At 61.7% G+C, this 65,266-nt stretch overlaps 7 protein-coding genes across 8 annotated transcripts in view; 4 read left to right on the forward strand and 3 right to left on the reverse strand.

The window, feature by feature from the left end:
- Positions 1–5,592: 5,592 nt before the first annotated feature.
- Positions 5,593–6,709, reverse strand: NDUFS5 (NADH:ubiquinone oxidoreductase subunit S5). The gene is made up of 2 exons (XM_086765089.1): positions 6,412–6,709; positions 5,593–5,842 (listed from the first exon to the last, which is right to left on the reverse strand). The coding sequence occupies exons 1-2, from the start codon at positions 6,625–6,627 to the stop codon at positions 5,738–5,740; spliced, it is 321 nt and encodes a 106-aa protein (XP_086621215.1). The 5' UTR covers positions 6,628–6,709; the 3' UTR covers positions 5,593–5,737.
- Positions 6,710–7,545: 836 nt separating this feature from the next.
- Positions 7,546–12,768, reverse strand: AZIN2 (antizyme inhibitor 2). Its single transcript, XM_086765154.1, has 11 exons — positions 12,660–12,768; positions 12,369–12,483; positions 11,075–11,231; positions 10,812–10,985; positions 9,865–10,037; positions 9,619–9,750; positions 9,117–9,282; positions 8,838–9,000; positions 8,637–8,749; positions 8,149–8,363; positions 7,546–7,821 (listed from the first exon to the last, which is right to left on the reverse strand). Exons 3-11 carry the CDS (start codon positions 11,171–11,173, stop codon positions 7,680–7,682), a joined length of 1,377 nt encoding a protein of 458 aa, XP_086621280.1. The 5' UTR covers positions 11,174–11,231; positions 12,369–12,483; positions 12,660–12,768; the 3' UTR covers positions 7,546–7,679.
- Positions 12,769–13,944: 1,176 nt separating this feature from the next.
- Positions 13,945–21,297, forward strand: AK2 (adenylate kinase 2). 2 transcript variants are annotated; one of them, XM_086765158.1, is made up of 7 exons: positions 13,945–14,090; positions 14,617–14,742; positions 16,603–16,713; positions 16,818–16,912; positions 17,555–17,627; positions 18,208–18,403; positions 20,495–21,297. In XM_086765158.1, exons 1-7 carry the CDS (start codon positions 13,974–13,976, stop codon positions 20,500–20,502), a joined length of 726 nt encoding a protein of 241 aa, XP_086621284.1. In that variant the 5' UTR covers positions 13,945–13,973; the 3' UTR covers positions 20,503–21,297. The 2 variants fall into 2 exon arrangements, with proteins under 2 accessions (XP_086621284.1, XP_086621281.1); XM_086765155.1 differs by lacking the exon at positions 20,495–21,297 and having other exon boundaries at positions 18,208–18,608.
- Positions 21,298–37,159: 15,862 nt separating this feature from the next.
- RNF19B (ring finger protein 19B) lies at positions 37,160–48,930 on the forward strand. The gene is made up of 9 exons (XM_086765153.1): positions 37,160–37,850; positions 42,309–42,514; positions 44,172–44,316; positions 44,710–44,872; positions 45,517–45,631; positions 46,112–46,252; positions 46,549–46,756; positions 47,540–47,671; positions 48,174–48,930. Exons 1-9 carry the CDS (start codon positions 37,276–37,278, stop codon positions 48,631–48,633), a joined length of 2,145 nt encoding a protein of 714 aa, XP_086621279.1. The 5' UTR covers positions 37,160–37,275; the 3' UTR covers positions 48,634–48,930.
- Positions 48,931–50,099: 1,169 nt separating this feature from the next.
- On the forward strand, positions 50,100–51,949 carry TMEM54 (transmembrane protein 54). The gene is made up of 6 exons (XM_086765233.1): positions 50,100–50,112; positions 50,595–50,788; positions 51,103–51,162; positions 51,295–51,483; positions 51,567–51,701; positions 51,857–51,949. Exons 1-6 carry the CDS (start codon positions 50,100–50,102, stop codon positions 51,947–51,949), a joined length of 684 nt encoding a protein of 227 aa, XP_086621359.1.
- Positions 51,950–52,216: 267 nt separating this feature from the next.
- Positions 52,217–55,764, reverse strand: HPCA (hippocalcin). Its single transcript, XM_086764912.1, has 4 exons — positions 55,697–55,764; positions 53,834–54,296; positions 53,084–53,189; positions 52,217–52,803 (listed from the first exon to the last, which is right to left on the reverse strand). The coding sequence occupies exons 2-4, from the start codon at positions 54,209–54,211 to the stop codon at positions 52,706–52,708; spliced, it is 582 nt and encodes a 193-aa protein (XP_086621038.1). The 5' UTR covers positions 54,212–54,296; positions 55,697–55,764; the 3' UTR covers positions 52,217–52,705.
- Positions 55,765–62,713: 6,949 nt separating this feature from the next.
- FNDC5 (fibronectin type III domain containing 5) overlaps positions 62,714–65,266 on the forward strand; it is a 16,869-nt gene continuing 14,316 nt past the window's right edge. Inside the window, exon 1 of the mRNA XM_086764997.1 lies at positions 62,714–62,885. Coding sequence (XP_086621123.1) covers positions 62,807–62,885 — 79 coding nt within the window. The 5' untranslated portion in view covers positions 62,714–62,806. The remainder of the gene's footprint in view (positions 62,886–65,266) is intronic.

The following is a 65,266-nucleotide window of genomic DNA, read 5'->3' on the forward strand; positions in this document are numbered from 1 at the left end:
GGAAAATGGCAGGGCTTTCTGTGGCAGGCGGGGAGCGAGCTGTGCCGCGTACGCACGCTGGGCAAATAAGCACCTTGCATGGGGCGTATTTAAAATAATTCCCATTGTGTCCTCCAGCGCGGCCGGGAACACGCACGCGAAACGCCCGGGACTCCCGCAACCCGGCGGCGCGGCGGAGGAGGCGCCTCCATCGCGCCGAGCCCTTCCCTGTTCCCATCATTTGATCGGCAGAACCGGGAACAAAGAGACCCAAAACCCAGCGAAAGAAAGGGAGAAAGGATTCCATGAGTCATTCACCCCCCCCCCCCCGCCCCCATTGAAAAGCTGGGAGAAAAATAAATAAATAAATAAAAATGAACCGCGGCCCAGAACCGCGGCCGGCCCGACGCCTGGTTTTTGGGGGACCCGCGGGTGTGGGGATGGGGAGGGGGGATGCGGGGAGGGCTCGGTGCCCAGGGCGAGGCTGCGGGGGCTGCAGCCCGGGTTTCGGTGCGGGCTGGGGGTGCAGCCGGTGCGGGAGGCAGCGGGGTGCGGGCACGGGGCTGCGGGGCCGCGTGGGGCTGGCCTGGCCCCCCCGGGTCCTGCTACTCCCCTCCCTTCCCCTCCCGCATCCTCCGGTGCCCGCAGCCCCAGCCCAGCCCCGGCGGCTGCTGCTGCCCCCCCTTCCCGCTCCATCCCCGCTCCGTCCCCGGTGCGCACCCCGCCTGCCCGCAGTCCCGGCCCCGCTCACCCCCCGCCGATGCTCCGGTCCCGCAGCCTCTCCCGGTCCCGCTCCCGGCCCCGCCGTGCGCTACCGGTACAGCCGCTCCCGCCGCCGCGGCGCCTCCCCCGGCCCGGCCCGGCCCGGCCCGGCCCTGCCCACCGGGGCGGCAGGGAACGGGGAGGGGTTCGGGGGTGGGGGGGGGTCCCGGCCGCCTCCCGCCCCGCGCAGCTCGGGGGAGCGGCCCCAGCGCCCGCCCCTGCGCCAGCCCAACCCGGCACCCCCCCCGGGCACCCCCCGACGCCCCCTCGGGCACCCTCTGCACCCCCAGCAGCTCCCCACACCCCACACAGCCCCCCCGGCACCCTCTCCCCCCTCCCCACCACCCCATCCCGCGGATGCCCCCAGGCCCGTGGTAACCAGAGCGCCCATCGACCGGGGCCGGCAGCCGCGGCGGGAGCTCGAGCTGGGGGGGCGCGGACACGAGCGGGGAGCGGGATGGGGGCCGTGAGCGTGGAAAGGGCTGGAAGGCTGCGCTGGGAAGGCCGTGTGCTGCCCGGGGCCCCACCTGCGGGGCAGCACGGTGTCCCAGCCCCAGCCCAGTCCGTCCCAGCAGCGGCCGTGGCGCGGGCAGGGTCCCCAGCAGTGGCTGTGGTGTGGGCAGGGTCCCGGGCAGGGTCCCCAGCAGCAGCCGTGGCGCGGGCAGGGTCCCCAGCAGAGGCCCGAAGCGGTGGCTGAGCTGCAGGACAGCCCCAGCCGCTCGGCGGGAGCGGAGCAGGATAAACCGCTCCGGCCGACGGCAGATCCAGCCATCCCGCACCGACGCCGATGGCAGATCCAGCCATCCCGCACCGACGCCAGGACCCGGCGAACAGCGGCCTCGTGCCATGGCCCCGGGCCAGCGCGGTGGCTGCTCCCACGGTGTTGCTTGCGGCTGGGCCAAGCCCGTCATCCCGGTTCCGCCGGGGTCCCGGCACAGCCGGCTGCTCCGCGGGCATCGCTCCCCCCCCCACTTTTCAGATCTGATGCCAACACGTCCTTCTGCTTCCCGTGGCTGCTTCCCCCAGCACTTCCAGCGAGGGGGTGGGACGCGACGGAGGATGCGGCGCGGGGTGCGGTGACACCCTGCTCTCCGGCGCTTTGGGACATGACCGTAGCAGAGCACGTGCCGCCCTGCGGCCCCGCCTGGTCGGATTCAGGACGGGGAGAGCAGTGCAGGAGGAAACACTCAGCCGAAACCCGCGCGGGCGGGACGCATCGAGCCCACCGAGGCAGCGTCCGAGGCCTCGCGGACACGAGCACCCTTGGAACGAGGGCACGAGCTCCCCGGGAGCCGCGGCAACGCCGTGGCCGGGCAGAACAAAATGGCGTCCTCGTGGGCCAGCGCCCAGCCCAGCATCTTGGCCCCGCTTTCTCCTCGCTGCCCCCACGTGGGCCTCGTGCCCCTCGAGCACTGGGCTCCGTACCAGATGCTGACGGACAATCGCAGCTCGAGTAGGGGCTGCGGGTGCCAGTACCACGAGAGACCCCAAAATCTGTGAGAACGGGGGAGCGGGGAGGGCTCATCCCGCCCAAACCGGTGGCCTCGGACGCGCCAGGAGCAGGAAAGCGTCCGAAACGCTGATGTGGCTCGCGCCGTTCCCAGAGCTCGCCCAGCCTCCGGCGGGCACCGGGGCACAGCGTGCCCGGCCATCCCCCGCGACACGTGGGGGTCACCACGCGGCCGGCTGCCACGCCGGCTTTAGGGTGACGTGTCCCTTTCCCACCCCGCGCTCGGAGCGAGGGCAGCCGGGAGCCAGCGCCTGTTCCAGCCTGCGCAGATTTCACACCCGGAACGGGTTTCCAAAAATCCCTGACGGCGCCTGCAGCGCCAGATTATTTGCGCTACGAATCTGGGTTAAGACCACGCGTTGTTGTGCCTGCGCGGGGACAGGGAGTCGTTATTTCAGGAGGCTGGGGGGAGGCCGGGGGCCCTCCCTAAATCGGTTCACCTCCCCCTTCCCGCGCAGCGCAGCAGGGCCCCGGGGCCACCCGCGCGAGGGGGTGCTGAGACCTTGGGGACTCAGCACGCGTCAGCCGGCACGCGGCCCTGCGCCCTCTCCCTTGTGAGAGCCATCGCCCGGCCCCGCAGACGAAACCTGCCTCTCCCGTGGTGCTTGATAAATTATTTATCTCCCCGGAGCCGTTTATTCCCCTGCTCTGCGGCGGAGAGGAGCTGCAGGTGCTGCCGGAGGCTCCCGGCACATCTGGGGCTGTGGGAGCCGGGGGTCGCCCGCTCCCCGGATCCCAGCTCCCACTGCCGGGCCGCCGAGGGCCGTAGGAAAACGGGGAACGGCGGAGCTGACGGGAGGAAAGACGGGAAAGCGATGGGAGCGCTGCCCTCGCCGGCTCCTGCCCCGTCCCAGCCTCGCTGCCTCCCACCCAGCCGGGCTGCGGCTTCGCCCCGCGCCAAAAAACCAACAGAACCAGCAAACAGCAAAATAGGAACCCGCATCCACCGCCTGCCAGAAGTGAACGCCGTTCAGGGCTCTGTGCTCAACCACACTCGGCAGCCGAGGCCGCGCCACGTCCCTCCCGCCCCAGGGGAGCGCGCTGGGGGTGACCGGACCCATTTTCGATCGCCGCTGCTCGGCCAGGGCTTTGGCCGCGCTCCCCTCCCGCCGCGGCCGGGGGGTGGGGTTGTTTTAATCTCTCCCCGAGTTTGATCGTCGTCAGCAGGTCTTTGGTTATTTTCCCTATCGGCTGAAATTCCTAACAGAGCTTTTAATTACGACACGCAGATCCGCCGCTGCCGGCTGTCCGCCGCTCGCCCTCGGCCGCGTTACCGTTTGTCGCCAGAACAATCTGATTTCGGAGGGCTCCGCAGAGCCGCCGGGGAGGCAGGCGCGTCGAGGTGGATTTCAGCATTTCCTGCGACATCTGGGCAGCTCGCTGGGATGAGTCACGCTCGACACCAGCAAGTTGCCGGGATTTTTTGCTGAGCCTTTTTTTTTCCCCCCCTCTCCTCTCTCTCTCTTTTTTTTTTTTTTTGCAACCCAGCAGTTCCCGGGCGCACGCCAGCCCCTGCCGCCGCGTGGCTCTGGGCGCTGCCGGCCTTCGCAGCCGGCGCGCGTGGGCTTTGCGACGCCGCCACGTTACCAACCGCCGCAGCCAAGCCGAATCGTCTGTGGGGCTGGCTGCCGGCCCCGGGAACCTGCTGCCTCCCCGCAGCCGCTGCGGCGGCGCATAATGCCTCTCTGGGAACGGGGAGGGTAACTAATTGCCACCCATAACGAGCGACGGCAATGGAAGGGGTGCAGGCAGAGGGGCTCCCGCAGATTCGACCTCCCGGCGCGGTTCCGTTTCCAGCCCCAGCTGCTGTTTTCCCTCTCCATTAGCCGGTTCCGGCAGCCGCCTTCGCGGCGCAGAGCCCGCGGCCCCGCGCCCGGAGCCCCGCAGCGCGTTTCCACCCGAAACCTTCGCGTTCCTGCCCGCTTCCCCCCGCTGCTCTTGCACCTCTGGCGTCTCCCTGCACCCCTGGCCGGGGGACGCTGTAACCCACCTGCGCATCGGCACGAACCTTTTCCTCCGCTGAAACTCATCGCCAGCAGTTTTCATATTTGGAAGTGCCAGCAAAATCCCTGAGGATTGTCAGCCCGCAGGGAGAGCGGCTCCCTGTCAGCGCGGGGCCCCGTCGGACCCAGATTTCGGGGCTCCCCGATGCCACCCTGGCCCCGTCCCGCACGCCGGGATCAGCCTGAGCAGAGGGGACCCGTCGGGGCTGGGGGAAGGGAGAAAGCTCCCAGCAGCGCTTGGTCCGGAGGGAGCAGCGGGAGAGGAGCTTGGTGAGGGGCAGCAGAAATCCTGGAAAAGCCAAATCCCGCCGGGAACGCGCCCGCAAGGCCGCCACTGCCACGGCCCGCGCGGAACAGGGTAAAACCCAGGGAGTGTTTCCGCCAGCACGCTTTGCTCAACCACGTGCTGATAACAAAACTCCGCCGGCTCGGGTCACTGCCCCGGCCACCGCGGGGCAGGGCAGAGAGCCCCGAAAACACAGCGCCCGGCTGCAGCCCCTCGCACTTCCAGGGTCTGCGCGGGGAGTCAGGGCCCGTCCCGCCGCGGGAGGGATCCGCGCGCCCTCCGCGGGGTCCAGGCCGGGGACTGGCTGATTTCGAGGACATGGGTGCCTACGCTGTCGCACCCCCGGCCCCGCCCCGGCCGCAGATCACCTACGCCATGTCCCGCCTGGCCTGGCAAGAGACCGAGCGTGAGCGGGGCGAGGGGGCAGGCTGCATCCCGGGGGAGGTGCTGGCTTTCCCGCCGGCCGGGCGCGGGGATTTGCGGGGATCAGGGAAGTCACGGGCTCCACCCGGAACCGAACCGCGGATTAACGCGCAGCCCCGTGCCGCGCTCCTCACCTGCGCTAACGCCGGAACAAACGCCGTGGGATTTGGAGGGAACGGGGGACACTCGCCCTGCGGAGGCAGGGGCAGCGGCGGCGCAGGCGGGGCTGGCTGCCAGGGACAAACCGTGCCAGGGCCGCCCGCCAGCGCGGCCCCGCGCCCGCCGCCGCCACGCCCAACGGCTCCCGCCGACACGCGGGACCGCCAAAGCCCCCAGCGAGGGGATCCGCCTCCGCTGCGCCAGAACAGCGGGAGAGAAACCGAATCCGCCCGCTGCTGCTCTGAATCCGGGCGGAAATGGGTCGGTTTAACCTCACACACCGGGAGAGCTCGCAACGGCGCAGCGCCAGCTCCCTCCGGCTCCGGGAGCGCCCGCCCTCCCCGGGGGCGCGTCCCCAGCCCCGCCGCAGGTTTCGGGGCGCCCCAACGGCTCCCCCGGCAGCACTGCTGCAGAGGCAGACCCTCACGCCATGCTCAGTCAGGGGAAAAAAGGACAAGACAGAGCCAAACGCTGTTCCGAAGGAGACGTTTACTAGCCCGAGCGACGCCCAACGCCAGCGTCACCCCACAGCTGCGGCGTAAGCGGGCTGCGCCGCGGGTTTTCCTCCTGGGAGTTTCCTCCCCGCAGGCGGCCGACGGCCACGGGCCCCGCGAGTCAAGGCCGCGGCTCCTCTTTGCCCTTGTGGTAGTCGGGCGGCGTGTACTTCCCCTCCTTGATCATCTTGTCCCTCTGCTCCAGGATGGTTTTCAGCCGCATAGCCTGGCAAAGCGCACACGAGGGGGTCGGGGCAGACAGACATCGGGGCGGCAGCCGTCAGGGAAGCACCCCCCGGTCCCCGGCAGCCCCCCACCCGCGGGAACCCTGCCCTCGGGCAGCTGGCTCGCGGGGTGCCCACCGCCGCTGGGGCTCTCGGGCTGTCAGCGCACGCTGCACCCCTACTGACAGCCGCGTGCTCAGCCCACGGGCGGGATTTTCTCCCGGCCCTGCTGCAGCTGGGGACTGCCCGCAGCTGCTGCTGCTGGAGAGGAGGAGGAGGAGGCCCGTGCGGGCAGGGAGGAAGGGGCTGCAGAGAGGGCAGAGCCCAGCCGCGAGCCGGGACGCGGCACCCGGGGACAGGGACACCCCTGGCAGCGCCCCCCACCCCGGTCCCCGCTCCCAGCCAGGGCCAGAGCCCCCAGACCTTCTGAGGAGCTTGGCCCGGGCCCTCAGCACCCTGGCCCCAGCCTGGCCCAGCGCCTCGGCTGTCCCCAGCCCCCGCCCCAGCCCGGCCCCGGTGCCCCCCAGCCGGCCTGGCCCCTCCGGAGCCCCCGCTGCCCGCCGGGGCTCACCAGCTTGGTGCGGTGCATGCACTCCATGAAGTCCTCGTACTCGGGCTGGCACTCGCGGCGGGCGCGGGTCTGGCCCAGGCCGTGCCCGCACTCCACCCACTCCCGCTCGAAGGCGTGACAGGCCCCGGCCTTCTTGTAGGGCTGCTCCGTGCTCTGCCGCAGCAGCCAGCGGTCCACGTCGATGCCCAGCTGGCGCTGCAGCTCCCAGAACGGCATGGCTCCGCGCCCGCCGCGATACCGGCACCGCCAACCCCGCACGGGCTCCCGCCGCCGTCCTTCACCGGCCTTTCACGACGCCGCCCGCCGTCAAGCACAACCGCAGCCGCGACACCCGCGGCTCGCTTTACGGCTGGGAGGCCCCGGCAGAGCCAGCGAGAGCAGTGGCACGAGAGACCCTCGCCGCTGCAGCGCCCTCTGGCGGGGCGGAGGGGAGGCCGCCCGCCGCGGCGGCCTCCAGGGCCCTCCCAGTGCTCCCAGTGTCCTCCCAGCGTCCTCCCAGCGCTCCCTCGACCAACGCCCTCGCAGTGCCCCCCGCCCCAGCGTCCCTCGTGTCCCATCGCTCTCAGTGCACCCCACTCTGATGCTTCAGGGTCCTCCCAGTGCCCCCCAGTTCTCCCCCCAGTTCTCCCCGTTCTCTGGCTTTCATGGGCTCCCATCTTACCCCGTCTGCCCGCCCCCGCAGTGCTGTACCCGTGCGGGACCCCACACACACCCCAGGGCTTCGTTAGGGTGACAAGAGCGCGGGGACCAGGGCGATGCCACCAGGCCCAGGTCTTCCCCCCGGTCACACCCACCCCCAGAACCCACCCGTCCATTTCCACCCCCCCTCAAAATCCCAGGGGTCCCTCCGGATGCTGGAACAGTGTGCAAGGTTTGGGTGAGGGTCCTCACCCTCCCTAATGAGCAAAGCCTCGTTGTGCAGCTAATTGCTCATTGCAGACTGATTCTCCGCCGCCTCCGGCGCAGGGCGGGGAGGAAGAGCCGGGGGGCTTCGTCACACAAGACCCCCAGCCCTGTTCAACGCCCGCTTATTGCCACGGCTCCTGAAAACCAAAAAAAAAACCAACCCAAACCCGCTGAGCAGCCCCCACCTGCCGGCCAAACCCCTCCCGCGGGCACACGACACCGCACGAGCAGGAGGAACGGGATTTATGGTCCCCGCTTCAAAGCCCGCCCCGTGAGAGCGCAGCGGGGCGACGCCGGCGGCGGGCGGGGTGGGAGGCACGGCCACCACGGGACCCCGCGCCCCCTCCCCGAACCGGCGCTGCTCAGGTGATGCTGGCCGGCGCGAAGAGCGGGGTGACGCACAGCGACTCCGACGTCTCCCAGCCGCAGGACAGCGGGGCGCAGACGCTCTCGCGCTCGTCTTCTGCTTGCGGCGGCTTTCCCTGGAAGAGCTGGACGGCTTTCCTGCAAGGAGGAGACCCCCAAGGAGGGGCAGAGGGAGCAGCCCCTCCCAAAACACTGCAGGCTCTCACATCCCCCAGAGCAACCGCCCCGCCTGCACGGCCGGAGCCAGGCTGCGCGTGGCACCCCCGGTGACAAACCGGCGCAGGTCCGTCGGTGTTTAAAAATTGTGAGTTTTGCCTCGGAGGCCAGGTTTTTGCCCCAAATCTCCGGGTTCTGGGATGCGGATTCGCCCTTCTCCCTCAGGCAAAGAGCCCGGCCAGAGGGAAAGCCAGCACCTCCCCCGCGACGCAGCCTGCCCCCTCGCCCCGCTCACGCTCGGTCTCTTACCAGGCCAGGCGGGACATGGCGTAGGTGATCCGCGGCCGGGGCCGCTCCGCGAGCGGGGACGGGGGTGCGACGGCGTAGGCACCCATGTCCTCGAAAATCAGCCAGTCCCCGACCTGCAGCTCGGGCAGCCGCAGGCCGTCGGCGATGCGATCCTCCGCGCGTCCCGCGGGGCCCCGCAGGCTGCTGCCGCGCGAGGGGCAGTCAGGGCAGGGTCTCTGCGGGGACAGACGGAGCGGCCGCCGAGGATGAGGAGGCAGCAGTGACCTGTCTCATTGCCACCCCCCCCAAAGTCCAACCCCGGGGAGCCCCCGGAATCTGGCCGCAGCCCCCCTGGTAAATCACCGCAGCTTTTTCCCCACGGCCTCTGCTCTGCTCCGGCGGGGAGCCCGGGGCCAGCCGGGACGCGAGGGGGAGCGGGGTGGGGCGGGGCGGCGGGATGCAGCGCGAGGGACCCGCTGGGCGCTCCTCAAAGCGGGCCAGGCCCTCACCCGGGGCGGCTGAGGCCGGGGGCAGGGGCTGTCAAACAGCAGGCAGCTGAAGGCACCGTAGATGCCGTCGCTGAGGTGATAGACGAGGCCCTTCGTGCCGCCGGACTCTTCCTCTGGAGGGGAGCAGGGAGAGGGCTCGGGGCGGCTCGGGCACACAGCGGGGCCCGTCCCGCCATCCCGCCGCCCTGCCGTCCCACCTACCGTCGGAGCCAGGCCGCTCCGCAGGAACCTCCTCCCTGGCAGTGATGCTGGCAGCGAGGGTGAAGGCGGAGGTGACGTAGTATCGCCCGGGTCTCGCAACGATCTCCACCCCGCAGCCGTCTGGGAAATACAAGTCCAGGGCAGAGTTTATCACAGCAGCCATCTGCACAGGAAGACGTTCCCTCTCGGTTAGCTTGGTCTCTGCAGGGAGCCAGACCCCAGCGGGACCCTCCGGCCTCGCTCTCTGCCCGCTGAGCGCAGGCATCGGGAGCCACGCACCTCTTCGAACCGAGCTCTGGTGTCCTCGGTGCCGGGGAACCCCCCTCCGATGTCCAGGAGGCGCATCCGGTAGCCCAGCTCCGTGCCCATCTCACAGGCCAGCTGCGCCGCAGCCACGGACCGCGCGAAGGCCTGCGGCTCCAGAGCGCAGCTCCTGAGCCGAAAGCTGAGGGCACAGTCCCCGTTTCAGCAGGGTTCGCCCGTCCCCAGCGAGCAGCGAGGGGACACGGCACCGGGACCGTCACCCGCCGGAGCAGCTCTGCGCCTCCCACACACCATCCTGAGCCAGATCGCCCGGCCGGCCGCAGAGCCCCCCAGACCCTCTCTGAGGGCCAAAGCTGCCCCAAATTGGTCCCAGCAAGGGTCCAGCCTGCGCCTCACTCCCAGCCAGAGCAGCCGGTGGCTCTGTGGACCCCTGTGTTGTTCCAGCGAGGCAGAGCTCCCCACAGACTCCCCCAACATGGACTGAGCACCCCTGTGGAAAAAGGACCACGGGCCATACCTGACGCCAACAACCTCCACAGCCTGCTCCTTCGCCGTCTGCAGCAGGCGCCGGCAGGACTCGAGCGTGGTCCCAAACGCCATGCTCGGGTGGGCAGAGGGGCTGGAGTCAGCAGCAACGCCCAACAGCACCCTGTGGAGCAAAGCCCCGCTGCGTCGAGGGGTCTCCAGGCCCTCTGTCAGCCCACAGCCACCTCCCCAGCGCCTACCCCAGCCCCCGGCACCAGCGGTGCCCCGAGACACCCACCTGGCACGCGGGTGGCTCCTGGCCACCTTGCTCAGCTCCACCTCGTTGTCGAAGGCCATGAGCCGCACGCCGCGGCTGGCTGCGTATTTGATGTGGGCAACCTGCTTGCAAGGGCTGCTGTAGAAGATCTTGTCGGCCGGGACTCCAATGTCTTGAACCCGGGCAATCTCTGCCTGCAGGGAAACGGCACGCGCGTAGGCAGGTCCCTGGGACCGGCGCTCACCACGCCTGGCCTCGATCGGCCCTGGGCCTCGGCCAGCTAGCAGCGCTGCGAAGGGCGAACCGCCTGCGTTGCAGCTGGGGCTTTTCCAGGGAAAACCCGCGGGAGCTCGAAGGGAGCACAGCGGAGTTTGTCCTGGCAGGCGCAGGTTGCGGCAAGATGTTCGCAAGCGGCACGAGACCAGGAGGAGAGAAAACCAGCGGGTTTCGCAGGCGTGGGTTTGGTGCCTGTGTCCCGTGAGCTGCAGCGAGGGTGACGGCTGCAGCGCTGGTCTGAGCTGTCAAAACTCCTTGCGCTGTCTCCTCCTGGTAACACGTCCCACTTAATTACGTACGAGTTAAGCGCTCTAACTTGGGTTCCTCCCTGGAAACCCAGCCATTGCAAATGACAAGCAGGAGGGAGCAGGGAGCTTTAGGCTCAGCCTTAAAGCCGCCAAGAGCTGGACGGCTGCGGCAGCGCATCCCAGGGAGGTGCCTTGCCACCAGCCAAGCCTGCCAGCCAGGACACCAGTTCCAGAGACTGGGATGTGGCTCAAAGGGAACAAGCCTGAGACACCAGAGGACGGGGATTTCCGGGCTGCACCGGGAGGGTTTTGACAGCAGAGGGAGACTCCTGCCCCTGTAAATGTCACCTAGCGAGTGGAAACCTGGGCAAGGAGGGTGAGCTCTGCACTGTCCCACAAGCGCCCAAAGGATGCTCATCCCCCGCCGGCCCCCCACGACCCTACCTTGTTGGTGCAGGCGAAGCCTGCCCCCAGCTCGGCCAGCAGCCGAATCACTCCCTCACTGCCGTTGCACTTCACCGGGAAGAAGGGTTTCACGCGGGGCAAGGCCTTCAGGAAATGTAGGTGTTTCTTCACGATGTCCCCAAGGTCTGCCACGAAGAAGGCTTGCTGGTCGCTCTAGGGGAAAGCCGGAGTGAGCAGCAGTCGCCTCCCCACGACCGCCTCTGCCTTTGGGGTGCTGGGGTGCTGGCTGCCGGAGCCCTTACTGCCTGGGACAGCTCCACCAGGAGCTTCTCCAGGAGGTCTCTGGTGGTGAAGCCCTCCTCCACCATCATGAAGTTGGATTCATCCAAGTAGCCATTCATGGTCACGGTGTGATAACGCTTGTTTAAAGCCTTCTCGAGTGGGGTACAGCTTCTAAGTCTGCAACACAACAGAAAAAGACAGGGAATATTAGAGGCAGCGCTCCAGAAGCTCCACCAGTGTAGCCCACCCAGCTTGCACCCCGAGGTGCTCCCCGTCCCTCCCACGGGCCGTACACGGCAGCGCTGCCCTGGGCAGAGCTCTCTGCAGCTCAGCTGAGAGCCCTACTGAGGGTTAAAGCATGTTCTTTATGGGGAGGGGGAGGAGACACACTTCTCTGCAGCGCAGAGCTTTGTTTTGGCACACAGCAGCCATGTGCTCCTCAGCAGTTCAGGCACCAAGCGAGCCGACCGCACTGCAAAGTGGATGGCCTACATACGCCAGAACGTGTCCCTTCCTGCTCCAGCATGGAGCCAGATCTGCTGCACGTCGCACAGGGTGAAGTTCCCTGGTGGTTTTCAAATGGCTGAAGTCTCACGGACCCACCTTCCCAGGCCCCATGAGAAGGGAGGCACCTTTAAAGAGTACGGGTCACTCGCTGACACCAGCTGGCCTGGGAACGGACTGGACCCGTGCTGTGGCTCCAGTTTCACGTCCCTCCCGTGACACAGGGTGTGGAAGAAGGGAACGGTTAAGCTGTACGGTGTTTCCTGTCTTGCACACTGAGCACAGCTTTAAGCTCCCACACTTCGCTTTAACAATCTCCTCCCTTAGATCCAGCCCATCCCATAACGCAGGGAGCTGATGACTTAGCACAGGCTCGCAGGCAACATTTCCACTCCAATAACCCAGGTCTAGCTCCAGCACTTTTACAGGAACGTGGTCCCTCTGATCCGAAGGGAGCAGGAGACAGAGGTGTCCTTTCTCAGAGCTGCACACCACCTCCTCCTCTGCACAGACCTACTTAGGACGTCTCGACGGGCATTAGGAGAAAGACCACGCAGATCCCGGAGCGGCAGGGTGTTGTAATGCACTGAGCAAGCACCAACAGTGAACTCCAGAGATGGGGAATGGGGAGAAAATCTGGGCTTTGAAGCTCTTAAAGCTTCATAATCGGGAAAGGAGAGCAACTCCTCCAGCCTTACCCTTCGCTCCCTGGAGACATCACTAACCAGCACCCAGTGCGCCCCAGTTGGGTGCAGAAACGATGATTAAGTGGGTCACTGCTGCCAGCCCAGCCTCAGATCCCCTCCTTACCAGGGTCCAACGCCTCCCTCCCGGCTGACTAGGCGTGCTGCCAGGGGGGCCCTCCGAGGAACGCCGAGCTCCCGCAGCACCCCGAGGCGTGGCTGTTGCTGGGGGTCTGGGGTCTCTGGGGAGAGGCAGTGCAAAGGGTTAGCGAGGGAGAGGGGCACTGACAGCAGGATGCCCTCCACCAACCATTCCCAAAACTCAGCACCTGCAGGCATCCCTCACCGGCCCCCCCCTCACTGTGCCAGGCAAGGCAGCTTCCCCAGCAGCCCCCCGCAGTCCCCCCCACCCCGTTACCTTAGAAATCATTTAAACAGGTTATGCCCACGTGTCTCCCAAGAGAATGAACTGGCTCCAGCCTCTGGAGCAGCCATCCCTGCAGATGGTGTCTGTGGGGGGGCTCTGCACCCCCCTCCTTGCTCTCCCTCACAACCGTGGCCATGGCAACCAAACCCAGCCACCCCATTGGCTGAGCTGCCTCTGAGCATCCTTCATCCCTTTTGGGGAACGCTCCCCCCCGCCTCACCCACCCCCTTGCAGGGCCGGGGTGCCCCCAGCAGACACCCCGGGGTTCTCACCGAATCCCCGCTGTGCCGGCAGCTCATCCCCAGCCCGACGGAGCGGAACGCTGTCAGCCTGCCTGCAGCCCGGCCCTGCTGCGAGGGCGCTGGTGGCTGCGCGTGCATCGTGTGCGCAGGGACCCTCGGGGGGAAGAGCGCCAAAAATACCTCTGAAATACTGCTGCCAGGGAAACGAGGCTTTCTGCAGACGAAAGGCTGAGCAGCACCTCTCCGGCTGGGGAGGCAGACGGGGAGACGTCAGGGACCGACCCTGCCCTTGCTGTGCCGCCGGCCGTTGCGGCGGGTTCCCCGGCAGCGGATCCAGCTCTGCTGACGCCCCGCCTGGACAATCAGCCGTGCCTTTGCCTGCATTTGTGCACTTGGAAATGGTTCCACTGCTCCATCCCACAAACACCACAGGCTGAGTGGGTTGTTTGTTTTTTTTCTTTTCCTTGTTAATTTACAATTCCCTCTCTGGTGTCACCGAGGAGACAACGTTCTGTGCGCGGAGGGGCAGCTGCCCCTGCAGAGAAGGTGAGAGGGACCGACTTATCCCAGTGTTAGTCAACACAGTGTTCTCGGCTTTGCCGCGGGCTCTCCTGGCAGCCAGGGCCAAGGAAGCTCTTGCCTGCCGTGAACCCTGCCCTGTTTTCCCGGTGCTCTGGCCCAGCGCCCAGCACCGCGCTGTGCAGGACGGGGGGAGCCGCGCAGCGAGCTCCGCACTGGGAGGCCGGCAGAGAGCTGCCGGGTCTTGGCGGCATGGTGAGGAGCAGCGCCGTGCCGCACACCCCACGCTGAGGCCGCTGGCCCACGCAGAGCCCGGGCTGGCACGGCTCGGGGCGAGCACGGCGCGCTTCGCCCCATGCAGCGCCGCCTAGCCCCGCCCACTCCCTGCCTAGCCCCGCCCACTCCCAGCGAAACACCGCCCACTCCCAGCATAGCCCCGCCCTCTCCCTGCGTAGCCCCGCCCACGAGGCGCGCGGGCCCGGCGTCACCGCCCATTGGCCGCGGGGCGGGGCGGGGCGGGGCGGGCGCGCAGTCGGCGGCGGCCATGGCTCCGAGCGCGCAGGCGGGGGGCGGCGGCGGCGGGCAGGCCCCGGGCCCGGGGCTCCGGCAGGGCATCCGCGCCGTGCTGCTGGGCCCGCCCGGCGCCGGCAAGGGCACGCAGGTGAGGGGCACCGGGGCGAGGGGATACCGGGGCCCTTCCCGGCACGGGCCGCGGGTCTCCCGGGAGCGGCTGGCGGGACCGGGCCGCTCGGCCCTCCTCACCACCGGGCACAGCGTCTGAGCCCCGCCGGGAGGGCCGCGGGCGCCCGGCCCCGCTTTCCCCGCCGAGGGGCTGGGGCGTGCGGCCTGCCCCCGCTTCGGAGGGCCCCGGGCCTTCCCTTCCCCGGGGGCTCCGGCGTAGGGGCCCGCTGTCCCCAGGGAGCCGGGCCCCGGGACCCTTTGTACCGGCCCCCCCACCCCCTAGGGCCGGCCGCGGGGCTCCGGTGCCCTGGCCCCGCTCCCGGAGCACCCGGTCCTCAGGGCTGCGTGCCGGGCCCTGCCACGTGCTGCCCGTGCCCGCCATCCCGCTGCTACGAGCGGGAACAAGGTCCCACCGGGGTTCCAGACCCCATCTGGGCCTCGGCCCCCGAGGTCCTGGTTCCCAAGCCCTCCCGGCGAGCTCACCTCGCGTCTGTCCTCTCCCGCAGGCTCCGAAGCTGGCCGAGACCTACTGCGTCTGCCACCTGGCAACCGGGGACATGCTGAGGGCCATGGTGGCCTCGGGGTCCGAGCTGGGCAGGCGGCTCAAGGAGACGATGGACGCGGGGAAGCTGGTGGGTAGCGGGGAGACGGTCCGGCAGCACCTGGGACGAGAGCAGTCAAAATCCATCTCTTAATTAGAAGCCTCAGTGACAAAAGCCGATTAGTGGAGAAAGGGCAGGTTGTAGGGTGAAGGTAGGGGTGTGGGTTCTCCCTCTCATTATCCTGCAGGAGAAACATCCTATAAAAACATTCCTGCTCTTCAACGTTTCTCCTCGCTTACCAGCAGCCTCTCTGTCCCCGAGCCGGTTCTTTCCGCCACGGCGCTTTTACGTTCCCGGGGCGCGGTCTGGGTTGCGGCTCCTGAGCGCCGTTTGCAGGTGGAGGTTTGTCCCTGGAGCCGCAGGATGCGACAGCTGTGCTCTGCGCTCCTGTGCCTCTTCACCTGATGCCCGGACCCCTGCGGAGGGGGAAGAGTTTGTTCAGAGGGTTCATCTACGTCCCAGCTCTTGCGTAAATGCCATCTGCTCGGAACTGGGAGGTGAAAATAGACTTAGGGGCGTTGCTGTGTGAAAGGGACACTTTGGATCCCCCAGAGACAAGAGTCAGGATCTCTGACGTGTTAATTTGTCTGAGGATAACTTGTTAAATGACTGAAATATCTGGGGAAAGTTGAAGGACAGCAAATTGCAGTGACTTGCCCCAAAGCTAAGCGGTGTGGGGCGGACCTTGGGCGTTGCTGCTGGCTGTCGCGGGCTCGTAACACCCCGCGGAGAATCTGCAGGCCCCGGGTGGGAAGAGCGACGTGGCTTATCTGCAGCTTTCGCTCGAAGCTGGCGTTGCGACACGGAGCCTGCAGTATCCCAACTGGTTAGGAAAGATAGGGACGTTATCGGGCGAGGCTGGTGGTGTCTGCCACGTGTGCGCGGCAGCCGGCGCCGCGCCGCTCCGCAGGGGTATCCCAGCAGCGTGCGCTGCCTCCGAGATAACTCCGCTGGGAGCCCAGCAGCGTCTGGAGCCTGGGAGGGGTTTTTATGCCCGATTACGAAGCAGGACCCCTTTCTCTGAAAGGGATAATCAGCAAAGCGCAGAAGTGACTTGCTGCTTCACCCAAACTGCCTCCCGCCCGTACGCTTCCTGCTTCAGGGCTCTTGTTTACGTGCGCTGGGACAGTCTGGTCCCCGGTCCTGCTGGGTCCCAGCTGCGCGCGCTGGAGAAAACAGGGCTGCTGAGGAGAGCTGCTCTGGAATAAACAGCTATTGTTGGGGCTGCAGCATCTTTCAGGGCTTTCCAAACGCTGCAGCGTGGAAGAGGCACTAACCCCAGCGATATGCTGAGATCACGAGACAGGAAAAACTGTCCAGTGGGGCCAGAGCTTCTCGGCAGCCATTGGGCATTTACCCTCGCGCAAAGTTTATGAGAGTCAATGAGCAACTTGCCGGCTTTGCTCTTCCTGGCCGGGCCTGCCTGCTGAGCAGGGGGTGTGTGTGTGAAGGTACAAAGTAACAGGAAATAAAGGTTATGTTGATATTTGGTATTGTGAATTGGTTTAAAAAAAAAAATCTAGGAAGTTTGTCTTCAAGCTGACGGTCTCCCTTGAAATAAAGCAACCTTTGTAACGGGGAAATTACAGCGCTGGCCAAGTCCCCGCGCAGGCTGGAGCGTCCCTGGCGTGAAATGTCTCGTGAGCTACACCGTAGCGTTGACACCCGTGGCGGGGAGCGCTTCCCTGAGGTGGGCAGGTCCGAACACACAGCTTTGTCCCTGTTAACAGCCGTGCCCGGTGCTGTGGCTGCTGCCTGCGGGAGCAGGGACAGCTGTACAGAGGGTCCGATGCAGCCTGGGCGCTGGCAGGAGGGCAGCAGCTCTGGGGGCAGCGGTGTGTAAAATCGGGGCATCCCTCCTGACCGCGCACCCATCTCTCCTCTCCGCAGGTGAGCGACGAGATGGTGGTGGAGCTGATCGAGAACAACCTCGACTCCCCTCCCTGCAAGAACGGCTTCCTCCTGGACGGCTTCCCGCGCACGGTGAAGCAGGCTGAAATGGTAGGTGAGCTCGTGTCCGGGGGCTGCACTGGCATCTCCTCCGACCCTGGAGACAGGAGCCCGCTGCGCCTCTGCCCCTCTGAGTTTGGTGTTTTCTGCTGCAGCTGGATGAGCTCCTGGAGAAGAGGAGAGAGAAGCTGGACTCCGTCGTTGAGTTCAGCATCCCCGACTCCTTGCTCATCCGGAGAATCACCGGACGGTAATTCTTCTCTCCCAGACGCTCGGTGCATGGGGTGGGTTTCCTGGTTTAAGGGAGAGCATCCTACTTCTGGATCCTCGTGTTACTCCCGCAGAGTTTAGGTCTGGCTGCGGTGCTGGTCTGTATTCGACTTCTGCTCTCTCTGAGCCTCCCTGCTCTCCTGGGGCAGCCCTGCAGTATGAGAGCAGGGGTTGCTGACGCGGATCGGCGTCCTTGGTGACCCAGGCCTTTAAGCCCGGTGTCTGACAGCTGACGTCTTCGAGCTCTTGCTTCTGTGGAGCTGTTGCCGCTCCCTCACGCGGGACACTGCATACCTGTCCGGGCGCTGCTGAACATCCTGTCCAGGGTCCGTTGTGGCCGTGCAGGCTCACAGGCGTCTCCCACTCTTTCCTATTGCTCTGTGTCACCCTCCCCTCCAGGAGCTAGCCCCTTTCCCCAGTACAGCATAAAGCAAAAACCCCTTCTCCGTCTCCTAGCGCAGCTGCTTCTTCCCAGTGAAGAGACAGAAATAGCTAGAAGAGACTTCTCTCAGTAGAGGCTAATTGAGTTGCTCTTGCAGATGTCTGTGCTGATGAGTGGCGTGTTCAGCAGAGCTTGTCCTGGCACCGGGCTGACTTTCCTGACATTTGCTTTCTGTCTTAGGCTGATTCACCCAGCGAGCGGCCGCTCCTATCACGAGGAGTTCAGACCCCCGAAAGAGCACATGAAGGACGATGTATGTGAGCTCCCAAGGCCACAGCCTACCTCGCTTTGGGTTTCACTGACGCTTTGCAGCATTCGTGGAAAACCTCACTTCTTTCCTTCTCTCATACCTGCTGTCCTGGCTTTCTGGGGAGTGTGGGGAATGCCTGGGCAGCCTGGGCCGACGGCACCGCAGGGAGTGAGGCCTGGAGGGGATGAGTGACGGGCACGGCCGTTCTGAGAGCTGGCCCAAGCTCTGCCAGCCTCAGAACTGCTGGACCCTGTCCGCAGCTGAAGTTGCGGTGGGTTGTGACTCGTTTCCCTCCTGGGAAGCAACTGTAGCTGGTGTCTGCTCTTGAGGGTCCTTGGCTCCGTTTGGCAAGCAGAGTGGTGTGTGGGGGAAAGACCATGACACTGAACCCTTCTCTCTTCAGTCACTGCTCTGGGACTTGTTTTGTCTGCCCTGGGTTCGCCCCGCTCGCCGCTGCAGACCTGGGGATCACCTCTGCAGCTCCACACTGCAGTTCTGCAGCTCCAGCTGCCTTGGAGGAGGGGAGAAGGGGGGAGCGTGCCAGGGTGCAGCTAGCTGGAGACTGTCCCCTTGCTTCTCCCAGGTCACCGGAGAGCCCTTGATCCGCCGTTCGGACGATAACGAAACAGCCTTGAAAACCCGCCTGAAGGCCTATCACACGCAGACCTCTCCCCTGATCTCCTACTACAGCAAGCGCGGGATCCATACGGCGGTGGATGCCTCCCAGTCTCCCGACGTGGTGTTTGCTAGCATCCTGGCAGCCTTCTCGAGAGCAACATGTAAAGACCTGGTTATGTTCATTTAGGGCTCCGTCCCAGGACGGAGCTCTCCCTTTTCTCTCTCTGTCTCTCCATCTCTGTCTCTGTCTCTCTGGGGCCAGGGAGGGCGAAGAGCTAAGCAGAGTAGAAGAGGAGGGGACAAGACGGTGCAGCCCAAGGCGGAGCTGTGCTAATTCTCTATTAAACGAGCTGTTAACGGTCTCTATCTCGGTATATGTGAACGCCAGTCTGTCTGCGATGCCGGAGATTTGGCCCCTAGAGGTCGCAGCGAGCCCGAGCGGCGGCTGCCAGGAACGGGGTTTGCACCCCTTGGGGCCAAACGGCTTTTGTTTCCTTCTAGAGCTGCAGCTCCCTGGAAAAGGGAGCCCACAGGGGACCGGCGGAAGGCTGGAGATCAGGGCTGAGCAGTGGGGGGAAGGACCTTCACAGGGTGCGGGACAGGTGACGCTCTCTGGCTGCGGGAAACGAAGCACGGGGGTGCCGGTGGGAAGCGCTGAGGGCTGTGTGTGTGTCGGCTGCGCGAGAGGCAGCGCGGCCGCGTGTGTGCCTGTAGCCTGCTGCTGCTCGGGGCTGGGTGAGGACTTGTTCTCGTTGTGCGTGCTCCGTTCTCCGTGGGACGGCAGGCTGTTACCTGAGAGCACAGCCTGTCTTCCTCCTGTTCTGGTAGTGCTTGTGGGGCAGAAAGAGGGTGGGTGAGAGCTGGGGGTTCTCCGTCTCTCCTCACTTGTGGACCCCAATATAGCGCATATGAGCAAGAGATTTTTGGGGTTTGGGGTTGGTTTTTTTTAACAACATGACGTCTCTGGTCAGAGTCTGTCAGTCACTGTGTCTGGCGAGTTGGGATCTCCTGAGGATAAGAAAAGGATGTGAGTTTTTATCTCTTCACTCTTGCCTTGGCATTGGCCAAGGAGATGAAGATGTCTTGAGCTTTTCCTGATCCCAAAGTCTAAATAAAGCCTTATTGCAAAACAAATTATTTTTCAGGGCCTGAGAGACAGAGTTACTAACCACTGGCTTCATGTGCCTTTGAGCCAACGACCTTCATGATAAGATCATGGAAATGTACTTGTTTCTTGAGCAAACCAAACAGCCCCACCAGGCCCTCCATTTGCGGACACCACGTGAGGCGAGTGCCCCAGCTTCTCGGGGCCGTTGTGCTGCTATGTGGTGGCCCTGCGAGGCTGGCCATGACCTTTGCCCATGTGGGATTCCAGCTTTTCCTGGAAGACCCCGCTGTAAATGCAGACTGGTCCAGATGAAACTTTGTCCTTTGGCCTTCCGTGTATGTTTACGGATTCAGAGTTACTGAGTACCCTCCTCTTCCGAGGAGATGGCCTGTCTCCCTCCTGTGCACTGCGCTGCTGCGGGCTGTGTGTCCGCAGCAGACGCCTAATCCTCAGGAATCCCTTGCTCTTTTTCTTGATAATTTCTCTTTTGTCTGAAAACTGCTCTCTGTCCTCATACATCCTTTCCAGGGAAACAACCTCTTTCCTTCCAGCAATAACACCAGAAACTGAAAGCAGTTGACTTATTGCTCTCGAAAGCACGTGACTGCTGGGAGAGAGACTTTGAAAGTAAATGGTGCTGGTTTCGTCAGCAGCCTGCAGTCCCCTGAGATCCCCCAGATGGCCGTTGCCTTCTCGATTGTCTCTGGCTTTCCTGTGAAAGGGCAGCCCCGTCGCGTGGCGTCAGCATGCTGGGAGGTCGGGATAGCATTTAGCACAGGACTGCCGCGCTCCGGGGCAGTGGAGGTGAATGTGTTAGAGCTGCCCTGGCATCTCGATGGCTGTAGAGGAATTCTGAGTGCAAACAGCTTTTATCTTGGCGTCTGGAGAGAGTCAAAGAGGAGAGCCACAGCCCCTTGCGTGCTGCCGTAATGGCAGGAGGGGTTCCCAGCCAGTCGGTGTTCCTGGATTTGATCAAGGTTTTGCTCCACAGCAAGAACAATGTGTTCTTCCACTCGCTCTCCGTTCCTTTTCCCCTTTGTGCTCACTTTGCATCCTGCTCGCCAGCCTTTTTCTACCATAAACCATGATTAATTTTGGTTTTTTTCCCTAAATCTATTTTTTTCTTTGTTCCCATTTATTCCAGCTGAGTGACTTCGTGAACCAGATGGGAGACCACCAAACGCTGCACACTCTGCTACATCACCCATTGCAGCCCTCCCCTGGGTGCAGGGGAGGCAGGGAGGGCAGCTGGGAGGGGGTTACGATTGATGGGAGGGGAATCAGGAGGTGGTAGACAAGGGGCTTGGGGGCTGATTTGGTCGGGTTTTGTTTGGATTTCTTATTCAGCAGAATCATTGTGAAGAGGAGATGGCATTCTCCTTAGAAATCACACAGTTTAGGGAGGGAAAACAATGGTACAGAGTGAAATATCTCTGCCTCTGTTAGGAGGGTAGGGCTAGATGCTGTTCCAGGCTTCTCTGGGCCTTTCAGGGCTGGTCTCGTGGGCTCTCGGTACTCTGAGGCCTCTGCAAGGTTTGCTGTGATTTTTCTAAAGTTGCTTCCTGTCAGCAAGGACCAAAAACGAACAAATGACTCATCATTTCTGAAATGAAAAAGGAAAAAAAGATGCCATGGTCTTTTCCTGGAAGTTTTGTTTTTCTTGTTCTGCTGCATTCCTAAACCTCGGCATGGAGACTTCTCCAGGTTTCTCTGCTGCTGAACGGAGGGGCTGCGGCTCTAGTCCAAGCCTGCCTCACTTGGCAGTGAGTGGCTTTCCTCTGATCTTGACCAAGCTGGAATTCACACAGTGCTGAAGAAATGCAAAAGAGACTTTCTTAATTGACTGCAAAAATAACACTTAATTGGGTTTTTTTGCATTTCTTTTTAGATCAAGTGGTGCCTTGTCTAACCTCTGAATCAATAATAAAATAACCCCTTTACATTTTATATCTGTGCTGTGTCCTTTTTGACCTGCAGACAGCGTGGAAGAGGAGAGGAGGCAGCTGACGGTGTTGCCAACTAACAATTGAGCTGGGCGGGTCCTCGGGCCTGATCCTATCTCAAGGATGCTGCTCTGTGCAGCTGAAAATGTGGCTTGTAATTCCTTTTATCTCCGTTCCTTGCCGAGTATGCTCCAGTGCTTTCTATCACCATGGCAATGGTGCCTTTCGCTGCTTTTCTCCTGTTTCTTCATGCCTGATGCTGAAAGCACTGAGCCCCTGTGTATCCTGGCCCTTCCTGGTCGGAGCTCCTGTCAGGTGTTTTTAACTGACGGAATTCCTAGCCTTTTCCCCTTCCCTTTGCATCGCTAGTGTGTGCAGGAGCTGATGTTATTTCCTTCTCCTGCAGTAACTGGAAGCCATATATTGTGTTTTCCGTTTCTGCTCGTTTGCTCTCTGCCTTTCATACCTCACTGCATCCGTCCCTTCCCCTCCGCCGGCACCTCTTTCCAGCTATGCCGGGCAAAATCTGTAATGCAAGAAACAAGAGTGTTTCCTGGCCTCCCTCTGCCCTCCCTCTGCCCTGCCTCCGCAGGGAACCCGGCCCTGGCACTCTGGGGTATCTCGGAGCAAAGCTGTTCTTGATGGTGGTGGTGGGTGGTTGTTTTTCCACAACGCCGTTGGTACCCCCCTTGCAGCCGGGCACCAGAACGGGTCAGGCTGCATATGCCCATTTCCTCCAGAAACTACTGGTTTCTTCAGCCGAACTGGGCTCGCTTGCTCTCCTTCGCCATTCAGTCTCTGTGCTCTGGTGTTTTTATTACCTCTCTGTACCTCCGATTCGCATTCTCTCTCTTTTGAAGGCAAGCTTGTGCCTCTCTGGCATTTGTGGTGTTCTTCCTTTGTTTCTTTTGATGATGGATGTTAAACTATGCTCTTCCTCCTTGTCTGGGGCTGCATCCTCTACTACTTGCCTGCTGTTTTAAAAACCAGTTCTGCCTGCTCCTCCTGGCTTTCTAGTATGCGGGATGGAGAAGTCCTGGCTCCTCTGAGCTGGGCTGCTCCTGTTTGTTTGATCCTTACCTGAGTGTGGGGCATGCAACGAAGGGGGGTGCTGGGGGGAGGCCGTTCAGCTCAAGGCTCTGTGTTCTGTAGCTGGATCTGTTCTGTGACCTGTCTCTGTCATCTTGACCTTGAATGTTTTCCACAGCATGTGCTGCTCTGCAGGTGCTGTAAATTCCTTCTGTTCAACGATTTCACTCCAGCAAGCTGCTTATCAGGCACTCTTTTGAAAACCATGTTCATATTTCATACACACAATTATTCAGCAACTATAAAAGGGGAAAATTCCTATTTATAGCACAAGGACCAGCATCAAATAGGACACTGAATTCTCACTGATAGAGGAAGTGACCTGTTCTCTAATGCAGCAATATTTCTGCTGAAAAGAAACAGCATATTGGATGGAGGGGGAGGGATGAAAAACCCTGGGCCATCGCTTTCCATTAAAAATGTGCTGCAGTCCTAAAAATATAGGATCTGCCCTTCTCCCTTCCTGATAAAACCATCTGCGAAAGAGAGATGGCAAGAAAACCTTTCACCGTGCATTTGTGGTTAGTAATAACGAGTGCACTGACTTCTGATGGTCTGCTTTGGAGCTGGTCTCAGATTTCTGATTGATACGCGATCTCTGACCTTGACCTGGGAGCAAGGAGAAGTCACTACAGAGTGCCCGCTGTGGGCAGGTACCGCAAATCCCTTGTCTGCAGAGAGTTTGTACAAGCATGGTACTTGTGTGCCCCTTGAAATGGAGCACAGGGGGCTGGGGAACAAAGAACTGGCTGAGATCGACGACTGGAGGGGGTGGGAAGGTGGGAAGAGCGCTGGGGACACGGGTGGTAACTGCTGCAGAGAAGGTGAGGGCCTGTTTTGTCCGGGCCTGCTTCCCGTGACTGCCTCTGCTCTCCCTTCCCTTCCAGGTGTGCTGAGCCACGGCTTCCTCACAGGGCCATCGCTGGCCTCTGCCTGCTGCTGTTCCCTGTTGTCATCTTGTCCTTCCCTCGGTCTCCAGGCTCTTTAGGAAGAGCTGCAGTGGGAGATACCGAGCGAGGACCAGGGGATGGGATTCCCCCTCCCGTTGCCGTGGCAACCGCTGGGAAGGGAAGCAGCAGTGGGGTGTGATGGGGAGGCTGGAGGGGTGTGATGGGGAGGCTGCGGAGGCAGGGCTGCGCTGACATCACGGGGAGGTGGCGCAGAGGGAAGGGGAGTGGGAAAGGGAGAGCCGGGAGACTGCGGAGGAAAGAGAGCAGCATCGGGAGTGGGCTCCGGGGCGAGGTAAGAGATGCTCCGCGGGCAGCGGTCAGGGCGGGCTCCACGAGCGGCCGCGGGATCACAGCCTGCCTCGGCATCTTTCCGGCCTACGTGCCGCTGTGGGATGGCTCTTGGGCAGCAATGCCGTAACAGCCTGGCACAGCAGGGCTTGGTTCTCGGACAGTGAGACGGATCAGAGCGTGGCTGGTGCAGAAGCTGCGAGTGCATGCCCTCCAGGATACCAGTGTGTGTCACTGACAGTGTGCAGGGAAGAGCCAGGAGCACCTGAAATTCCAGGATGGGCTAAAGAGACTGGGGAGCAGCCCTGGTCCCTCTCTGGAGAAGGGGACCAGAGTTCCCTCTTGAGGTTAGCGCAAATCATTGATGACGTGAATCAGAAGTTTGGAGACTTGGTCCCTCTGAGCTGCATCCAGCTCACAGGAGGCTGTAAGCAGAGCTGGTGCACGGGGACCAAGCCCAGCAGCACGCGTTTGGGGTGGGAATCCTAAACCCCACATCTCCAGCAGCCTCAGCACTTACCCTGCCTGTGCAGGAAGCAATAGCTCCGGGGCAGGCAGCCAGGTGCACAATCATTGCTGGGAGCTCCGGCTGTGGATCCTGGGGATCTGCAGACCTGGAAGGCAAAGTAACAAAGTCCTTGAAACTGCTCTGGATGTCGTATTGCCTTTTCACGTAACAGTTGCATAACGGGATCCGATCTGCTAGCAGAGAGAACAAGGGGTGACGGTCACCTCTGTGCCCTGTGGCGTCCCAGCGGTACCTATGCGCTGTGCTGGCCCGCGGCGCTGGAGTAAATTTAATTTCTCTCCCTAATCCAAAAGCTGGGCTCATTCTTTATGGCTTGATAAAGCTGGTGGGGTTACAGTTCCGATTCCACGGCAGGGAGGTGTGTGGACTCCACACCTACGTGCAGGCAGGGCAGCAGAGCCCTGCAGTGTGTTAGCAAACCGAAAAGTGAGTTTATTAGCACCCACTCAATCTGCGCTAACCTGCCTTTTGCCCGTCACGATCCTCAGCATGCTTCCGTCTGAGGAAAGGACATCTCGGGTCAGAGCCCATTGCTGGTAACCCTGTGGGTGTCCGAAACCAGCAGTGGGGTGGAGATGGAAGAAGCACAAAGCAGAAACTCAGTAGGGCTGAAGAAACCTTCTTTGAAATCCAAGAACAGGGAGAGGCCAATGCTCCTGTCACAACCGTTTTGTCGAAATAACTTTCACACGTTTTGTGTTTCACACGTAGTTGAAAGGGCTGGGGGCAGCAGTGGGGTATAGAGAAACGCAGCCAGGAATGCTGGAGTGTCTATGAGAAAGCAGGACTGCAGTTAGCAGAAATATGCTTTAATTAAGGGAGGTTATTGCTGCGAGATGCACGATCCTCACCCCACAGACACCGATGCTGAGTCTACACGGAGCGTTTGGGAGCGGCCCAGGGTGGCCACACTGCTGCTTGTTTTATGGTAACTCTGCGAAGAGCAACAGCTCGTGCAGCTGTGCGGGACTTGTGTGGGAGCACTGGTCAGAGGCTCTGCACTTGGAGGCTTTTAGGAGCAGGCTGCACTGTCACCCAGGAGGCTGCGTGGCCAGCTGTGTTTCATGCTGCTGACGTGGGTGGGCAGGGGAGGAGAGGACCTGCTAGCAGCTCTCTGTACCAGCCCTCAGTGCTGCACAGGGCAGCTGTGGCCGGAAGGAGCCAGCTCTGGATGGGCCCAGGTGCTCCCCAATGAGCCCCTGCTGGGCACGGCCTCAACGGTTTGGGAGGGCGTGGGGAGGAGTTAACGCTGCTTTTCTGCAGTTTCAGTCCCTGAGGTTGCAGTTCTGCGTGGCGGGCAGCTAGCACAGCTAGGACTGCTTCTAAGTCATGCTTCAATTCGATTTTTCAATGTTATTAAAGATTTAGGAGGTCCTGGTGCCATTCCCCCTCTACAAGCAGAAAGGCCGTGGCAACCCTGCTAGTCCTTGACCTTCTCCACTGCTGGGCCGGCTCTCCTCGCTGTTCCCCTCGTACTTGCCTACACCGCAGAAGGGCCGATCACGTGAATATTACACAGCCTGGCATCTGCACATCAGCTGAGGCTCTGACACGCTCCTACTGATCCTGCTCCGCAGCCACGCTGTACTACCTGTGCGTTTGTACCAGTGTCCAGAGAGGGCCCTGGAAGCTGTGCCAGGTCCTGTGAGATGTTTTAATCCTTCCTACTCCACAGCTTATCTTGGCTGTGACTCCACTGCAGGGAATGTTTTCCAGTTCCTTTGGCAGGGCACACACAGGCTCTCTCCGGCGCCTACCTTGTGTTTGTTTTCACTCCTTATCTGGTACCACTGAGAGCAGGCAGCGCGGCAGCTGAGTCAAGGAGAGCAGGCTGGTGTGTTCCCACTGCTGCCTGGGCCGCCCTGCAGTCCCACCCATCCTCTCCCTAAGCCCAGGCTGAAATGTCCTTCTGCTGAGGTAGCCGTTTGTTTAATAGCTGAGGTTACTTGAGCAACCAATAGTTCTCTGGTTCCCAATAGAAATATTATCCCTTTGCCCAAATCAGCATTTCTATCTTTCTTACAAATCTAGTCTTAATTCTCAGCTCTGGGAGGATCTAGGTGCATTCCCGACCTACCTGCGCAGAACCCTGCTCCTTTTCTTTCTTCCTGCCAGTGTCACTTTTTCTCTCTGAGGTTAAGCAACAAGGGCTGGAAGCACATGGAGAAATTGCTGGAGCCATTTGATTTTCTTCAGTGTCAGGCCCTCTTGTCTATACCCCAACAGCTCATTCTCTGTGCTTGCTTCTCTAAGGAGGGCGGTGAGGACGGAGTCAATGGGATCCTCATGGCCAAGGGCATTGCGATACAAATCCCAGTCCACGGGCTCCGGGAGAACTTGGCTCTGTGGCTTCCAGCAGAAGAAAAGCTGTTCCCATCACTCAGCAGGCCTGGTATCCCAGAGAACCAGGGCTGGAAGACAAGGTGCCCACAGTAAGGCTCCATGGCTGCAAATAAATTTTCCTTGCGAACAGGCGAAGGCACCGACTCCCTGGTGCTGCATTTCCACTGGTTCCATCCTAGCAGCCAAAGGCTGGGCTGTGGCTCTGGGCTCCAGTTTCCTCTGACTGAAGGAGGCCACGGGGTTTGTTCTGCTCTGGGACAGCTGAAACACCCTCGCTGTGCATTGTTAGCATCTCTGCACATCTCTGTTATTTCCAAACCAGAAAAGGTCACAGAGACCCAAGAGAAACCCACTTCCCTCCTTCACTGGAACTCCTCTTTCTGCCTTGCACATGCTTTTGTTGCCACCTCTTGCATGCCAAACGCAGGAACAAACACTGGGGTTTGGCAGGGCTCGAAGCCTTGGCTGGTCGGATGGGAAAGAGGCATTCTTGGTCCTCGGCCCGGGGACAGGGCTCTGCTCCGTGTCCACCGCCAGGTTCTCCAGCTGCAGTTTCGGCGCTCAGCCCACGCTGAGAGCGCTGCTCTTACACATCTGGGGACGGGCAGCACCCCTGGGTGCCGGGCTGTGAATCCTGCAGGAGATCCAGGTAAAGTGGGTGGGAATAGCTGGAGCAGGACCTGGAGCTACGTGAACCCCAGCATGTTGCTGCGGCTGAGCTGCACCGACAGCGGGAAGCGCAGGAGTCGGTGCTGCCTTGAGAGGTTTTTCCCCAAATATGTGTGGGGGCAGGGAAAGGCAGAGAGAGGCCGTGTGAAGTCAGGCTGTCTCTGTTTTGTTTAAATAGGGCTGTTATTGCCAACAGCTGCCCCCTGAGACCGCAGGGCTTGTGCTGGGGAGAGATCCTGTACCTCACAGACAGCTGGGAGGCACTTGGCAGCTACTGCTCTTCCAGTGCCACTGGACTTTTCCTGGCGCTCCAGGGAACTGGGATGGCAGCCCAGATCAGACAGGGCAGGTCTGGGCAGGTGAGAGATGGTCATAGCTGCTGCCTCCCTGTTAGAAGGATGCTATGGAGCAACAGCAGGGCCTGACTTCAGAGAACCATTTGACGTCTCAGTGTGCACTGATCGACCTGAAAATTTCCTGCTAGATTTTCTGCTGTGCACAGTTCAGCCTCCTCAGAAAGCACAGGAACTAGTTTGCTTAAATACTGGCTAAGGCAACCCACAGATGAGATCAGCACCAGAGAGGAAAGAGGGTTTCTCGTGGTGGCAGAGGGGTGAGGGAGAGGAGGGCGGGAGAAGAGGAATTTCCTGTCTGTGGTAAAGGTGGGCTCTGCCTGAAAAGAAGTTAGAGAGAATTGGCTTGTGGTCTCAGCATCAGGCAGGGGGAAGGAAGGGGTGGGTCAGTGGCAAACCCCCCCAGAACAAACCCCGTTTACCTCTCCACGCTTCCCTCTCCCCCAGCCCACCTCGTTCTGCTGCAGAGAGAACACAGCACTGGGGGAGCAGCCCTGGACTGAGCCAGGCTGGTGGCAGGGGCTCGGCAATCGAGGGTTCTGCTGGGGAAAAATCACATCTGAGGCACGGGAAACCTGATCGAGCTGACTTTCAAAGTGAGACACTCCGACATTTCCCACCTGGTTAGTGCTGGCTCAGCCCTCTGGAAAATGACACAAGTTTTCCTTGCTGCCGGGCCAGAGGGCTGTGCTGGGAGCGCTCTGCAGCTCTCCCGTCCTGGCTGCAGACGGGAGGTGCCGCTGGCAGGGTTCAGAATCACTCTTCTTCCCCTTTTCACAGCTGTTGCTGGTTATGAAAATGGGAATGTTCCCCAGCCAGTTCTCGGCAGGAACTGCCCTTTTCAGGGCTGACCGCATGGGCTGTTTCTTGCTCTTCCCAGCTCTCGACAGTAGTCACAGATTTGTGTACTTTCTAGTCTTGGCAAAGCGCTGCCCTTCCCTGCTCCTCCTCCTCACGCGGCGCACAGGAGAGGCCCGTGGCTCTGGCCTCTGAAGAGGGGATGTTTGTTCCTTGGCCTCAGATCAATACAGTTCTTGAGTCAATCCTATTCCCAAAGCAGGAAGAAAGAAATAAGAAACGTTTGTGAGCAGTCCTGCTGTGGGGATTTATACCCCAAGCTGTGAGTCTGCAAGTAAACCTTGTTCCTAGCAGAGTGATCCCGACACCAGCTACCGTCCTCTCTCCCCACAGTGCGTGACAGAGATCACACCTTGCAGGACAGCGGCACATCACGGCATCCGGCAGGAAAGTCATTATTTCTTGTCACATCTGATGCAGAGGCCAAGTGAGTGTCCACAGCACGGACCAGGGAATGCCGGGCAAAGCTTCGCAAAAACAGGAAGGAGACAGCAGGGCTTACTGCTGCTGGAAGCGGTGGGTGCCCAAAGCTTAGCGAGATTTCTGAAGGGGTCAAGCATCGGTGCAGGCAGCGAGACTGTGCAGAAGTTACCACCAACTACAACTGCAGCAGGGTAGGAACCCCGGGGCTCAGAGATTAAGCCAGTTTTAAGAGAAACGAGCAGAACTAGCAAGAAAGGGAGATGACTCCATGCCAAATTACTTGCACTGTCCCTGCAGCAGCCAGCTTTGGCTCCTCAGAGGACACTGACGGCACAGAAGCGGGTAGATTCAGGCCACGTCCTACCCAGCAGGTTGAGCGCTCCTCAGAAAGTCCACATGGTTTGACTGAGCTCATTCAGAAAGAGGTTGTCTGGCTAATGCTAAGGTCAGTCTGAGTAACTCCTTCCACTTTCGTTGTGTGGTGAGGCAGGAAGCTGAAAACTCCCCAGCTGATTTTGGAACCCCAGGCAGAGGCCCGTGAGCGGCGACCGCACTGGTTCTGAGAAACAGATGAGTGTTAGTACTGAGCCCCCTGCACTCAGTTCCCTCCCTGACTGCTAATGGCACACAACGACAAAATTTCCTTGCTCTTTATTTCAGAGCTCAGGGAAAATTTCTGCCATCAGCACTGAGTCAAAAAAAAAAAAGTTGGTAAATTCAGGAAGAAATGCAGCTTCATGCAGCAAGGTGCTAACCTTTGGAATTGCTCTGAGAGTTTGTTAAGTCAAATACGATACCTGGCTTGGAAATATCCTGATGGTTTTATGATCTTTAATAATGTCTGTACTTCTGTACCCAGATAAGGGTCACCAGACTGCTCCAAGACATCACCTCATCCCCTTAAATGGATAAGGAGAGAATTCTCTTCCTGTCCTTCCCTGTCCTGTTGTGATTGCCATAGCTTAATTTCTGTCAAACATGGAATTACCCCGGGCCAGCGCAGCACGGCTGGAGTGCTCAGAACACCGCAGGGCCTGCCCCATGAACCCCACTTTGGGATGAGAACGACCTCTGTGCTACAGCACTTCTGGAGGTGCCGAGGTGGTTTTTTCAAAACTTTGCCTCTGAGACAGAGTGTTGCTCAGGGGAAAGAAGTACCACACCTGTGACACAGGGTTTAAGCCCCATGCTAATGTTCTCCCAGATGGTCCCGAAGAGACCTCAGAGGTTCAAGTCTCTCCCCTCCTGGCAAGTGAGGGAGCGTGGATGTTTCTCTTCCCCTGCCAAGATGAAAACAGTTCCTTTCATTTTTCTTATTTCGCTTTTACTCCCCAGTGCAGGGCTGTTAAGGTTGGGTAGTGGCTCTAAGAGGGTGTTATCCCACAGTGACCTTCCCGTGGTCCTTGCTGAAGCAGCTCCAGGTACGGAGAGGCCCTGCTGAGAGGAGCTGTGCTCTTGTCCTTGGAAGTTCCACCAAGACCTGTCTCTTCCCAGGTGTAAACTGGTGCTTTGTGGGATCAGGGCTCAAACCTCCTTTGAAGCCAAGCGGCCGTAGGGACAGGCTTCAGCCACCACCTGCCCATGACAGCAGGTCCCCCTGGGCCTCTGGAGCCTTCTCCCATTAGCAGGCCGCTGCAAGCAGTGGATTACACCCTGGCAACAGGGACACTGCAACATGCAAGCCCCGAAACGGCAGCGCCTGCTCCGCTACACAGCAAAATAGGTCGTGCATCAGCAAATGAAAAAGGACAGATGGTGTCTGCTAATACAGCTTAGTCTATGGCCTGCAGGATTAACTCGCTAGTTGTCATGTCTGCAGAAAATAGGAAATAGGTGGGTCGGGTGGAGGAAACGTGCGGTGTGCTCAGCCCTACCTGTGTTCGTAGGATGCACAGTTGGAAAGGATGTCAGAGATGCCGTGAGGTTCTGAGACACTGCTGAAGGGCTGCCAGTGTCCCTCTGGGGTCTGGGCACTAGAGCTAATGCCTTGTCCCAAGCTGTCCCATCCAGCTCCCACGCTCCCACACTCCCACTGCACAGCTCAGCGCTGTAGGGAGAACGATGCTGAGCCACGCAGGGATCTCCAGCAGAGACAGGGACACCGCTTGCGGTCTGTGCGCCATCAGCGGCTCTGCAGGAGAAGGCCACAGCTTCCTGTCCTGCGCCAGCTGCAGGACAGTCTCCAGATCAGCCTTTTGAACTTCCAAGCACCCACGTGTCTGCAGGAGTGAGACAGAAAGCTGAGGCAGAAGCCTCAGGTCTTCTCACTGCCTTCTCTGTGACACACTGTTCTCCTTTCCTGGAAACCAGGCCAGTGCCTCACTCTGTTCTCCTTGCAGAAATCAAGCCCCGTGCCAGTGCTGTAGCTCCTCTGCATCTGCTCTCTGAGGGCTGAACAAACCCTTCCTCAGCCCTCTGTGAATGGTCCTCCTGAAGATTTCACCTTGACCCTTCCTGTCTCCGCTGCGGCCAGGTTTGCTCGCATCCCGCAAGATGCTGAGTACCCCGAAAAACAGCTGCCATCAAGGAGTGAGGAGAGGAGAGCCTCCAGAGCCAGCACTAGGTTCCTGCCCTGTCACGCCATCTCCGTGCCTCTTGCTGGTGGCACCTGGTTGTCCCTGCTGAGCGCCTGGCCACCGCCACCCCGGCACAGTGTGCCCAGGACAGGCAGCTGCCTGCCGCTGTCAGAGGTGTTTGTCACCGCCACCCTTCTCCTAGCCACAGCTAGCTGTCACAGGCACCGGGGCTTTCTCCAGTGACTAATTTTCCTGTGTTTATGCCAACACCAAACACACAATTGTCTGTTTAACAGCTCGGGTGAGGAGGGAGTGTGGCTGCTCCCTCGTACTGCAGGGATCAGAGCAGCACTTTCCCGATGGCAGCACCCTGCTGTGCTAAAGCTTCTCCGACATAAATCCCCGATGGTTAAGGATAGCAGGTCACCAGTAAGAGCGAGTCGAGAGCGGAGATCACCGTTATTTCTGTCCCCAAAGCCGTACAGTGAGTGTGCACGACAGCAGGTGTATAAGGAAATCGAACACCCTGTGCTTTTACTACAAAAGGAAACGCTTCTTTCGCAGAGGGGAAAAGCATGTCAGACTGCTATCACGATTGCTTAACGCTCCCTACCTTCACGTCACTGCTGAAGCAGACGGCAGTTATCTCTGCGTCCCTGTTCGGGGTCTCCCCTCAACGCACGTGTGTCAGTGACGGGGCCAAGCCCACAGCCTTCCTGGCCGGCTGAGCCCTGGAGGAGACAGGATGGTGAGCTACGTGGGCACACGAGCCTCCAAGCTCTTCCTCCTCAAAATCTCCCCACCTCCCACCTCCTTTATCAGCTGCTCCAAAGACTTGCCATGTGCGTAGGTGGCTCCCAAGCTTAAAAGATGACTCCCCACTCCCCCCACCTCCCTCCATGAGCGTGTTCGGGATTTTGAGGAGGGGGAGCGCAGCCTTCCCCCGTCTGCAGGCCTGTTCTGCAAGGCACGCACGAGGCTTTCCGAGAGTTCCGTGTGGTGACTCTCTCCCAGGATCTCACACGACAGAATCTTCCTTGGAAAGCCCCAGCAGGGAGAGGAAGATTGCTGTGCTGTGAATGCGGGTGTCAGGAAGGAGCAGAGCGGGATGGGGAGATGGAGGGGAGAGGAGGTGTAACCACAGAGTAAACCGGAACAATCCTCTTGGAAGAGCCTTGAGTTTCTGATCCCAGGGCTCCCATCTCCTGCCTTTTGCTCTTCATTTAAAAGAATGTCAATCCTTGTTATGTCCAGCAGAGAAAAAGGGAGTCAGGCAGAATCATCTCTTCCTTTCCTGAACACATCTCAGGGGACCACAAGAGGCAAACAGAACAGGAACTGACTAGATCAACCCCGGCAGCGTGTGCGCAGTGGGGAGAGCCCTCCCGAGCCACTGGTGTCTCCCCCGGAGAGACACAAACGGCCATTAATGACATCTCCATCCGAGAAACTATCAGAATGCATGTCACACAAACCAGTGTTCCTCCAGGGCCCTGGCAGAAAATGACCCCAACGAGCTTCAGATCTTGAAGACACAGCTGCTACCTCTTGAACACAAAGGCTCCCTCGCCACAGATCTCAAAGCTCTCAGGGCTCACCGGAGAGCTTCACCTTGCTGAGCCCCCCCTGACAGACCAGACTGCTCTGCGCACCGGGGAGCCGGGGCCCTGAGAGGAGGAGTTAAAGCAGGCCCACACGCTCCTGGCACGACTCTTCAGGGCAGGGAGCTAGGACAAGACCCCGCACCGCGCTCCTGAGAGGTTTCGAACTACCTTTGTGTTTCCTGGGTGTCTGTCCCGCTCACCTAACCTAGACGCTGGGACTGCAGCAGCCTCTCAGGTTTTTCTGCAAGGTGTCACAGCTGTGCCCCGTGGTGCACCCTGCAAGGTGTCACAGCTGTGCCCCGTGGTGCACCCTCAGCAGACAGACCCCCAAATCACCCATCTGCATCTTGGCGCTGGTGAATCCTGAGGCATCCGGATCCCTTTAGCAGCCCTGGTTGTCCCACCCCAGCAGGGCCTAAGGTCTCAATCTGCCCAGCGAGACCAGAGCTGAGTCATTCCAGAGTGCCCCTGCCTGGCTACCAGGAAGGATTCCCGGTGTAATGCTGTTCCACTCCTTTCCCCGTTTCATCACGTCTGCAGCGATTTCAGAAAGCAGCAGCATGAGCTGGGTTTCCTCTAAACTCCCTTTGCTCTGAAATACAGCCTGTGACCTACGAATAACCGCCCAGCCCTGCCCGGGTAAAGGGAGAAAGCCCGAGGAGACCCACGCACTTCTAGAGAAAACAGCCTGTTCCAGGGAGGGGCTCGCACCTCAGTGCCAGAATGACCTGGGGGTTTCAGGCAGACTGAATCTTTCTGTGTCCCAAAATAGATGTTTCAACATCGCCCTGCGTCCTGAGGACCAGGGACAAGAGCAACAGGCAGTAACTTACCACACCTGAGCTGCCTGGGTGACCAGGAAAGGGAGGGCGGGCAAAGAGGACGCAGTAGGAGCCGGAGTTTCTATTTTATCGGCCGCAAACCAAAGCTGGCGCGCCTGCCTGCCAGCGCCCCACCGCTGCAATATCCCCCGGCCACAGCACACCCCAGTCCCTCCATGCAAATACTCCCAGCCTCAGAGCGGAGTTTCACCATCCCTTCCCGGCAGCCAGCCTCTGCTTTCACTCTCTGAATTACGAAGGGGAGTTTTCATTACATCACCAGAGGCTCTTCCTCCTCAAAGACAGCGGCAGAGCTGTCACTCTGCTTTGGGGGGGTTTTTGGGGAGTGGGTGGCCAGGGTATTTCTCTAGAAAGTGGCCCTGTGCCTCCCAAAGGCAGGTTCAGCCCAGCCCAGCCTCCCCAGCTGCTCCATCCAGGCAGGCTTGGAAGGCCAGGAAGCCTTCCTGGGAGATACGGCATTTTCAGGAGGCTTTAAAAGCCGCCTGTGCCAAATCCTGCCCTGACTTAAGCAGCGGGGTCGGAAGTCAGCAGTCTTCCAGCTTTCTGCCAGCATAAGCAAGAGCAAATTTGCCTGTCAGAGCTGGGATTTGCGGAGCCATTCGCTGAAGCGTTTGAATTCTCCTCTTTTCAATTTTTTTTTGTTTGTTTTTTGTTTGTCTTTTCAAATATCCCTCAGTTAAACGGTCAGACTGCTGACGGTTTCCCTGCAGCCCCAGGGAGGGGCTGAGTTGATCTCACTCCCAAGCCGGTGACTTTCCAACCAGCCTTTTTCCTCCCCTCCCTCGCAGCCCACTTCCGTGCCCTCTCCTTCCCAGTCCCAGATCCTGGCTGGGTTTTTTTTTCTCAGTTTGAATCAAAACAAACTACCGGGTTCAAACTGCTCCCTAGTCAGGAACGTGGTGAGCTGGAGCCTCAGCTCCTGGCAAGGGCTACGGAAACTCACCACGGAGAAACACCTCAACCACGGAGAACTTGTTTTCAAGTAGATGGTATGTCTGGACCACGGCGGGGTTAGAAGTCTCTATCTCTGAGCTCCGTAAAAGCACTGAATTCCCTTAAACGCGTAAAGACTGGCAAGAAGTCTGCAGAGCTTGGGAGCAGGGAAGATGGCTCTGAAGCCCGCATGAGCCCCTCGGCTTTACCCTGGCCTCCTCCAGCCCCGTTCGTGTCACGATTCCTCAGATAAGGGAATGCGGAGTCATTCCTGCCCCATCAGTGCGTCGCGAGCTGATGCCTTTCCCAGGGACTCCAGATGGTTTTGCTCTCTGTCTCTCTGTTTGCGTCTGCACTACTGGTAATTCAGGCCTGTCTCGCATTAGCTTCGGAGATGGAACCTTCCCACAATTAGTTACAGTCTGCGCTCGCACTGCAAAGGACGTAGGGCTGAGCTGTCAGAGCGCTGTCTGGGAGATCCATCCCACACACGAGTCCTGTTCAGGTTTCTCTATTTCAGTCAGGAGTGGGATTTTTCTAGTGAAATCATCAAACCAAGACAGTCTCTGCTACAGATGGGTAGCGACAGCCATTTAAAGATGCCTTATACCTGGCTCGCCTCAGACAGGAATAGCTAATTTCAAAAGAATCTGTTTCACGCCAGCACAACATCGCTCCTTTCTGTCTCTGGCCTGCCTGTCCCACCAGAGGATCCTTTCGCGTGTCGGTGCGCTCCGGGAGCTCCCCATCAGAAGTGGCAGAGAAAGGCTAAGTGTCTTCATGCCTGCCCACGACCTCCAGCCTGCCAGGGACCGGGGCTCGGCAGCTCACTGCTCAGGGGCAACGCGCTCCTCCGACACCCGTGTAGCACCCCTGCCTCTCCTGGAGCAGAGGGGTTTGGTGCCCTTGCTCAATTAGCTCGCTAATAACAGGGTTCCTCACCCCAGATGGGAATTTAGCACTCTGAGGCCAGTCCTAAGCGTGGTCCAAAGCTTCCAGCTGGGCCAAAGACACGCGCGTTGTGGCAGGAATGCCGGCGCCCAGCAGAGGTGAGGAAGCGCTGACAAACGTCTGCGGACGATGAGCTCTAGGGAGGGACTCGGGTGCAGCAGGCGTCTTGGGATAAGCACTGAGGGCGTACGGCAGGCGCAGAATTAATGAAGAAAAACGCAGGGAAGGTAACAGGAGAGCTGTAGGGTATTAGGAGGAGGAAGCTTCATTTGTGTGCTCTTGTGCAGGTGATTTACTCCCCTCTACGCTTTGATTCACCTGTCCATCAAACAGAGAAGTGTCATCATTATCTCTGCTGTGCAGCCAGGCACGGGGTCTTTGCCTACAGCAAGTCAGGCAGCGCGAGCGCCGAAACCCAGGTGCTTTCGACTGTCAGGCTGGGCTGGGTTGGCTAAACCTTGTTCTCCATCCCAGAGGCACTGAACGGGGTCCTCCGCAGCCGGGAAGGAGCCTGGTAATAACTATGCAAATAGGCTTTGCTGAGAGAAATGACTCCAGGAATGGCAAGAGCTGGAAGACAGCGAGAAGCCACACTTGTCACATGAATAACTACAGCCTGTCCACTCAGAAGCTGACAGTCTACAGGGAAAGCAGCCCCTTCTGTGCCGATTTAACATGCACTTTGTAGACACAGCAGATCTTTCTGCTTCACCTCCTCTGCATAATAAGAGGCAGCGTCCTTCCTGTTAACTTATCTGCCTTTGAACGGGAGACGAGGCTGGCAGACCCCTGTGGGCAGGAGGGAACCCTGGAAGGAAACAAAGGCATTTAAATTTCTGCATGACTGCAGCCAGAACGTGGGTTGTAGTTTCAGTGCCTCTGTATGAAAGAGGCTAAGCCCTGCACTCGGGGAAGAGTTCCTGGGTGAGCAAAACCTCCACATGACTCTTCACAATTAAAAAGAAAGGCCACGCAGTGAGGGCCAACGTGCCCCAGCAGGATGAATGAATTGAGAGGGGACTGCTGTGCTTACAGACCCCCCCTCTCCAACAAGAGACACGTTAAGAAACAAAGAGCCCCCCAGGAGAGCCCCAGGCCCCTTCACAACCCACCATTAGCGCCAGATCTGGGACGAGGGGGAAGCCTTGGCTGGGTGAGGCCAGCAGGCCGCCACAGCCCACCCCGAGCTGGGCAGCGGTGCTCGGGGCAAGGCCTGCGGCCCTGTCCGTGCCGAGGCCGGGCGGCTGAGGGGCGCCGGGCGGCCCCACGCTGCCGAGGTACTTCAGAGCCACCCGGGGCACCGCTGCCGCAGGACCGGGAGCGGGACAGCCACCGCCCCACCGGAACCCGCGGGCCTCGGGGCTGCCCCGGGGCCGGCGCCCGCGACCAAAATGGCGGCGGCGGCGGCCGCGCCCGCTGACGGGGCGGGGCGGGGCGGGGCGCCTGCGCAGTGGGCGGGGCGGGGCGGGGCGGGCGCGGTGCCGCACTCACTCGGCTCCGGGGCCGCTGTCGTTGCAGCGCGGCGGAGGCAGCGCCCGGAGCCCCCCTCGCCCCCGGAACGACCCTCGCGTGGCTCCGCCGCGACACCCGGACCCTCGCCGCGGGCGGACACCGTCGACTGGCAACCGGTAGCCATGGGCTCCGAGCGGGACTCCGAGTCGCCGCGCTCCTCCTCCATCCACTCGGCCGCCGCCAAGTGCCCGAAGCCCGGCCGCCGCCGCCGCCTCTCCTTCCAGAGCGTCTTCTCCGCCGCCGCCGCCTCCGCCGCGGGCGGCCGCCGCCGCGCCAAGGCCGAGCCGCCTCCCGCCGCCGCCCCCCCGCCGCCGCCTCCCGCCGCCCCGCCGGCCCCGCCGCCCCCACCGCCGCCGCCGCCCCCCGAGGAAGCTCCGGTGGTCCCGGAGGGTAGCGGCGAAGAGGAGCTGGAGTGCCCGCTGTGCCTGGTGCGGCAGCCGGCGGAGAACGCCCCGAGGCTGCTGTCGTGCCCGCACCGGTCGTGCGGGGCCTGCCTGCGGCAGTACCTCCGCATCGAGATCACCGAATCCCGCGTCAACATCTGCTGCCCCGAGTGCAGCGAGCGCCTCAACCCCGCCGACATCCGCCGCCTCCTCCACGACTCCCCGCACCTCGTCGCCAAGTACGAGGAGTTCATGCTGCGCCGCTGCCTCGCCGCCGACCCCGACTGCCGCTGGTGCCCGGCCCCCGACTGCGGGTGAGTGCCGGGTGAGCCCCCCGTCCCCATGTGCTCTGGGACAGCCTGGGGGTGGGCGCAGCCGCTGTCCCCATCGGGTGCTGCCCCGTCCGTCCGTCCGTCCTGGGGTGACTCAGGGAAGGGAGACCCCCGCCCCGGTGGGGTGCTGGCTGTCCCCACCAGCTGTCCTGGGACGGCTGGGGTTGGTGTCTGAGCTGGGATGCTCCTGGACCCGCTGTCCCGGTGGGGTGCCGCTTGTTTCCAGCGGGTTCTGAGGACGGTGTCCCAGCTGGGATGATCCTGGGTGCTGCACTGTCCTGCTGGGTGCTGTCTGTCCCCACCTGTGTCCCAGGACAGTGTGGGGCGGGGCCGCTCACCCCCGGTGACCAGGACCCACTCCGGTGACCAGGACCCACTCCGGTGACCAGGACCCACTCCTGGTCCTACCCAGTCCCACGGAGAGCCCTCGTTGCGGGTATTCTTGGCTCGTTTGTCAGCAGCCCCGTCAGGACAGCTGATGGGCCTCGGGTACCAAAACAACCCTGTGCCTGTCCCTGCTGCCTCGCTGTGGCGCCGGGGCTCGTCCTCGGGGATCACGGAAACACGGACAGATCGGGTACAAGCAGTAGGGCTTGACAGGGGTTTTAGCTGAGCCATTGTTTCCCTCATTTAAAAGTAAAGCTTTTTTTTTTTTTCCTGCACAAACGGGAAGCGTGGAGTTTCCCAGCCGCGTGTATCGCTGCGCGCTGTGGGGACGGTGCGTGGAGACGCCGTGCAGCCTCTGTGGCAGTGAAGAAGGAAGCGTAAATGGTCACTTTTTCCCAGGGAGGCCGTGAGTACATGGCAGAGAGGAGTGATGTTGACTCATGATCCGTTGCTTAACTGAAGAAACGTCTGTCTGTCCAGAAACCAGCCCAGCCAGGCTTGATGGCTTGATAGTTATGTGTGTGTTGCTTTCATTTTCTCTTCTCCTTTCCTTAAAACGAACTCTGTTAGCTTTCTGTTTGAGCATAAGCCAAAGCTGCCGGGAAGAGGACTTTGTTCGGGAAACTTGGAGAAGTGCTGCAAAGCTTAGCTAGAACTCAGCTTGGATCGCAGTTCTGGGTAGCGAGCACATGAAAGGAAAGTCTGACCTGGTAGTCGGAATGGAAAGCGTGGTGGGAGAGTTGTGAAGATTTAATCAGAGCGCTGTAATAGCCTTCCTATGCAAATGGGTTAACCTGGCGCAGGTTAGCCCTTGCACGGCCTCCGAGCGCTGCTGTATGAGGGCTTGTTTCTTCAGAGGGCAACGTTAATAGCAAACGGCAGCTTTGCTTCTTTCTGAAGCAAAATCAAGCGCTACATCTTGATATTTCAGTAGCGCTGGGGATGAGATCAGGGAGATAGAGCAGGTTACGCTGCCCGCAGAGCAATACCAGAGGGAATGCCCCTGCTGTTAACCAGCTAGGGAAAATCCGGTTCCTGCTTACCGAATCTCAGCTCTTTGCCTGCTGTGATATTTATCTGGGCTCAGGAAAAGGTGTAAGTGTTACCCAGGCTGTCTGGTCAGAAGCAGCCAGCCCCAGCACGGCCCGGAGGGCGTTGCCTCTGTGACAGTAACCCAGCCTGAGCCTGACCCGGCCGTTGCTTTGTGGGCTTTGGTGTCACACGCGGCTCTTTGTGCAAGCAAAAGCTGCCTCCCTGGTTAGCCGGTTAGCGAGGGGAGCCGGGCGGCGTGCGCGGGCATCTTCCCCTCAGCTGCCCAGCAGAAGCGTGAAGTGCCTGGGCGGTTGGAGCCCTGGCAGCTCTCGCGGGCCGGTGCTGGTGGTGTGTCTGTGGCGCTGGAACAAAGGCTGTTGGCATCAGCCCTCCACAGGGAGGGGGATTAGTCGCCCTGTTCGTTCTTCCCAGCGAGCTTGTGTCGCTGTGCTTGTGTAAAGTCAGGGTATGAATTATTTACAGCGGGCTTTCCCACCGTAGTAGTGCCGGTGTACAGAGCCAGAGCCGGAGCGCAGGGCTGCGGGCACAGCGATGCTGGGCGCTGGGTGTCGCCCACCGCCGAGATGACGGCAGCGAGGGGCTGCTGGGCGACGGCAGACAAAACCCTGGGCGTGTGGCATGCAGCATCCTGTGCCTTCCACGCGTACCGCAGTCTTTCGTAAATGAAAGAGCCTGGCTGTGCTGCTGGGGAGGAGGAGGAGGAGGAACACAACACCGGTGCGTGTTGCCATGGGAACACCGGTCAATTGATGCGCCATCAGTCACAATACAAATTATTTTCTATGTTTGCAGCTTTTTTTTTTTTTCCCGCTGCTACAATCAAGTGTCATCGCTGTCTAGTGTTTTGTCACGCTGCATCTCTCCTGGAAGCCTGGGAGAATAACAGAACCTTTTAAAGACATGGAGCTGTGTAGGCTGAGCTCAGTGAATGAGGCTGGAGGCAGCTGGTGAGGCTCTGACTCCTGCGGAGCAGCAGGAGGAGGGACAGAGGCAACTCGTGGCCATCCACGGAGCGGGCTGGAAGTGGAGCTGTGCGATTCCTGGGGTCTTAAGAAGGCGCTCGCTGCCGCTGCTGTGTGGGGAAGAGTCAGAGTTTCCCTTCTTGTCTCCGCTGGGGTTGAGCCTGGAAGCGGCCGTTTCACGCAGCGACGTCGGAGGTCGGGTGAAGGGGGGGACGTGTTGGCCGTCCAGGTCCTGCCGTGGCTAATCCTGGGCACGTCGCTTCAACAGCCTCTTTCCAGTTGACCTTGGGGTCAGAGATGTGTTATTTCTTTACCTAATAGACAGCCGTGCCGTTTGTTTCCCAGCAGCTGTGGGCTTGTTCATAGTACTTGTCATTTCACCTCTAGGAATGAAATACAAACAGTAACAGTTCTCATTTCTCATAGGATTCTCTCGAGTGTTTAGAAAAACCCTACATTTTAAGTGAGAGTTAATTTGGAGCGTGGAGTTGCTTAATATGTTACAGTGAGCTTTCCCAGCCTGCTGTTAGGGTTTGAAATAGCAGTGTGTCGTAACACAGCTGGTCAGATGGAGCTGGTTTTATTGTTTGGCTGGGTTTTTTTGTCAGGGGTCGGTCTTCGGCTGTAAAACAGCGGCAGGGTAAGGATGCTGAGTGGGATCTTCCCTAGACGAGATGCGTAGGAGTCAATGTGGGTCAAGTTTCTTCTTCCCAAACCCCCGGTCTGTCTGTACCCCATCTCTCCTCGAATATTGGCTTCACGTGCAGGCGCGCAGCCGGTGATGCACGCAGAGACCCTGCAGTCGTGCCTCCCGGCCCTGCGCTCGGCGCAGAGACGTTGTTTCTTTGGCGATTGTGTCGTACCCTGGCAGGATGAAGTTGCTCGAACTCCCACGGGATATGAATCATTGTGGTATGACACATTCAGCGGTTCTTACGCTGCTGCCTCTGAAAAGAGGCAATACAACTTGAGCTACACCAGCTCTAAATATAAAACCTTAAACAGGAGTTATTCTCCTCTGGCCGCTAACAAAAATACTGTGGATGATCCACAAAAATACCCTTTGCTACTGGTGTCGCAAAACTGGAAGGCACTTTTGGAATTGCTCAGTTCAGCCTCTGCCAGTGGAAACAACCTCATCCTAGAGCACTGTAAGTCAGCTTTCCTGCAGCGGTGCGTGCCGGTGCTGCTTAGGCTTCCACGTAGACAGCGCGCTTCCCTCTGGAAGCGTCATGCTGCTATCAGAAAAAGCGAGCTGGTTGAGCCTGGCCTCCCTCCCTTGTGCATTCAGTTGGTTTTACTCCGGTTCTGGCTTACTCTGGAGGCAGAGCGTTCCTCGCCGCTCTTTAAAAAAGGGCGTTCTGTGGAGATCAACAAGATCTTGAAACCCCTGTTGTTCTGCTTTTTTAGAATCATTCAGTTGATGGAAGTGCCCAGGACAGCCTCAGCTTTCCTAGACTCCTCCAGGCCGTACTGCGTCCACCCACGCGCCTGTCCTGAGGAACTGGGATATGTGTGCCCGGGAAGAGCAGCATGGCCCTGTCCTGGGAGCCTGAATCAGCAGAAACAGCAAGCTGTTAGCCAGGCGCAGCGGGCAAGACAGATCTGTCTGTGCGAATTGACAGTGAGAACTGCCAGCAGTTATTGAGGAGAGAGTTCAATATTGTAAGCTGTCTGTAGAAAAGATATCTGCCCCAAGTAACCCAATTAGCACTGCTTAATTTCAGGCCCTGCAGTGCAAGCCACAGAACCGGAGAGAGCAGGAATTTGTCGGGCGTGCAGGCTTGCTGTGCAGTGATGGGAAATACGATGAAAGGAAGGAGACGGGCTGACGGCCTGCCTTGCCGACCTGCCCCACAGGGCAGCGTTGCCGCGGGCTCCGGGGTGAAAGCACGCGTGGCTTGGCATAGCCTGAGATCTTGCTGCGGCCGCTCTTCAACCAGCTGCTCTGAGCAGAGCAGCTGAATTAAAAGGATCGCTGGACTGTCGCTTGATAACTGTGTCTTTTACTAATACGCCCGCTGTCTTCCTTCTCCAGTTACGCGGTTCTTGCCTACGGCTGCGCCAGCTGCCCCAAGCTGACTTGCGAGAGGGACGGCTGCCAGACGGAGTTCTGCTACCACTGCAAACAGATATGGCATCCCAACCAAACCTGCGACATGGCCCGCCAGCAAAGGGCACAGGCGCTCCGCGTACGGACCAAGCACACGTCGGGCCTCAGCTACGGACAGGAATCGGGGCCGGGTATGGATCCGTGTGTGTTTTGCTTACTGGGTGCTGCAGTTATGCCTGTGAAGCTGAGAAAGAGCCACCTGTGTGCAAAACCCCCTCCCGCCAAAGCCCAGGGGTGTTGGTGGCCTGTGGGGAACGCTGCTGCTCGGCGCAGCTGAGGGTCTCCAGCAGCCACGGGTGAGAACAGCTGTGAAACTCGGTCATTTCCCCTTCTCGTGTGCAATAGAACAAATCCATCAGGCTCCTGCAAGAACGCAAAAGAGATCAGTGGGTGATGACGTGCTTTGAGTCCTTCCGCGTCGTGGCAGCTCCCCTCATCCGGCCCAGCTACGCTTGTGGCTCTTTTGATCTTGGATGTTCTCGCTTCTTGCTGATCTAAACCCTGAACAAATAGGCACTTTTCACCCTTACAACTTCAAATTTGCCTGCTGCAGTAGTAAAAAGTAGCATCCATGCCTAGCTGAGCGTGAGGAGCCTCGCTCCCTGCACTGTTAGGTGTTAGTAATGTCAGGTACAGGAAAAAAACGCCAGTCCACAGACTCCCACACTGCCTGGTATGAACTGCTGTGTCCGCTGCATGAGCGTTTGATAAAAATAACCATCCTGACTCTGAAAGTGGGCAGTCCGGCCACTCCATAAAGTCCCATCCTGCCCCCAAACAAAACACCCTGCTGTTCCTTCTGTGTCAGGAGTGAAAATGTTAATAACACGCTCACTTGGAACGGGGCTGCGACGGGTGACTCAGAGGTGGCGCAGCGGTGTGTCGAGGTTCAACGTGCTGTAGTTCCAGGGCCCTGGTGTTGGACAGCACAGATACCGCCACAGCCTGCGGTGCAAACCAGCAAGCGAAAAATAGTTTCTGAGATTTTTTTCACCCTCTTAAAGGAGATCCCTGCCAGGAAGGGCTTAGCACTTAGCCACTGAAAGGGAGGCTCTTGAGACGGTGGTTTTTCCCCACCCTGTTCCTGCTGGACTCCATGCAGTGATTAATAAGGTGCAAGCTGGTCTCAGCAGCTGGATTTCATATTGTGGAGTGTTGCAGAGGCTGCCAGCAAAGCCCTGAACCACCGCACAGCCGTTGCGTAACTGATCAGATGACGCCTGAATTAAGGAAGGGATGAAGGACCCTTATCCTGCTCTGCCAGCAGCAAGCTGGGGGCTGGACAGCCAGCTCCGGGCTCCCGTGTGCGGCTGCAGACCCGCTTCCCCGTTTGGCTGCTTGCGAAGGCCAGGTTCAGAGTTCCTCCCGTGCCTTGTTCTCCCAAGTGTTCTGTAGTTCTTGGCCCGTGAGTCACCTTAGTGGAGCAATTTGGTAATGGTTCGTTCTTACGCCGTTGCCTTGGCTAACACAGGGCAGGTATGACTTGTTCCCAGCATTGGGGCATGTTCTGGAATACGTCTTGTTCAAGGCTAGAATGAGCTTTTAAAATTACTTGTTCTTGGTCACTGCTGTCTGGGCAAATAGCTTTGGTGGGATCTGTCTCATCAATGTTATCCTCTTGCTCTGAGGAGAACCTACAGACACAGCCACCCCCCCTTTATCTGCGATTAGCAAAGGTGTTCTGCCCCCACAGAGAACAGGAGTTTCAATCCACAATGAGAACCCCCGTGCTGGTTCTTCGTGCTCGCAGCACAGAGTCCAGCTCAATCCCATGCTTCCTCCCCGTAGCTGACGACATCAAGCCATGTCCGCGCTGCAGCGCTTACATCATCAAGATGAACGACGGGAGCTGTAACCACATGACCTGCGCGGTGTGCGGCTGCGAGTTCTGCTGGCTGTGCATGAAGGAGATCTCGGACCTGCATTACCTCAGGTGAGGAGGGCAGCAGCACGTGCTTCTTGGAGGCTGGTTAGAGGAGTTCAGTTCGTGCGTTTGCCTTTCACCCTCCTCCCTCTCGGACCAGTCGGTACAATTTTCTTCTTCCCACGTTATAGTAGGAGGATGCTCTTCCACACCAAGAAAAGCTCCCCCTGATACAATTGCTTTTGAGATCTCTTGGCATACTGGATATTAAACATAGGCCTGGTAGTGTGCTAATCACCTTGATGAGCAAATTAACCTTGATGGGGGACAGGGGAAAGAGGGAAACCTTTTTTGTGTTGTCTACCCGCTTCCTAAGGTTTGGGTTTTGTTCATGTGGCAGTTGAACTTGGGGTTCTTAGGAACTGTTGTGGTGTTAATGTCCCTTTTTTCCTCTCCTTTAAGCCCCTCTGGCTGCACGTTCTGGGGCAAAAAGCCATGGAGTCGTAAAAAGAAGATTCTCTGGCAGCTGGGCACATTGATCGGTGCTCCTGTCGGCATCTCCCTCATCGCCGGCATTGCCATTCCTGCGATGGTCATTGGCATCCCCGTGTACGTCGGGAGGAAGGTAAGCGTGGAGCGTGGAGGGCTGGAGCTGAAGGGTTTGGGACGTTCTCTGTCCTCAGGGCATCTGACCAGAAATTTACAGCTGATACGAAGAGTGGATCTTGTCATAGAATCGAAATTCAGTTGTCTCTTCTAAACCTCTTTTGGGCTTTGTGTGGGGACAGGGAAGGTGGTGGCTGGTAGCCCTTCAGGCTGAAGTCCTCTTTTTGCATTGCTCTTGTGCCTCTGCCGTGAACCAGGAGCACCCAGGGAGCAACCTGGTCCCTTCTTAGCGCATCCTGAAATGATGGGCTCTGTGGGACAGTGGCTGGACCCTGAGCATTGCACTTTGGCTTGCATAAGTCACTCGTGTCTTGATGCTGGCCCGCTGCCCCAAGCTGCGTGGTGCTGTTGTGTGTGTGCTGATAAAGAGATGTTGAGAGGGAAGAAGCAGCATGGCAGCACTGTATTTGTAGCTGCTGCTTTTTCTTAGTTGTAGACCCACCTGCTAGATCTGATCTGTGAGGGCATCTGTGGTCACAGTGAGGTTCTTTAAGGGCTAATGCACCTGACCAGGCTGTAAAATCACAAGCTTATTAGTATTTTTCTGCTGGTGTTGGCTCATGGCCAGGCCCCGTTCTCACCTGGTGCTTCTCCTTCCATCAGATCCACAGCAGATATGAGGGAAAGAAAACCTCTAAGCACAAGAGGAACTTGGCCATTACTGGTGGGGTCACCTTGTCTGTCATTGCCTCTCCGGTCATTGCTGCTGTCAGTGTTGGTAAGTGGCCACAGTCCCTTTCCCCTCTGGTGGACCAGTAGCCACTGAGACAGATGGGTAGCCCAGCCCCGGGAGGTGGGGGGTGGCCAAAGGATGCTTTGCAGACTGCTGCTGTGTGCTCTTCTGGGCACATCCCTGCGTTTCACACCCAGACTGCACGTCCTCCTGTGCTTGAGTTGGCCTGCAGCAGCGCAGGGCTTGTCTGGAGTCCCGTGTCTCACAGAGTCCCTTACCCGTGGGCTGGTTGGGTGGCGGATGTCCTGGGGGTTCAGCTGTCTGCGCTCTTGGGGTTCCCTCGTTCTGCACTGCAGCAGCACGAACGAAGGGCTCCTCCGCTGTCTGTCTGCAAAGTTGTGAGCTGGGACCTTGAAAAGCAGCACAAACACAGCTGAACGAGTCCTTACCCCAGAGAGTCCTTTCCATCTGCCCAACGCGGCTCAGCCTTAAGCTCCTCTTACCTCCGCGCGTCCTGCTCTCCAGGTATCGGAGTCCCCATCATGCTGGCTTACGTCTACGGCGTTGTGCCGATCTCGCTGTGCCGAGGCGGCGGCTGTGGAGTTAGCACCGCCAATGGAAAGGGTGTGAAAATCGAGTTTGATGAAGATGATGGACCAATCACAGGTAATGGGATAACTGGTGAAGGGAAGGGGTGTGAAGCAAGACCCTGTCACTGCCTCGTGTAATGAAGTGGTAGTGGGTCTTAATTTCCTAAATCTGAATGTCTGTCTTTTCCTGGGTTTGGCTAGGAGCACTTATTTGCTTCAGTCTTCTGCTGGTGACCAGCTGTGAGCAGCATCTCAGCTCTTCCTTGCCCTGGAAGAGGCGGGGAGGCAGTCTGAGGCGCGACCCCCTGCCAGCCCCATCGCAGCCAACAGTTCCCTTGCTGATTCTCCCTCCTGTGCTGTTCTTCCCCGCAGTGGCTGATGCCTGGCGAGCCCTGAAGAACCCCAGCATTGGCGAGAGCAGCATTGAGGGCTTGACCAGCGTGCTGAGCACCAGCGGCAGCCCCACCGACGGGCTCAGTGTCATGCAGGGCAATTACAGCGAGACGGCCAGCTTCGCCGCGCTCTCGGGCGGAACCCTGAGTGGCGGTGTCCTCTCGGGAGGCAAGGGGAAGTACAGCAGGTAACCGATGGGCGCAGCAGGAAAGGGGTAGAGGCTCCCAAGGGCTGTGCTGGTTGAGCAGGCTTGTTTTGGCCAGCTCTCCAGGACTGTGAGTGGTCCTTCTGTGACCTGGGAATCATGTCCTGGTATTTTTACCTCTAGACTGTAGAATAACCAGTCCCAGCAGACCAGGCTACTTCTGGATCCAGTACTAGGCTGGTTCTTGTAAGGAGGAGAAAAAATAAACAAGTATTTGTCCCTCCTGAGCTCCTTGAAACTGCAGAGCTGCTGCTGTGGGTTAATTCGGAACGGTGCAGAGATGCCTGCGTGGCCTGCTTAAAGATCTTCCGGTCCTCTTATCCCAGCCTAAAGGTTTTCACGTTTCCTGTTCCCTGGTGGCCCATAGTAAGAAGGTCCACTGCTTTCCATGTCAGGAGGTTACACCACAGTTTTCCTCTAAACTTGCCTGTGAGTCAGTCTGCTGTGTAATTAGAGACACGTGTTGATACGGCAGCCAGGATATAATTGTGGCTGCGTGCTAGATCAGTGGAAATCTGTTATTCGCAGGAGTTGTATGAGTCATAGATGTAAACACAACTTCACCTTCGTCATGGAAAACAGAATGCGTTTACCTAAATGGAGCCAAAAATGACTCGAGTGAGAGGAACCATTGAGATTAAACTCTGTCATGCCAAGCTGGGCCAGCGCAGAGGGCCCCTTGCTTTCCTGTGATGCAGAACAACTGGTTGGTGCCCCTCAGGGACTATCAAAGGCGTTTCTGAGGAATCCTCTTCTCCTCTGCAGGCTGGAAGTTCAGGCCGATGTCCAGAAGGAAATTTTCCCCAAAGACTCGGTCAGCTTGGGGGCCATCAGTGACAACGCCAGCACTCGAGCCATGGCTGGGTCCATCATCAGCTCCTACAACCCCCAGGACAGGTAGGAGGAAGTGCAATGGTGAGAAGAGCGTTGGTCGTGGGTGTCCTGGAAAATCTGTGCTCTGCGAGGTGCTGCTGTGGGTGGCGAGATGGATGTAGTTGCACCAGCCTGCTCCTCTGTAGCTGCCAAGTAGGTTGATCCTTTTTCTGGCACAGAAGGGGCACTGGGGACAATTTGGGAGCAGCCTCTGTGGGTACTGTGGAAGCTGAGGAGGGGATCTGCAGCCCAGGACCCTCAAGGTCTGTTCCTGGCTGCTCCTGTGGACTGTGGTGCTTTCCCAGTTCGGTTCCCAGCTCACAGCCTGGGGCTGATCCCGGCTGCTGTTAGCAGGGCTCGAGGGAAGCAGCGAGTGCTGTTGGTTCCCAGATGCTGCGGGGTGATGAGCAGCGTCTTGCTCACTTCTGGGAAATGTGATCTTTCCAGTGCGGTGATGCAGTGCCCGGTGGTGACCCAGTCAACCCAGTAACTGTACCCAGTAACGCAAGGGTGCTTGTTTCTGCAGGGAGTGCAATAACATGGAGATCCAGGTGGACATCGAAGCCAAACCAAGTCACTACCAGCTGGCCAGCGGCAGCAGTACAGAGGACTCTCTGCACGTCCACACCCAGATGGCAGAGAATGAGGAAGAAGAGGAAGAAGATGGTGAGCAGGAGCAGGTGTGCAAACACCAAAGCTGTGAGCAAAAGGACTGCGTTGCCAGCAAAACCTGGGACATCACCCTGGCCCAGCCTGAGAGCATACGGAGCGACCTGGAGAGCTCCGACAGCCAGTCGGATGACGTGCCAGACATTACCTCGGACGAGTGCGACTCCCCCCACTCGCAGACTGCAGCAGCCTGCCCGCAGACCCCCAGAGCTAGAGGTGCCGAGAGCCCAAGTGCCCACCTGAGCCACTGTGCCCAAGCCGAGGGCTGCAGGCTGGATGAAATGGTCAAACTGGAGTGCATCGAAGCCAGAGTGTGAAGTGGCCTCCTGCTGAAAAGCACACTCGCTGTCGTTGCATCTTCTGGGGCGGGGTTGTGTCCGTGTTGGCTTCTGTTTGCGACTCTCCAGCTGGCCCCCCGGCCTTGCCTTGGGGAGCTGCTGTTTCTTACGTGACAAAAGAGAAAAAGGGAAAAAAAAAATCTCCCACCGTCTTTTTGTTTTAATTTATTGGTCCAAGCTCTGTGAGGTGTGTAAGAGTGTAAATATGTACGTGTGTCTGTATGTCTGCAAACCTCCTAAGGGACTATTTGAATAAAGACTCTGGTTGTCATTCCACTCGCATCCAGCTCGTCCTTTCCAAAGGTGCGCGGTGAAATCCTCTGGCTGCTTTTGCCCTTTGCTACACGCGGCTCGGGGGCCAGATCTGCTTTGTCGTGAAGCTGTAGCAGGGAGAGGTCTCTTCTCTCCCCTTTCCCTGTGTGTGAGGGCTGTGCACAGGTTGAAAGAGGAGAAGGGTGGGGACTAACGCTGCGCTGAGCCCCATTCCCAGCACAGCTCCGTGTAAGGGAGCTGAGGAGGCTGGTGGCTGGGCTGGGCAGGAGCTCTGGGACAAGTGTCTGAGCCTCTGCCTGGACCAAGCCTTCCCCAGGCCCCGGGAGCCAGGGCTGCATTGCTGTCCCTGTAATTAAATTGTTGGTGCCTCATGTTTACAACGAGCTTTGCAGAGAGCATCGCTGAGCAAGGATCTGCCAAGAGTGAGGGAGGGCTCCCCAGGGCACCCTGCTGGGAGCGGAGCTGGGTTGCTCTTCCCACAGCTGCCTCAGCAAGCCGTCGTCCCCAGCCCCTCTCGCTCAGCCTCTTGCTCTCAGTAACTTCCCTGGAAGCTCCCTTGGAGCGATTGCCACCAAACTGGCTCCTGAGTCACCTCCTGGGAAGCCGGCACCAGCCCTGACCCCTCTGTTTTTCCTTCTCTCTGCAGGTCAGTCCCTGGTACCTGGCGGTGCTGGCTCTGCCCCGCGGTCTGGCAGTGTCCCACCCCGAGGGGTGCCCCTTCCCAGCTCCCTGGCGCCTGGCCTCAGACCTGTCTGGATGGATCCCAGCCTGCTGCCATCGCTTTAGGGTGGACTGACCCGAGCGTGCCGGCGAGGTGGAGATGGCGGGGATGGATGGGGAAGCGGCGTATTGGCGTGGCGTGGCAGAGCGTGCCGCAACATGGCCACCAGCTCGGCAGCGAGGGGAGCGCAGGGGTGGGGACAGGGCTGTGCTTCCCCTCGGCTGAGGCAAGCGAAGGTGGAGTTATCCTGTTGCTCATCCCGGGGAGCTGGTCTGACAGGAACTGGAGGAGCAGTGGGGTGCAGCAGGCGAGCGGCTCTGGTGGCCTGGTCCCAGTCCCAGCCCTGGTCCTGCCTGGCCAAGTGGGGACCTGGATGGATCCGGGGGCTGAGGGCAGGGCAGGACCCGGGGACATCGAGGGGCTCTGATGGCCTGATCCCAGCCCACTGGAGATGTGTCGAGTGGGTGAGTCTGGGTCTGGCGTGGCGATCGCGACAGGAGGGCGCCCCAGCCCTTCCTGCGGCTCCAGCGCTGCCCTCCTGCAGGGACACAGAGGGAGGGGAGCCAAGGGGCTCGGACGGGGCCAGGGATGCAGCGGGACTGGGCACCTGGGTGACGGTGGGTGAGAAGAGCAGCCCCAGGGCGCCAAAACCCAGCGCTGGAGCCGTCGGTGAGCAGCCGCTCTCTCGAGAGCTCCCCCATTGCTCCGGGGAGCCCCAGCCGTTCCCAGCGCCATCAGGGACGCCCGGCGCCGCGGCTGCTGGCCCTGCGCTGCCGCCCTGGTCCCGGCAGAGCTGGCTGGAGCGGTGGTTTGCGTACCTGGGCTGCCGGCGGCTGCCACCACGTCGCCTCCTGAGCATGGTGCGAGGGCGGGAGGGACAGCTCGGTGCCGGCCACCTCACCCCACGCAGGCTCCTCGCCCAGCCCTCCGCTCCCCTCTGTCCCAGGCCACCTCGATCCCGGCAGCCACCAAAGGGTCCTCATGAAAACGGGCCTCATCCTCCTTATCATCGGGCACCTCAACTTCATCACCGGCGCCCTCGTCCACGGCACCGTCCTCCGCTTCGTGGTCAACCCCCAGGACGCCATCTCCTTGCAGTACGCCGTCGCCAATGCCGCCTCCGTCCTCTCCGCGCTGCTGGTACCGCGGCGTGCAGGGCTGGGGGGCGTGGGGCGCATCCGGGGTGCGTGCAGGGTGGGCAGGAGGTGGGGTGCAGGAGGATGCGGGACAGACACGGCTCTGTCTCCCCCTGGCCCTGCTCTAAATAAGCCTTTCTAGCACAAAACCGGGGAGGCTGAATGCACGGGGACCTGTCACCGGGTGGAGGCTGGGGGAGACGAAGCACTGTCCCCCACGATGCCGAATTGGCCGGATGAGCTCTCGGGGACAACGTTAACAGGGAAAGAAGAACGACGTCCCTGCGGCCTCGCTGACCTCCCTGCACTTCCTCGCAGACCATCTCCTGCGGAATAGCTGCCCTCATGCTGTCCCGCCGCCTTGCCCCCGCCGCCCTCGTAAGCATCCGCAGCCCCTCGCCCAGTGCCCAACGGGCTGCAGCTGTCCCGGGGAGCACGTGCAGCCGCCACGTCCCCTGGTTGGGGACCATCCTGACCTCACCATGCCGCCCCTTCTCTCCCCTCTCCCAGAAGTGGGTGGTTCTCGCCCTGAGTGCCTGCAGCAGCCTGGGCTGCCTGTCCTGCCTGCTGGGGCTGGCCGTCTCCGTCGGGCTGACGCTGGCCAGCCGGGGCCAGGCGCTGCTGGCCCGCTGCGCCTTCGCCGACGTCGTCCTTGCCCCGGCCTCTCGCGAGTGCCCCTTCGATCCCACCCGCGTCTACGTGAGTCCCCAGTGGGCTGTGGGTGCCTGCGCTGAGGATGGGGGGGCACGTGCGGGGGACCCGACACCCCGTTGTCCCCACAGAGCTCCACGCTGTCCCTCTGGGCCGTCGCCCTCCTGCTCAATTCGATGGAGATCTTCTTCGGCGTCCGCTGCCTCCTGCTCACCCTCGACCTCCTCCGCCTCAGCCGACGCTGCCGCGGGGCGCACCGCAGGAAGGTGACTCCTGGTCCCCGGGCTCGGCACCCACCCGCTCCCGTGCAGGGCTGGGATGGAGCCGTTGGGGATCATGGGCTCTGGGACAGGGGCAGGACTTGCCGACCCAAAGCTCTTGGCCCCCCAGTCCCGCTCTCAGCAGCCTCTCTGGCTTGCAGGTCTCCTTGCAGGCAGCCCCGGCGGAGACCCCCAGCCCCGGGCAGTGCCTGGCCTTGCTGAGGCTGGGCAGTGTGGAAACCGCCCGGCTCTGAGCGGAGCCCGGGAGCTGATCCCGCGGACATGTCCCGGCCAGCCCTGCCTCGTCCCAGCACCCGCACAGCCCTGTGATGGGACCCAGCTGCACCCCAGCCCGGCTATGGGGCAGACATCCCCTGGATGCCACCAGCCAAGACGCGTCAGCCCATCCCCGTGGCCTCGGGTTGCCCGGGGCTGCAGCGAGAGAGGGGACCAGGCTGAATCCGGACCCTGCGAGGAGGCACTTACCCCTCGGCATCGACGGGCCCTTCCCCACCACTGGCTGCGCTGACACAAACTTTATTCTGCAGGTTTTAAAAGACCAGAAGCGCATCCCCTCCCCGCGGCCCCTGCCCGTGGGGCTGTGGGGAAGGGGCTGGCCTGGCCCCGCAGCCGTGGCAGTGTGTGCATGCGTGGGGGGTGCTGGGGGGGACCCTCGACCCACCGGCTCTTTGTCCCCCGGGCCGTGGCCCCGCGCCCACCGGAGATGCGGCGGTGGCTTTGCCGCCAGCCTTTCCCACCGGGCTGGGTTGTCTCCCCGCTCTGAGCCCCCGGCGCTGGGGGGGACCATCCTCGCTCGGGGCAGACCCTGCCTCCATCCTTCCCCAGCTGAGCCAGGGCAGGAGCCCCCCAGCAATGGGGACCGCGTCCCCGTGCTCTCGGCGGTGGGGACCACGGGGGCCGGGCAGGGGACAGTGGCAGTGGCCGGCTGCAGGGTCAGGGGGTGGCGTGGGGCCGTGGGGGTCCATGGGGGGCTGTGGGGGTCCGGGGGCTCAGAGCTGCGCGGCGCCGCTGGGGTCGCACTGCAGCAGGCGCACAATGGACGGGTCGCTCTTGGCACCTTTGATGAACTCCTCCAGCGAGAGCTTCCCTGCGGGGAGGGGGACACGGCTCAGCCCGCGGCCGCCACCCCATCCCGGGTGCACACATGGGACCGGAGACCCCCCGACACCGCGGACACCCACCCACCCGCCCCGCAGGGTTCCACTCCCCGGGCTGCGGGAGCACGCCGAGCCCCTCGGCTGCCGGGGCTCCCCCCGGCCACCCCAGCCGAGGCGAGCCGTTTAATCAGGGCGCATGCGGCGCCTTCTAAGACCCCGGATTTGGCCATGAGACCTTTCCCTTAATCCCCTCCATCTCCTCTCATTTACCGTCGTTATTAGTATCCATCTGTCGGAAGATTTTTTCCGTTCTTTTCTCAGGAGTCGATTCGTCCTCAGGCATGTTCATCACAGAGGAGACCATTTTGTAGATGGCCTGGGAGAGGGAGAGGAGGATGGGGGTGAGGGTGGGCGCCGGCCATCGCCCGCCCAAGACAGGGGACAAAGCCCTGGGCTTCGCTGCCCGGGAACGGGGCTGCCAGGCTGTGGGGAGCTTTTAGCTCCCAGCGCGGCCGGGGCGGGTGCAAGCGGGAGCCCCAAGGGTTGGAGCTACTCCTGCAGGGAGATGCCCACTGAGATATCACCACGGTGGCCTCGCGAGCCACCTTCTGATGCCACCACTTGCCGTTTGGGCAAGGACAGCATCTCCGGTCAGCGTGCTGACAAACGCGTCCCTCTGCCCCGGCGTGCTCAGGGACAGCTGCCGTGCACCCAGCCCTTCCCGGGGTGAGCGGGGCCGGCGGGAAGAGCCCTGGGATGGGGTGACTAAGGGATGTCCCCAGGACAGGGAAGGAGCAGGGGACACCCCGGGGAAGACTGATCCCCACAGCCCCAGAGCTCGGCGAGCGGCTCTCCGCAGACAGCGACAGGCTCCGTCCCAGGCATCGTCAAACCCCGCGCCGGATGTAACACAGGGTGCGTGTCCCTAACCCGGCCGCACCCGGGGAGGGGACGGCCACCATCACGCCAGGGTGACACGCAGGGCACTAGGAGCCGCGGTGGGGCGAGGGAGCCCAGTACCTGCACGATCTCCAGCATCTCCTCCCGGCTGATGTAGCCGTTGCCGTCCAGGTCGTACATGCTGAAAGCCCACATCAGCTTCTGCTCCAGCTTCCCGCGGGAGGTGACGCTCAGGGCGATGATGAACTCTCGGAAGTCAATGGTGCCGTCGCCGTTGGTGTCGAAGGTGCGGAAGACGTGCTCGGCGAACTTGGAGGCGTCGCCGTAGGGGAAGAAGTTGGCGTAGATTTTCTTGAACTCCTCCACGTTGAGGATGCCGGAGGGACAGTCCTTCAGGAAACCCTTGTACCAGCCCTGCAGCTCCAGGTCGGAGAACTCGGTGTTTTCCCGCAGGTCCTGGAGCATCTCGGGACGCAGTTTGCTATTCTGCTTCCCCATGCCGCTGGGACGCTCCGGCCGTCCCGGGGGACGAGTGCTGCAGCGGGACAGGCGCTTGGCCCGACTCGGGGGGGGTCCCTCTGCCCTACAGGAAGGGAGAGGGACGGGGCAGCGCTCCCTGGCAGCCCCCGGACACCCGGGCGGATGCGGAGGCCGATGCGACCCCCTCCATCCCCGCCGTCCTCTCTGAGCCGTCGGGTGCAGCCCTGAGGGATCACCCAGCGCCGGGCAGCGCCGGCCCCCTCGCGTTTGCGTAATGAGCCCTTATAGCTCATTTGCATAATATAGAAGCGATTTATGGCTGGCACCGGGAGGGCAGAGCAGCAGGAGGAGGGGAAGGGGCCGGATTCGGCCCCGGGGGTGTGCTGGCTGGGGCTCAGGGTCCAGCCCAGCTTTGGGGCTGGCCGGATCTGGGTCAGCTCCCTCGGAGGGAGGGTTATTTTGAGCTCCTCCGCCGCCTCCGTTAATATTTGATGCCTCCAGTGCGCGCTGGAGCCCCAGGAAGGGCCGGAGGCTGCGGATCTCTGCTCATGGCCCCCTCCTCGCTCCAGGGTGCCCATGCCCCTGGGGGACCCGGCATGCCCCATCCCGCCTGGGGACCCCTGGGAGCGCAGAGGGTCCGGGAGGAGGTCAGGGTGGGTGCCCAGCGCCTGGTCGAGCGCCCCAGGCCCCCACCTCAGGGAGATCTGGGGGGACCTTGCCCCGCTGCCCCCACCCCAGGCTGTGCTGTGACCCCTGTGCAGGGAGAGGGTGGGCTCAGGGGGCTTCATGGGTGCATGGGGGGCTTCAGTGCCTGGGGCACACCATGCCTGTCTTACCCAAAGTAGGGAGGGAGCCCAGGCTCCCAAACCCCCCTTTCCTTCAGGCAAACAGGACTCCCCAAGAGGAGCAGCCCAGTAAGGCTGGACCCCCAGTTGAGGGGGCGCTGGGACCCCACAGTGTCTCTCCATCACGCCCCCGCCCCACGGCTCCATCTCCACTCCAGCAGCCCAGGGGATCTGCGCGTCCCCACCCCACTCAGGGGTCCCAGATGGGGCCCCCCGGGGCTGGCACGGCCCCCAGCCCCGCTGCCCGGGTGGGCTGTGCCCCTTCCCCACTGCCACTGAGAGGGGAGCCCGCGTGGGGGGGCTCAGCACCCCGAGAGGGGTTTGCAAAGACTGCTCCCCCCAAAAGCGAGCATCTTCGGAAGGGCGTGGGCCACCCCCGGGGGAGATGCTCCCGGGGCGGGGGTGCAGGGGATTCCCCAAAACCGGGCACCTCCAGACAGAGGGGGGTTGCCGAGGACACCCTCGAGGACAGGTCCCCGCGGGGGGGTGGGTTACAGGACCCCCCCGGGAAGATGCGGCGGGGCGGGGTGCGGGGGGAGGCTCTGCAGCCCACGGCGGGGAGGGACGCGCGCGGGGGCTGGGTCCGTGCCCCGTCCCCCCGGGCTCCTCAGTGCCCCCCGATGCCCCCCCGGGTCCCCCCATCCCCGCCGCCTCCTACCTGCCCGGGGACGAGCCGCCGCCGCCGCCGCCGTTCGCCAGCGCAGCCCGGGAGCGCCCGCCGGGAGCGCCCGCCGCAGCGCCGGGCTGCGGGGGGGCACCGGCCCGGGGGGGGCACCGGTGGCAGCCCCCCCGGCATCCCCCACCCTCCCCGGGGCCCCACGCACCGCCGCCGCCCCACACGGGACACGGCCCCACGCAGCTCCTTGCCGTGGGGGTCGGGGTGCAGCAGCCGGTCCCCCCGCGGCCGGGGTGTGGGGAGAGGGGGGAGACCCCCCTTGCACCGGGAAGGGCTGGGGCGGCTCTGGGAGCCCTGGAAGGTCTAGGGACACTGGGAGCACTGGGAGCCTGGAAGCGTTGGGGTGGCTCTGGGAGCACTGGGGGCACAGGGAGGTCTTGGGACAGTGGGAGCACTGGTGGCACTGAAGGCACTGGGAGATCTGGGAGCACTGGAGGCAATGAGGGCACTGAGAGGTCTTAGGGCACTGGGAGCTCTGGGAGCACTGGAAGATCTTGGGGCACTGGGAGCACTGGAAGATCTTAGCTCACTGGGGGCACTGGGCGCACTGGTGGCACTGGGAGCATTGGGAAGTGTTGGGACACTGGGGGCACTGGGAACACTGGGGGCATCACTGCCTTGACACACCACCCCCGGGAGCTGGGGTCCCAGACTGCCTGCAGAGCCGGGCAGACCCCGCGCCGTGCCCCTGCTCAGCCTCAAGGGCTCTGCTGCGATGTCACCTGTCCCAGGACACCAAACCAGGCCATTCTGGCACTGGAAGGGGACATTTTGGGTCGAGTGTCCCCAGCACGCAGGCGGGCACTGCCACGGTGGGACATGGCAGCACCCGCGGTCGTTCCAGGGCCTGGAGCAAAGCGGCTTTCGGCACAGGCGCTCCGAGCACCGGGAAAAGGCTCCGGTGGAGCAGATGCTGGCTAGAAGGAGGTGCCATTCCCGGCTGGTTTTCCGGCATTCCTGCACCAGCTCCAGCCATTTGCAAAGCCCAGGATTGTTCGGCCATGCCGCGGGGAGCAGATGGCGGGGGCAGATGGGAGGAAGAGGCGCTCTCCTCCGAATTACACAAACAAACATGCATCAAGTGATTAAACCCACAGCCCGTCGCCGAACTGGGGGGAACGGGGAAGGGGCTGGGGTGGCTGCTGCGGAACGGGGAGCTGGGGGGCAGGAGCACTTGAGTGACTCAGAATGGGGCTAATTCACCCCAAAATCCGCTGGGCACTGAGATCAGCCAGGCTGTGGTTGCCCGTCAAGAGTGACCTGGCACCTCCGGGCCCAAAATGCTAACGCAGGGCAGGGGACGGGGACGGGCAGGGGTCTCATGCAGGGCGGGCGTTGAGCCCCAGGGGCATTTTGGGAATGGGATTGAGCTGGGCACCAGGGAACCAGTGACGAGAGCCACCACTGCGGCAGGATCTCCCCACATCTACTGTGGGAAAGATGTTTGGAGAGGGGCGTGGGACGGGGACTGGAACGGGGGCCTCGGGGAGCGCAGGAAGGCGAGGAAGAGGGGGAGATTTGTGCCCTCGGGGGTGAAGGCATTCGGGGGGCCAGAGCGATGCCCCCGCACACAGGGATGCTCAGAGCCAGGACCCCGCGGTGGGGGTGCCATTTGACCTCTGATAATCTTCATATCTATTTTAATCCCCCTCGAGCGGGCGGCGGAGGGCACAAGTGACGCAGGCTGATTTGAAAGCGTCCCATTTCCGACTCCAACCCAGCCCTAAACCCGCCTAATCCCCCGCGCCGGAATGGATTGCGGGAGGGATGGGGGGATAATACGGGGCGCGGGGGGCTGCACTCTGCCATCAAACACAAAACTATTTACAGAGTCCCCACCCCTCACCCCAAAGCCCTGTGTGTTTTTGGCTCACAGCCCCCCGCCATCGCCCCTTTTCCTGGCAGCTCATGCTCCCACCGGCCAGTCTGGGGGCTCAGCTGTGACGGGGGTGGGAGCAGGAGCGTCCCCTGGAGCTGCCAGAGCCCCAAAACAGCCAGGGCAGGGAGCAGGGCTGGCTCGGGGCTGGCTACCACTGGCCCCAGGCTCGCTGCCCAGCTGAGCCCGGGGAAGAGATGCTGCCGGGACAACGCTGAAACGACCGCAGGCATCGCTGCGACGTCTTCTTCACTGCCAGCAAGGAGAGACTTGGGGCGTTGGCAATGCCCTGGCTGGGAGATTCCTCTTCCTCCTCCTCTCCACCTCCTTCTCCTCCTCCCGGGGATTTCTGCAGGAATTTCCTGCGTTGTCATAGCAGCCGTGAAGTCCCCGAGGCTTCGCCGCAGCAGGGATGGGGCTGCAGGTGACACCTCGGCGTGTGTCCCCGTACCCCTGTACACACGGGGTGGCCGTGTCCCGGGCAGGGTGCACAGCTCCCCACACGTGTGTGCGCGCAGAGAGGTGTTGGTGTCAGCTTTGGCATGACCCCGGCTGCCATCCCCAGGCTGAGGGGACTCGGCGGTGCTTGGGGGGGGTGCCTGGGGCTCGGCACACCACGGTGGGGCACGGAGGGGCTTTGGTGATTTGGGCTCCAGCGTCGGCTGCCCCACGCATGGAGGAGGCCAGGGCGGCTGTGGGTGCCCCAGCCTGTGCCCTGAGCAGGGTCAGTGCCCCCAGAAAAACAAAGCTGCATCCCCACGACCCTCCCTGCAGCCCGGCAGGGTACTGGGACAAACTGGGAGGAGAGAGGGCCTCAGCCCCTGCCTGCGTCAGCGAACCCAGCCAGGGTCACCCCAATACCCCACAGCCCTCTCCCGCAGGTCTGCGCTGGCCCCAGAGCTCGTCCCCGTCCCCACGCGCGCACGGCCCCGCCGAGGACACGGTGAAGGTAAGCGGGGCGCGGGGCAGGGGCCGCAGGAATAGCGAGGATTAAGAGCAAATGCCCAGATAATGAAGATCTTTGATAAAAAGCCCATTTGTATAATTTAAATCTCTAACAGGCTTCCTGGAATACAAAGCCCTTTGTGATGCCCAGTCTCATCTGGATCAGGAGCCGCTCGCTCACTAAATCTTGACTTAGCGCCGTGGGGATGCAGGGACGTTTCGTAACGGAGCGGCTCCATCCCGCGTCCCCGCGTCCCCGCGCCGCCGCCCTGAAGCACGTACGGCTCCCCTTGCCCAGGCGGCCAAGGTCGAGGCTCCCGGGGACACGCGGGCTGGGCCCCACAGGGCGCGTGGGCACCTGGACACACGTGTTCAGTGGCGCTGGGATGGGGTTTGGGCCAGTTTGGGCACAAGTGGGTCTGCAGCCAGATAAACGGCCGTGAGGGGCAGCTGCAGGGGCGTGGAGGGGAGGAGGGCATGCTGTGGGCAGGGGGGTGCCCAATTTTCTGTGCCACCTCCCCGGCAGGGTCTGCAGAAACCAAAAGGGTTCCCCACACGGGATGGCCCGCGGCCAGGGTCTGCCCCACGGCTGGGGTCTGCTCCACGGCTGGGGTCTGCCCCACGGCCAGGGTCTGCCCCAGCTCGCCCAGCCCGGGGGGATCCGGGGGCGGCCAAACCTGGCTCTGCGGGGTGGCCAGGACGTGCCCAGGGCTGGCTGGGGGGTGGGGGGCTGCAGCTCGTCCCCGCTGTGTCCCACGGGTGAACGCAGAGTGGGCACGGGTGGGGTGCGGGGGTGGGGGGGGGGCGCCCAGAGGCGTCCGGACCCAGCCTTGGCCCTTGTCCCCCCCGCCCTCCCCAAGCCATCGCCACTGTCACCAGTACCACCAGTGCCACCAGCAGCGCCACCGCCACGCGCCAGCCCCGCGCTCCCTCTGGTGGCAGCTCTCCCCAGTTCACGGGAACAGCGGGGAGCCGCGGGGACCGGGGGGGGCAGTGGGTCCGGGAGGTGCGTCCGGGCGTGAGGCCGGGGGTGGGGGTCCCCTCCCGGGGGTCCGGAGGGATTTGGGGAGAGCGGGGGGGGGGTCCCGGCTGCGGCTCCCCCGGCGCCGCGCCCGTCACGGGGTGGCGGCAGATGGCGACAGCGGCCTTCGGCAGCGCCGGGCACGGCGGCGGGGACCCGCGCACCCCCCACACCCTGCATCCCGGCACCCCCGCACCCTCTGCATCCCGCACCCCCGCACCCTCCGCACAGCATCCACCGCATCCCGCAGCACCCTGCCAGCCTGGCCCTCCTGCGGCCCTGCTCCCCTTGGTGCGTGGCCCCCACCGTGTCTCCCCGAAACGCAGAGTCCCCCCCTGCGCACAGTGTCCCCCCGACAGGTACTGTCCCCCCGCGGGGGGGACCAGGAGCCCCTGGGGGCCGGGGGGGCCAGACGCCCCGGTGAGCAGCCACGCAGGCGACGCGCTGCCGGGTGAGCTCTGTGATGGGGCGCAGGGTGCCTTTGCCCCGAGGACGTGGGGTGCCAGAGGGAGGTGGGAGCCATGGTTGGGGGTGACCAAGCTGCTCCTGGGGCGTGACTGTGGCTGTGGGGGCCAGGGTCTCCTGCAGAGCCGCAGCACAGGGTCCCCCAAATCCACCAACATCCCTCTGTCCCACCGTCGTCCCCTGGGAACCCCAGGACTGGGACTGTCCCTCCTTGGGGACATCCGGAGCATCGCCACACATTGTGTCCTTGTCCCTCATGGGCCCAGCCCAGCGTCTTTAGGGTGAGGTGGGACGGGGCTGGGGCTGGGTGTGAGGAGGAGGAGGATGGCTGGTGGCCTCCCAAGTGTCCATCTGGTGATGCGAGAGGGAAGAGGAGTGACCAGCAAACTGAAGCGCGTGATTAGAGCTGTGACTTAATTGGCACACTGGGGACACACGATGGCCATCCTGTGACTTGAATGGTGACGTGCTGGTAGGGGCTGGGGGTGCAGAGGAGGCTCCGCACTGCACAGGGGGGCAACGGGAGTCCAGAGGGAAGCAGGGGGGGCTAGGACACCCCAAATGGCCTTGCTTGGTGGTGACAAAGGAGACGGGACAGGGAAGGGACAAGCATCCAGGGGCAGATGTGAGCTCTTGGAGGGGACCTCTGCACGGTGGCAATGTCCTGGGGAACCTGCTGGGGGTCCAGATGTCACGGGGCTAGGAAAGAGGAAAGGTTTCCCTTTTCTTTGGAAAGGGGGAAAAGGAAAAAAACAGAGAACTGCCATGCTAATTCTCTTCAGCCTCTGGAAAAATACCGGAAGGCATCAAAAACCCTCTTGTGGGAGCCTGGGAGGTAGCGAGGCGATGGGCACCAGCCCTCTCGCATCTGCCAGGAGCAGCTGGGGCAGAACACCGGCCGTCCCGCGTGCTGGGGCCCGGCCTTGGCTTGCTGTCGGCACAGGACAGGGTCCAGCCCAGGTGGCACCTTTCAGGCCGTCCGGCTGCAGGGAGTTACTGGTTAGTTGTGACAGTACCTCCATCTGCAGCTGCTGGGGGATTTGGGGCACCCCAAACGCCACATCCTGCTGCGCCCTCTCCTTTGTGTTTCAGGCGGCTGCTGGGGCCGGTTCGGCTGCGTCCGCGGCAGAGCCGAGGGCTGGCGGTCCCGCTCCGGCTGCGCAGCCCCATTGAGGGAGCACCAGCACCCACCAGGGTCTCCTGCCCAGCCCCCTGCTCCGGCGAGGGAAGGCCGAGGGGAAGCAGGAACCCAAATCCCAGCCCCGTCGGCCAAGCTCACCCGCCCCAGCCACGTGCGGGTGGATTCGGAGCGGGCACGGAGCCCGGCACTGGCTGCTCCCTGGAGGGGCTGCGCCCCCCCTGCCCCGGCACCGCGATGGGGTGCTCGGCACAGGCACGGCCCCAGCACCGTGACACCGATGCCGCGCTGGGAATTATCCCCATCTCAAGCTGAGGAAAGAGCGGTGGAACAGTGCGGGGCTGGGATTCGGCAGGACAGGGTTGTCCCCCGGCTCTGGCGGGGGATTTTTGGGTCTCTCTTGGGCAATGGTTTCCTGCTGCTCCTCTGGGAAGGGGCTTTGGTTCATGGGTGGACCCTGGGAGCTCTGCAGGGTCTCCTCCACGTGAGGGGACCCCTCAGCGGGGACGTGGGAGAGGAAGGTGGCAGAGGCTGCCAACGCCAAGCCCGTCACGCCCCGTCCACTCCCCACTTCGCCCCGCACGGCTCTGTCGACGCCACTGGCGCCGAGCAGGGAGAAACCATCGGTCCACAAACCAAACCACAGGGACCGGGCTCGGCGCGAGAGGACCCCCAGGACCCCCTCGGAGCCCGCAGGCCACGCCGCGCTCCCTGCCAGGCAGTGGAGGATAAATCCCTGGGCCAGACAGACGGCGAGCGAGCGCCGCCGCCCAGACACGTGGCCAAGACCCCGCTGCCTCCTGACCACAGCGTGGCCCGGTGCTCCCAGTCAGACCTGGCCGCGCGTGCGGGGACCCGTATTCCCTGCCCGTTGGGACCCTGCGGGACCCTCGCCGAGACAGGACGCCTCGCCGCTGGTGGGGCGCAGCGGAGGGGCTCGGTGGCTGGAGCGGGGTCCCTCCACCCAGCGATGTCACAGCTGATGGCTGGGCTGGCGACGCGGCTTCAGCCAGTTCCCGTAAATCAGCGCTGCCGGCTTAATTAACCTGGAGGCACGGCTAATTCCGGCAGCTCATCTAATCCTCATTACCTCGGAATTTAGAGGCCGGTGATAGGGAAACCGCGGCGGTAAAATGTCACCGCCGCTGTGTACGGGGGGCTCGGGGAGAGACCCCCGGCCCATCCCCCGGTGTGGGGCAGCCCCCCGGGAGGGCTAGGCCAGAGGGGCGGGGGGTGCCGGCACCGCCCCGGGGGCGGGATGGGGAAACTGAGGCAGACAGCGGGGGGTGGGCTGGGCCGGGCTGGGGGGGAGCAGTCCCCGTCCCACCGCCCCCCGGGCCCGGGGGAGGGACCGGAGCGGGGGCTGCCCGGCGCTGCGGCGGGCGGAGCCGGGGCTCGGCGGGGCCGCGTTCGCCCCCGCCTCCCGGCCGAGCCCAGCCGAGCCGAGCCGAGCCGAGCCCAGCCGAGCCGAGCCCAGCCGAGCCCAGCCCAGCCGAGCCCAGCCCAGCCCGGCCCAGCGCAGCCCGGCCCAGCCGCACCGGGGCGGTACCGGGGCGGTACCGGGCCGCGGCCGCTCTCCGCGGTGCTGAACGGCGCCGCCGGTGGGGCCCGGCCCGGCCCGGCCCGGAGCGGCTCGGCCCCGGGGGGATGGAGCCCTTCCTCGGTTGTACCGGTGCCGCGCTCCTGCTTTGCTTCAGCTCCGCCGGTCTGAGCCCGGTGGAAGCAGGTAAAGGCCGCCGGGACCCCGGGAGGGGCTGCCCGGGGTGGGGGGCTTCGGCGTGGGGATGGGGATGCGGGGGGGGGAGTCCCACCGGTGGGCACGGGTGGGAGAAGCCGGCGAAGCGTGGGCGCTGTGTGGAGGATAACCGGGCTGGGCTGCGCCGGGGGGATGGAGTTCGGGGGCATCGCCGGCCGGGACTTAGTCGGTCGTTGGGTTGGGAAGAGACGGGCGATGTCGGACACGCGCCCCCGGGGTACCGGCCTTGGGAAGCGCCCAGCTCTCGCCCCCACGGTGTCCCAGCGTGGGTGCTCACAGCCCACCCTGGGGAAGGCAGCTCGTAGAAATGTGGTGTGGAAACAGGGGCTCGGGGAGCGCGAACAGAGACCCCCACCCAGCACCGGGCATCAGGGAGGCAAAGGCTCCTGCTTACGTCATGGGGCTGAACTGGAGCTGGGGCGGCAAAAGGGCCCTGCTCCGCCAACCCCACGGCGCGTTAGCCCTGGCAATCCCCCTCCCCGACTCACTCCTGCTCACCCCAGGCTGTCCGGGGCCCAGCCAGGCACTGCCGGGACCCCGGGAGCTCCCGAGGAAGCACCACTCCTGGGGCACGGCGCATCCCGGCCACACCAACCAGGCCCCTTCGAGCTGAGTGGGTCCTCTGAAGCGGGGGATTTTTTGGGAAGGCACAGGTCCCCGTGAGCCAGCTCTAATTTTGGAGGATGTGCTCAGGTCCGCTCTTCTCCCCTGCATCGGCCGGGCTGAGCCTTCACCCCAGCACCCCGCGCGCGGGTGCCACGTTTTGGCGAGGTGCTTGTGGGTGCTCCACAGCCCCAGCCAGACACCCCCCCGGCCAAGGGCTGTCTCCCTCACCGGCTGCAAGATGCTGGTGGAACAGCTGCTTTGATTTGCAAAACGCTGATTGTCAGAATATCTTGCATTCCAGGAGGCTGGGGGGTGACTATTTGGGATGTAGAGCTCTGGGGAGTGGAAATTCCTTCGCCGGAGCCAGCCCTGGGACTTGCTGGAGTTGCATTCGCTCCTGTCCTGCCCGCGCCGGGGCTGCAGCAGCCCCCCGAGTGCCGTCGGCGCTGGCGCCCGTCCTGGGCCAGATATCGGCACTCTAAAGTTGCCGTTTCACAACTGACAGCCCCCGGGGAGATTAATGAAACATTCCCAAAAGGAGGGAGCGACGGGGAAAACACCGCGGCACAATGGAGGCGCCTGCGACTGTAGCAGCCCTCCCGATTTTCTGTAAATTAGGCCACTTCATCTTCTCTTCCTTATCCTTGAATCACCTCAGCCAGCGCCTGAGAGTAAACGTGGAGTTGTGTCCCTGCCCATCACCGCCTTCTGCTCCTGTCTCACCGGCAGCCCGAGGTGCCGGCGCCACGTTCGGAGCCGGGCGCTCTGTGAGCGCGGGCAGCCGCCCTGTCTCGCGGCCGCGGCGTGCGGCGGGGAGGCAGGAGGCTCGGCGCTGGGCTCTGACGAAGCCGCGTGACCTTGGTGCCGTGCCACGCAGCCCCGCCGCCTCCTCTTTCCGCCGTCCCCTTCACCCAAGGGTTCTGACGTGCTCTCCCCGCACCCCGGCGAGGCAGCGGACTCGTGCTGTCCCTGTTTTTCAGGGAGGGAAAAGCGGAATGTGGGTACGGAGCCTGCTCCCAAGGTCACACAGAGGTAGCAGCAGCATCACCACCAAGCTCTGTTAGCCCCAGTCCTACGGACGATGTGGCCGCGAGGCCACCAAGGCAGGCAAGCCAAGAGCCACTGGAGAGGCCCGTGGAGAGGACAGCATCCCCAGCAGGGTCAGGCGGGGAGGGGGGCTCGGTGGTCCCTCCCCTTTGGACCCGGAGCTCGTGCAGGGGGGTTTAAAGCAGTGGCTGCTGTGCAAGGCTAGAGCTGCTGTCCCCAGGAGAGGGTCCCAGAGGAGCAGTGCAAATTCCCCCACGGATGCAGCAGCGAGGGCTGGCGAGCGAGCGGCACCGAGCATGGGCCTGGCTCTGAAAGGGGGGGTTTGGCCAGTCAGCACCATTTTTTGGCAAGGTGATGCCAAGGTGAGCGAGAAGGGGAAGCGGGACCAGGAGCAGCTAAGAGAGAAGCCCCGCACTCACGCTCTGCGATCGCCCTCGGCATCCCCCCAGCGCCGCACGGGTGAAGCTCTCAGGCTCACTCCTGCCGCTGCCTGCTCTAGAAGGTCCTGGAGAAAATGGTCAGGCCGGTTGGCAAGTCAGAAACACAATTTAATTTTCCCCACACGCTTGCTCCGGCAGCGGGATGGCCTGCCCTGCCCAGCCTGCGTGGTCCGAGGTGCCAGCAGCCCCCTGCTCGTTAGGCAGAGCTAACGAAGAGGGACGTGAGCTGGGCCAAGCTCGGCAGAGCGGGGCTGCCGT

The sequence above is a fragment of the Chlamydotis macqueenii genome, chromosome 22 (assembly GCF_036417535.1).
Source record: "Chlamydotis macqueenii isolate bChlMac1 chromosome 22, bChlMac1.mat, whole genome shotgun sequence".
Taxonomy (NCBI): domain Eukaryota; kingdom Metazoa; phylum Chordata; class Aves; order Otidiformes; family Otididae; genus Chlamydotis; species Chlamydotis macqueenii.

Excerpts from the sequence above, each read along its gene's own strand:
- NDUFS5 (XM_086765089.1), bottom strand. The coding sequence starts at position 6,627 with ATGCCGTTCTGGGAGCTGCAGCGCCAGCTGGGCATCGACGTGGACCGC. Across the intron at positions 5,843-6,411 it reads GCATGCACCGCACCAAGCTG|GCTATGCGGCTGAAAACCAT; the intron begins GTGAGCCCCGGC and ends GCGCTTTGCCAG.
- AZIN2 (XM_086765154.1), bottom strand. The coding sequence starts at position 11,173 with ATGAATGGCTACTTGGATGAATCCAACTTCATGATGGTGGAGGAGGGC. Across the intron at positions 8,750-8,837 it reads GGAGCGGCCTGGCTCCGACG|AGGAAGAGTCCGGCGGCACG; the intron begins GTAGGTGGGACG and ends GCTCCCCTCCAG. Across the intron at positions 7,822-8,148 it reads GCCATGTCCCGCCTGGCCTG|GAAAGCCGTCCAGCTCTTCC; the intron begins GTAAGAGACCGA and ends TCCTCCTTGCAG.
- AK2 (XM_086765155.1), top strand. The coding sequence starts at position 13,974 with ATGGCTCCGAGCGCGCAGGCGGGGGGCGGCGGCGGCGGGCAGGCCCCG. Across the intron at positions 16,714-16,817 it reads CGGTGAAGCAGGCTGAAATG|CTGGATGAGCTCCTGGAGAA; the intron begins GTAGGTGAGCTC and ends TTTCTGCTGCAG. Across the intron at positions 17,628-18,207 it reads AAGAGCACATGAAGGACGAT|GTCACCGGAGAGCCCTTGAT; the intron begins GTATGTGAGCTC and ends TGCTTCTCCCAG.
- RNF19B (XM_086765153.1), top strand. The coding sequence starts at position 37,276 with ATGGGCTCCGAGCGGGACTCCGAGTCGCCGCGCTCCTCCTCCATCCAC. Across the intron at positions 44,317-44,709 it reads TCGGACCTGCATTACCTCAG|CCCCTCTGGCTGCACGTTCT; the intron begins GTGAGGAGGGCA and ends CTCTCCTTTAAG. Across the intron at positions 44,873-45,516 it reads CCGTGTACGTCGGGAGGAAG|ATCCACAGCAGATATGAGGG; the intron begins GTAAGCGTGGAG and ends TCCTTCCATCAG.
- TMEM54 (XM_086765233.1), top strand. Across the intron at positions 50,789-51,102 it reads CCGTCCTCTCCGCGCTGCTG|ACCATCTCCTGCGGAATAGC; the intron begins GTACCGCGGCGT and ends ACTTCCTCGCAG. Across the intron at positions 51,484-51,566 it reads TCGATCCCACCCGCGTCTAC|AGCTCCACGCTGTCCCTCTG; the intron begins GTGAGTCCCCAG and ends TTGTCCCCACAG.
- HPCA (XM_086764912.1), bottom strand. The coding sequence starts at position 54,211 with ATGGGGAAGCAGAATAGCAAACTGCGTCCCGAGATGCTCCAGGACCTG. Across the intron at positions 53,190-53,833 it reads AGATGCTGGAGATCGTGCAG|GCCATCTACAAAATGGTCTC; the intron begins GTACTGGGCTCC and ends TCCCTCTCCCAG. Across the intron at positions 52,804-53,083 it reads GATGGATACTAATAACGACG|GGAAGCTCTCGCTGGAGGAG; the intron begins GTAAATGAGAGG and ends CCCTCCCCGCAG.